The sequence below is a fragment of the Archocentrus centrarchus genome, chromosome 13 (genome assembly GCF_007364275.1).
Source record: "Archocentrus centrarchus isolate MPI-CPG fArcCen1 chromosome 13, fArcCen1, whole genome shotgun sequence".
In the NCBI taxonomy this organism is placed as follows: Eukaryota; Metazoa; Chordata; class Actinopteri; order Cichliformes; family Cichlidae; genus Archocentrus; species Archocentrus centrarchus.
Genome location: NC_044358.1, coordinates 21271847 through 21342681, shown reverse-complemented (window position 1 = coordinate 21342681; position 70835 = coordinate 21271847). Strand labels below are relative to the sequence as shown.

The 70835-nt window shown below is 39.1% G+C and overlaps 1 protein-coding gene across 3 annotated transcripts; it reads right to left on the bottom strand.

Moving 5' to 3' along the window:
* Positions 1–11261: 11261 nt before the first annotated feature.
* On the bottom strand, positions 11262–57869 carry LOC115791186 (CD166 antigen homolog). Of its 3 annotated transcripts, none has more exons than XM_030745316.1 (16): positions 57608–57869; positions 26610–26716; positions 26180–26396; positions 26017–26081; positions 25495–25582; positions 25078–25251; positions 22328–22452; positions 22056–22188; positions 21623–21735; positions 21407–21533; positions 20534–20655; positions 16195–16327; positions 15468–15497; positions 14904–15015; positions 13093–13224; positions 11262–12982 (listed from the first exon to the last, which is right to left on the bottom strand). In XM_030745316.1, exons 1-15 carry the CDS (start codon positions 57666–57668, stop codon positions 13122–13124), a joined length of 1710 nt encoding a protein of 569 aa, XP_030601176.1. In that variant the 5' UTR covers positions 57669–57869; the 3' UTR covers positions 11262–12982; positions 13093–13121. The 3 variants fall into 3 exon arrangements, with proteins under 3 accessions (XP_030601176.1, XP_030601175.1, XP_030601177.1); XM_030745315.1 differs by having other exon boundaries at positions 15468–15502; positions 16197–16327; XM_030745317.1 differs by lacking the exon at positions 15468–15497.
* Between the last annotated feature and the right edge of the window lie 12966 nt (positions 57870–70835).

Here is a 70835-nt window from a genome sequence, read left to right as displayed (position 1 = left end):
TGATGATTTCAAAATTTCTTTAATATTTTCTAAAACTTCATATTTAGGACAGTGTGATGATACAAGGTTAAAATTGTTTAGTAAAACATGCACTATAAAAGTTCTTGTGAGTTTGCTAAAATTTTATAAAATGGGAAACTATAGGTAGAATTTTTAAAAATTCCTGAGTTCTTATTATTATTTTGCATATTTGTCACACTTATTCAGCTTATTGAATACATTTTAATATTAGACAAAGATAACCTGAGTCAATACAAAATCCAATTTTTAAATTAATTAAATTAAAAAAATATTACAAATGAAAAGGATCCAGTTCTCCACTAAAATCACATTCATCCAGCTGAGCTTTACACAACTTTTTTCCCCTGGTTGTCCACTCTCCACCAACAGCAGCTCTATCTCCATCCAGTGGAGCACACAGTTTGAGAAACGCTATGCTTGACAGCGTTCCACTCTCTCTATTTGCTCCCACTATAGTTTCACAACAAATGGTGAAACTGAATATTGGTTTTCACTACATTACTGTGGCCAAACAAATTCGCTATAGCGATATTAATGCAATAATAACAATGTTATTAATACTGTGCTTTACTTTACCATATGATTATTCTCAAAATAGGGGATGGCGAGAGAGTCTATAACTAGGTAACTATACTAAGGCATACAAAAATAAAAATTACATGATTATGTACAATACTGTCATATATAATTTCATTTTAAAAAATCAGTTCTTTTAGTAACACTCCTGATGGAAAATATATATAACCTCATTTTCACATTTCTTTAAATGCATCCCTGGAAAAGAGTCCTGATTTCATGGTCGGGGTTGTACTGAGGTAAATATTAGGAAAATTAATTCAGTAAGGACTCACAACCTGGGAAATGTTATGTAACCTCCTCAGTTTCCAGACAAAACAAAACATGAAGAATTTGATTGTGTATTACATGGTAAAAAAAGTAAGTGCACCCTCGTTCAGGACATATTAATAATGATCTGGCCTTTAGTAAGTTTAAAATGAGGTAAATGCATCTTCAGATGAACAGAAAGAAATGTCATATTCTACTGTGTCATTATTTATTTGCACTTGATTGCTTGATCATCAAGCAAGTGTGAGCACCTCTGTAAAAGCAGAATTTTGCCAGTTTGCTGGTCTGGAGCATTTAGGTGTGTGTTAACACAATGCCATGGAGGAAAGACATCAGAGAAGGAGGAGCGATCGATCTCAGAAAAGCAATTGTTGCAGCCCATCAATCTGGGAAAGGTTATATGGCCATTTCCAAACAATTTGAAGTCCATCATTCTACAGTGAGAAAAATTATTCACAAGTGGAAAACATTCAAGGCAGCTGCAAATCTTCCCGGGAGTGGACATCCCAGCGAATTCACTCCAAGGTCAGACTGTGCAATACTCAGAGAAACTGCCAAAAACCCAAGAGCTACATCTCAAACTGTACAGGCCTCGGTTAGCATGTTAAATGTTAAAGCTTGTGACAGTACAAGAGAAAGCCTCTCTAAAAAAGCATGGTAGTACTGCTTCAGTCTGCAAAGTTACATTTGAATGAACCACAAGTCTTCTGAAACAACGTCCTTTGGGCTGACAGTTTTGGTGTTGTCTGTTTGATCATAATACACGGTGCCATGTTTACCAAACACACCATATCAGCACAAACACCTCATACCAACTGTTAGCACGGTGGTGGAGGGGTGATGATTTGGGCTCATTTTGTAGCCAGAGGACCTGGGCACCTTGGAGTCATTGAGTTGACCATGAAGTCCTCTGTATACCAAATTATAATAGAGTCAAATATGAGGTCATCTGTCTGTCAGCTAAAGCTTGGCTGAAACTGGGTCATACAACAGGACAATGATCCCAAGCACCACAGCAAATCTATAACAGAATGGCTGAAAAAGAAAAGAATCAAGGTTCTGCAATGGTCCAGTCAAAGTCAGGGCCTTAAGAGATCTGTGCATAAATGAATGCCTACAAACCTCAATGAACTGAAGCAACACTATAACGAAGAGTGGGACAAAATCCCTCCACAACGATGTGAGAGTCTGATAAAGTCATGCAGAAAGACTTTTTCCACACAGAACTGCATTTTTGCTTCATTTTTGATAAGTAAATAATGACATGGTGTAATATGTCATGTTTTGTAGTTCAGCTGAGGTTGTATTTCCCTAATTTTAAGACCTGCTAACGATCAGACGATTTTTTATGCTCTGATACGTAAAACCTTAGAACTAATGGAGGGTGTTCTTTCTTTTTTTTTTTTTCTTTTTTTTACCAGACTGTAATTCTGTTCCTATTTTGTTACTTACCACTGTTGTATAGTTTTAATCTGAAGCATTTTTTCTTTAGTCAAACATGTACCTGGCCTGGTAGAATATTAAGCCGCATCAACTGAAACTTGTTCTGTAGCAAAGTAAACTTTGGATTGTGTATTTTAGAAGGAATTCAAAAGAAAGAGCATTCAAAAAGTTTGTGTTGAACATTTAAATATAGACATATAAGTCAGTCAGGTGTTGAGCAGGTAACACCTGCAGGGCTTGTCTGAAAAGTTTAGAGTCAGAAATTTCTAACCTAGAGAAACAAGTTGAGCCAGGAAAGCCCATGCTGGTGTGTTCTGTGGTCTGGAGTTTATTCCTTAGCAGTGATTATACTATCATGAAATAAATGCTTTATGATAACAGAATGATAAGCATACAGTACAATGATCATTTTAATTAAGATTAAGTGAGTTTGAATATGAAAGAAGTATTGACTAAAGATATCTTAACGGCAAAATGTGGACAAAATCTTTCTTATGTGACCTTAGCTATCACAGTGGAACTTCTAGTTCCCATTTTCACGTCACATATTTGCATAGACTGTGTAGTGGAATGTTATAATTACACACTGTAAGTGCAAACAATGTCTTTATCTAACTGTGACATTTTTCACTGTTCCCACAGTTTTGTTTTTTTTTGCCTGTGAATCCCTTTGAACCTCTACATGTGTTATTGGGCTATGCAAATACATTTAATCAAATTCATTTAAATGAGTTTATACTACAGTAGTTTTAAAGTTTACTTAGTTTTCGGTATGATTTTTTTTTTTTTTACTTAACTTTGCACTTGAACACTTCTGAAATGACGAGCACAAAGACTCATGTATAACCCGCTGTTGTGGAAGTTCAGCCTTAAATCCATTGTTTTGTTTTGTTGTGATCATTATTTCAGTTGTGTGGTGTTTAGACTTTGATTCTCGTGTGTGTGTAACATGGTTTCTAGTGTCAGTGTCTCCAAAAACAGCAAAAGGCCACCATGACTGAGACTCCTGCAGTGATAATGGCTCCTGGTAAGTGTTCTTAAGTACTGCACATTCAAAATAAACACAGTTAATATAATTCACTCTTGTTAAGTTGATGTTATTACACTTTTCTGAGGCAAGGAGTTTACATAATTTTATAATGAAGCCCACATATCTAATTTTATATTGCATGTTTAACTAGCATCTAGAATACTCAACATTTCGCTTGCTTGTTTGTTGGTGTTCTGGTCAAACACATGCAGAAGCAATGGCTTTTGTTTCAAAAAGTGTCCCCACAACAATATTTGTCTTGAGAGATGGGCTGCACGCAGCAGTGGATTTTACTTTAAGAGGTTGTTTAAACAAAGGGGAATAAGGCAGAAATAAAATTCAAGCACCGATGTTAATGTTATTGTTAAAGAGCAGGACTTCATGAGCATAAGGTTTAATATGATGTAGGCTCACCCTTTGCAGCTACAACTGTTTCAGCTCTTCTGGGTAGGCTTTGCACAAGGTTTAGGAGCATTTATGGGAATTTCTAACCATTCTTCCAGAAGCACATTTGTGAGGTCAGATACTGATGTTGGATGAGAAGGCCTGGCTCACAGTCTTCACTCTAATTTTTCCCAAAGATGTTCTACCAGGTTGAGGTCAGGATTCTGTGCAGGCCAGTCAAGTTCTTCCACACCAAACTCACTCATCCATGTCTTTATGGACCTGCTTTGTGTGCTGGTGTGCAGTCATGTTAGGAACAGGAAGGGGACATCCCCAAAGTGTTCCCACAAAGTTGAGAGAATGAAATTGCCCAAAATGTCTTGGTGTGCTGAAGCATTAAGAGTTCCTTTTTTTTTTTTTTTAACTTGGCCTACCACTTCATAGCTGAGTACCTGTCATTGCCAATTGCTTCCAGTTTGTTATAATACCACTGACACTTGACTGTGGAATACTTTCTAGCAAGGAAATTTCATGACTGGACTTGTTGTGCAAGTAGCATTTTATCACGGTATCACTGAGCTCCTAAGACCCCATTCTTTCACAAATGTTTGTAGACACAGTCTGCATGCCTAGGTGCTTGGTTTTATACACCCATGGCCATGAAAGTGATTGGAACACCTGAATTCAATGATTTGAGTGAGAGAGTGAATACTTTTGGCAGTATAGATAAGATAAGATAAGATAGTGTTTATTTGTCACATGCACAGTTATACACAGTACAATGCACAGTGAAATGTATTTTGTACCTGCAACCATATATACACACACATATAAATAGGAAGAATAAAAATAAAAAAAAGTAATTCACACTATACACTATACTCTATATACTATACACTATACACACTTTTATAAATTATAATATTTACATTGTGCAATAATGGTCCAGTTAGGGCTCAGAGTTGAGCAGACGGATGGCTTGTGGGTAAAAACTCTTCTTCAACCTTTCAGTCTTAGTCCTCAGGCAGCGGTAACGCCGGCCTGATGGGAGCAGGGAGAAGAGAGAGTGTCCGGGGTGGCTGGGCTGTTTTAGGATCTTCATGGCCCTCAGCCTGCACTGCTTGGTGTAAATGTCCTGCAGGTTGGGGAGGGTGGTTCTGATGGTCCGTTCAGCTGAACGAACCACCCTTTTTAGGGCCATGAAGTCCTGCTTGGTGCAGTTTCCCATCCAGGTGGTGATGCTCCCACGCATGATGCTCTCGATGGTGCAGGTGTAAAAGTTCCTGAGCACCTTGAGTGGGAGCTTGAAGTCTCTCAGCTGCCTGAGGAGGTAGAGACGCTGTCTGGCCTTCTTCACAGTGATGTTTATGTGATGAGTCCAGGACAGGTCCTGTGAGATGGTCACTCCCAGGTATTTGAAGGTGTCCACTCTTTCCACCTCAGCACCACTGATGACAAGTGGATGGTAGTCCCTCTGCTGCTTCCTGCTGAAGTCCACGATCAGTTCCTTTGTTTTGCTGACGTTGAGCAGGAGGTGGTTCTCCTGGCACCAGTTCTCCAGGCGGGAGACCTCTCTCCTGTAGGCTGTCTCCTCATTGTGAGAGATTAGTCCCACAACAGCAGTGTCGTCAGCAAACTTGATGATGACGTTGGACTCTGACGTGGCCTCGCAGTCATGGGTGTACAGTGAGTACAGCAGAGGGCTGAGCACACAGCCTTGGGGGGATCCAGTGTTGAGGGTGAGGGAGGATGAGGTGAGGTGACCCACTCGTACCACCTGTGGTCTGCTGGTCAGGAAGCTGTGAACCCACCTGCACAGGGATGGGCCCAGGCCCAGGTCCAGCAGCTTAGAGACCAGCCTGGAGGGAACTATGGTGTTGAATGCTGAGCTGTAATCTACAAACAGCACTCTCACATAGTTCCCCTTACCAGTGTCTATGTGTGAAAGGGTCTTGTGGAGGAGGAAGGATATGGCGTCATCTGTGGATCTGTCTGTCCGGTATGCAAACTGTAGTGGGTCGAGGGTGGTGGGCAGTGAGGAGGTAGTATAGTGTATACATTCTGTGAAACCAGGACCAATTTGTACTGAAGAGGTGCTGTAAATGGTCCCAGCAGCCTAGGGCTTCTGTCTGCCATTAATATTGAAAAAAACCATTTGGGTCCATCATTAAGTGGTGCACGGCTGCCATTTTATTACTGATAACATATCCAATGCTGATAATTAATCATGACCATTTATGCCATCTGGGAGGCTGCATATGGGACTGTTCACTACAGAAGACTGTTCACTAATGGACAGCGTGAGTCTTTGTGAATCCTTCCGGACTGTCTTCATGCTTTAAACAAGTTAATGCAGTGGTAAATCTGTGAAACAGAACAAGCCATTTTTAATCCACCCACTTATGTGGGACCTCCCAAAATTTTGTGGAAATAAACTAAAAATCTGATTCAGGGACAACCAGATAGATGGAGTAAAATACATGAGAGAGTTTTGCAACATTCAAGCCTGCTGGACATAAGCATGTGTTAGCCCCACAGAAATCACTGCATTTAAGCTTTAATTTCTATAGTAATTGTAAAACGCTTTGATAAATGTAACCCCATAATCATCATCATTTACTGGCTTATAGATAACCTATAGATACAGGTTATCTATAACCTTATAGATAACCTGATTTTACACTCGTGGTTTCCTTGGATGCACCATGATGCTGCACCAAGATCGATACAGTAGCTTGATAGCCTCTAACAGCTATAAGCAATTTAGATGAATAATGTGAGCATTGTTTCACACATATATTCTTTGTTGCTATTTGGGCAAGAGTGCACTTTGGAACGGTTGCCTATCAGAGACACTACAGAACACCAGAGAGAAAGTCTGAGGTTTGAGTCCCATCAGTAGGATTGCAAAACAAAGTAGTTTTTATATGTTTAACTGAGAAAACGATGTGCTTTGTTAGTTGATGTAAAAATCTATGCCTGAATAGTTACAAACATTTCTGTAGAACATATCTTGGAGATTGAGGTTCAAAATTTACCTGCACTACAAATATAAGTTTCAACACAGCTTTTCCTGGCATTTTCCTCTCTTTGTTTTTATTAACCCCTCCTATATGATTCTGTTTTTTGATTTTTTTTTTCTTGTAATTTTTCTCTTATTTGTGATTAGTTCTGCCTTCTTTTCCCCAGTACTGTGAGATCAAAGGAAAAGTTTGAATTTTTTTTTCTCTACATACAAGCATCTCACCAGCTCTATGTAAACATACCGTGAGTTCATTAGATTATTTGAGTTTCAGTATTTATTTGAAAATTGACAGTTAAAAAAAATAGAGAGATATTGCTCCACTGGATTGAGATCTGGTGACTGTGGAGGTCATTTGAGTACATTGAACTCATTGTGAGAAACCAGTTTGAAATGATCTGAGCTTTGTGACATGGCACATTATCCTGCTGAAAGCAGCCATCAGAAGATGGGTACACTGTGGTTGTAAAGGGGTGGACATGGTCAGCAACAATACTCAGGTAGGCTGTGGTGTTTAAACAACGCTCAGTTGGTACTAAGGGGTCCAAAGTGTGCCAATAAAATATCTTCCACACCATTAAGCCACCACCAGCAACCTGAACCATTGATAGAAGGCACAATGGATCCATGCTTTCATGTTGTTTATGCCAAATTCTTACCTGCCCTCTGAATGTCACAATAGAAACCAAGACTTGTTTGTCCAATCTTCTACTGTCCAGTTTTGGTGAGCCTACACTAATTGTAGCCTTGGTTTCCTGTTCTTAGCTGACAGGAGTGACACCCGATGTGGTCTTCTGCTGCTGTAGCTTGTCTGCTTCAAGATTTGATATGGTGTGTGTGCATAGATGCATACCTTGGTTATCTGAGTTACAGTTGCCTTCCTATCAGCTCCAAGCAGTCTGGTCATTCTCCTCTGACCTCTGACATCAACAATGCATTTTTACCCAGACCACTGCCGCTGACTGGACCATCCTCTGTAAAACCTTGAGATGGTTGTCTGGGAAAATCCCAGTAGATCAGCAGTTTCTGAAATACTCAGAGCAGCCTGCCTGGCACCATCAACCATGTGACATGCACCATGTGATGCACCACTGTGCATCTGTAGGTTATAAAGTGCAGAATATCTCTGAGTGACTGCTATAAGAGGCCAGTTGACCATAAACATTCAGCTGCACTCACAAACCTCAGTGAGCACAGAGACACCAATAAGAATAAAACCAAAGATTTTTTTCCCAAGATTCATGGCTGGCCACAGTCGAATCAAAGCTTATGTTCAAACACCACAGATAAAAAACAAACAAACAACCAAAAAAAAAAAAACAATATAGAAAATAATTTCCCATGTTTCTAACCTTTTGTACCTGCCATTCATGGGCATGGGATTTAGAAAACAGAGATTAAACTGCTTAATTTTAAGTGAGGAGAAAGGGTTTCATCAATAAAGTGGACAGGTAACATTTAGAGGGCATAACAAATGATGTGAAGTAAACCAGCTGAAGGTCTTAGTTAAAAACTGTTGCAGCTTTGCATTTCAATTTTTGCTAATGATTTTGTGATTTTATTATGTGTATTTGAAACCAGCAGTTGCCCCAGATCACTCACGAAAACTGGTAGACAGCTAGTTACAACAACTTGGAGGCCAGCAAGTTTTCATTTAAGCACTCATTCATATATTCCTCAGCAAAATTGAATTAAGACTTTTTTTATTTTTATTTTTGGGAGCCACTTTTTTGAATTTGAAAAGCAGAAGAAAGTGGACTTGAGGGTGTCTTGTACAATTTCCACATTTTTAAAAAAAGGCTGAATAAAGTTAATTCAAAACATCATATGTATCATATGTGTGTATCTTACATGTTGTACTTTTAGTGGACTTGCGATTAGTCTCAGAAAAATAAAATAAAAAACAAAACAGAAGCTAAATTTTCTTTCATTTGATCCCAACATCACCGACTGCAGTATATTCTTTGGCCACAGGATGGCAGCAGACGCTAATTTTGGTCGTTATGTTGCCTGCATTTCTTAGAGGAAAGTTAAGCTGGAGCAGAAGCCGGTGTAGGGACATGACTAATCATGTGATTTCTGTTTCAGGCTTAAGGTCAGGGGAATGAACCTGTGAATGACACTAATTAATAAATGTGTCTTAGAGTGTATGAAAAATCACATTTATCATTTCAGTAAACGTTCTTCAGTTAGTAACATATTAGAGGTGGCTTTGTCTGCATGGCTGGGGTCCTCGCAGGCTTTCGTGGCTCACTCAGATCCATTCCCTTCTGTTTACCTGTGCTCAACATACAACTTAAAACAAAGGCACAATGTTGAAACCCACACAGGCATCCGTACAGTCACAACACAAAACATATTCAAATCTTATGCTAACCGAACCCAGAGTTATATTTATAAATATATAGCTTTGTTAACCTAAACGGTTATTATTAGGGCATTTCAGTTCAGTTCATTGATTTGGTAAGTGATTTGAAATGCTACTAGGCTGTATCTTGTCATGTTTCGGATTCTGAGAAGTCATTTCCTGTTTTATTTTGTAATCATTGTTCTTTGTGTATTATGCCCCATTTTGATCATTCTAACTTGTGTTGCATTAGTCAAACCCAGTGTGTGTATGCTGAATATCTGCAGTTGCTCACCTCGTAGTTGCCAGATTGTCTTGTTCAGTCAGCTCTTCCTGGCATTTTCTAATATTCGTTGTGTTTAAATGTTGTGTATGACCTTTTGGGCTATTTTGCAGTTTGGTTTTTTTTTTGTGCTTTTTCTACTCTTGCTGACTGATCACACGTGTATGACCTCTGCCTGCCCGGCTTACAGATTTGGATCTTTGTGTGTCCTCCCCCTATGGAACTGTGGCACATCTGGTTGTGCAATTTACTCCATAACTCCTGTTTCGTACGCTGTTTATAAATTGTGCATGTGAAGTCTAGACTGGAGGTACACGCAAGGAGCTTTTAAATGCAGTGAAGCAAAAAGTGCAATATTCCACTTTGACATGCAAGAAAAATGTACCTCAAAATTGAATAGTGACTAACGGTAATGCCCTCTTGGTTTATTATATTTTTGTGTGCATCTCAGCCTAAACTGTCAGACTTTTTAAAATTCTTATACAAAAAAGGGTAATCTAAAACAATCTGGGCCTTTTTGAAAAGGCCTCTTGGATACCAAAACTTGATAAAATGTAGCAGATAGACATACGCACACCTGGTAAATCACACTTCAATCAAATTATCACTTTTCACTAGTAGCACAGAATGTCAAACAAAGGTGAAGTTTATAAATCAGTTTCCACATCTCTGGGACTCTGCAGATTTGAGACATTATCTACAAATGGAGATGACTTGGAAGAATAGTGAACTTTCCTAGAAGTGGTTATCTTTCTGAGTTTCGCTGAAGAGCGTGGGGATGGCAGGAATTCACAGAAGATCAGAGGAACTGGAGGCCTTTCTCACCTCAGTAAAGGTCAATGCTCTATTGTCTGAATCAACGCAAAAGTCACCGTGAACCCAGAGGAAGATGGTTTGTCTGAATTTTACCAAAACACATCTTAATACCAACCTAAAATCTTTCAGAATGCTTAAGTGACTGGAAGGCTGGGGATCATTATGGCTTAAAAACTAAACAGAGCACACAATAAAAAGATCATTATACCTTCAGTCATGCATGGATGTAGTAGAGTAATGCTGTGGGACAGCTTTGCTGCTTCTAGGTCGCAGCTGCTGCCATAATTGAGAGACACAATTCTGTTCTCTGACAGAGAATCCTGAAGGAGAACATCAGGTCATCATTCTGAGCTGGAGCTCAGGTTCAGGTGCATTATGCAGCAAGACAGTGATCCCTAAGATCTGACACAGTTTAGTAAGAGATCCACAAACAAACATTAAAAAAATAAATAAATTAGGACAGAAGTGGAATACCTTTTTCATGCCTCTGTATCTCTTCATCCATCCTGACATAACACCTACTCCAAAATGTCAGAGTCAGTTTCTGCAGGGAGACTGAAACCTGATATAGCAGATTAAAATATGCTGCAGTAATAAAGTCTTTGTAGTTCCTGCCCTTGGCAAAATCCCAGATGTGTTTTGGATCCAACCCAAAATTCTGAAAAGTTCTGTGGCCAAATATTTAAACTTTTTTGAATAATTCATGGCAACGATAAATGTTGACCTCTTCTCAAAAGATACACGAACAGACTGAATATATTTGTAATAGTTCCTAGCACTAATAATAACAACAGCTTTTATAATTTTGTACATCTGATGCAGGCGTATTCCTGAAATTTCAAGACTGATTCTCATAAACAGTTTTCTGTATATTTTCCAGACTACTGACAGATTTGCAGTTATTACACAGCCAGTAACTGTGTGCCTTCGTCCCCTCGGTGTTTCCTGCATATGTATGCGAGTGAAATGAAAAAGAAAGACCTGAACCGTGTTGATTTTTATTTCAAAAGATGATCAGATGGAAAAACGAGAAAATTATAACAACATAATTAACATTGAGTGGACATACTGGTTCCAAATGTACACTTTATTTTAAACAAAAGTACAAAAACAAACGTCAGATATTTACAATACTTGCATGGCAATGTTCACTTTCTTTGGTCATTCTTCCAATTGGATGGTTTTACACAAGGTAGGCAACAAACAGCAGCTTGGGGGGGGTCTGAGATTATCACATGCTGAATATATTATTCAACCAGACACAGAGCAAACTACTGATGACTCAGAACTTAATTACGTTTTTGTAAAGTCTGCAAGCAATTTATCAATGGTTTAAATCCAAGATATGAGTTATGTGACCATTATTGAATGTGCCTACCAGGATATTTAGTCTTGTACAATATAAATAGCAAAAAGGAAAAGTAAAATCACATACTTCACAACTACATCCTGGCCTTGATACTTTTTCAATTTCATTAAATGCTCTTGAGGGACCAAAACTGTGACATGTACAGCTGCAGGTATTTCATCGTATTCTACACAAACTCGACATGAAACATGAACCGTAGTGCACATCACAAACTTAAGCTGTTACAGGTAGATTTTTAAAAGAAGGCAAACATATCATAAAGGCTACTTTAAGACAAACATCCTGCTCACTGGGTGTCCTTGATTACAGAATTATGCCACAGCTATATAATGAACAATCATACCTCAACACTGATGGGAGCACAAACTGATAACGGACTTACGGCCTTGACAGATAAACTAAAAATATCCTTTTCCCTCACTGCTATTTTCTTAGAGAGAAGCATGAAAGTAAACAATGGCTTCTGATGCAAAAACTATGCGTGCAGCCAAACTACAGTCAATAAAAGAAGATTTAAACCGTGCTATACATTCTCCCAATAATCTACCTGCTTGTGTTGTTAGGTGGTTACGCTGACTGTGAAGAATGTCAGAAAAAGACAAAGGCAAAATTAACAGAGTTTCTGTCATTTTCTCCCCTGGTTACACACAATGCAATAATAAAAAAATAATAATGATAGAAAAAAAAAAAACATTGTGAAACATCATCTCCTTGCTGAAATGCAACATCTAAAACTAATGCTAATACCCTTAGCCCTTTCAGGAATTTCTCAATTTCTCAGCTTTTTTTTTTTTTTTTTTTTTTTTTTTTTTACACCAGAATGAACAAATCGAAATAATGACACTAATCAACATTTATGACCCCGATATTGAAGGCAGAGGTTGTTCGACTGTGATGGTGTGAAACTTAAAAAAACAAACAAACAAACAAGCACCCCTCCCCCCTTCAAAAAAAAAACAAACAAACAAAAAAACAATGGTATTAATGTCCCTTGGTCCCTGCTATGTCCCGAGGGCCGAAAGAGTCGAACACAGACTAATGCGGGCCTACACATCCTTACATCAAAGGCAACTGGTCTAGTAGTGATTTTGCATTTTTTTCAGCTTTCCAATTTCCATTCTAACAAACATGAATCCTAATAGTAGACAAGTTTACACAAGTATCAGTAGTGCAGACAGGTTATGTATATCACATACAGTATCCATTCTTTTTTTTTTCTTTCTTCCTTTTTTTTAGGAATGGGAGTGAGGAGTGAGGGGTCGATGGGCTCGGGGAGATGTTTGGATATGCTTTTTTAGTAAAATTCTCCCTGAAACCAAATCCAAACGGTCTTCATCCCAGTGTACTCCCCCCCCCCCCCCACACACACACACACACAAAAACAGAGGTGAAGAGAAATGTGCAAAAGTTCCATGTTCTCACTGGAAGGAAAAGATTAAAACGGGGTTATTTTTAATATTTGTTTTTTTTTTATAAAAGAGAATCACCTCATCAATCTTTATATCTGCATGGTGGAAATGTTTTGCTCTACCTTTCACATCAAGAACAGTTGCTGTTTCTTTACACCTCAGCTTTTTGGCTGTTCTCCTCCACCTTCTCCTCCAGCTTTTTCTCCTCCTCAGAAGACCCGCACTCCTTCTCACCAGTCTTCCAGCTTCCTTGCCTGTTTAGATTCAAATATGGTTCACAGTAAAGCAGTGCTTGCATGATGGTATGATGGCGTGATGCTTACACGTGTGCAGAATAATGTATATGAATGGCTGAGTTTTGACTGGTACTGTATTATAAGCTGTCCATTTGGACTTCATGGAAGCTATTCAACTACAGCTCCTGTGTACTTACACTACTAACTTTGTGTGGTCACAATCAATCAAGAGCAAAGTTCCCTAATTTGGCAAATGGAAGACTGATTAACAAGCAAGCAAAGTGGAGCACTGCCCAAGTACCCAAGACTCTAATTGTCCTTAAAAGCCCCCAAATTAACTGCAATGATTTTTTTTCATTAATTTTAGCATGTATTCTAATTTGTTAATTCATTTGGAGGAACTGCCGAATGTGAGATCAGAAGAGCAATACAAGGTTAGCTTAGCATGAATACTGATTCTGGCTGTGTCCAAATGTTTGCCTAACAGCATGTCTAACCCACACTGGCATCCACAATAGGGACAAAGCCACTGAGTCATATTTCTTAATCTTTTATTCAGGTGTTCTCCGTCCCACAGGTGTATAAAATCAAGCTTCTAGGTGTCTGTGAACGGGTTATTCTAAAGAGCTCACAGAATTCCAGTTTGAACTTAATTTGAAAATTAAAAGCTAAAGAGCAAAAATAATAATCTCTGCTTTTACTGTGAGGTTTGCGAGCAGTGACTTTTTGCAGGTTTGCTATCAACACGGGTTCCCTGGACACCAGGCACAGATACCAGGCGGTCAGTGCAAGTGGCCCAAATATAGTCTGCCTTGTAAGCCCTTGTGAAACTGTATTTCCACATTAGACAGTTTTGAGTCTTAATGTTAAGTCCAAGTTTATATTTACTGCACAGCTTTGAGCATGATAATATTTTTCTTGTAACTCTCAGTAACTGATAATTGGAATATTTACCCAAATGTCAAACTATTGCATAAATTGTACTTTTATTGCAAAATCGCATCACATGTACATTAATAAATTACTTCTGATATTTGCTGAAAATCGAGTTTTCCACTGGGGTTTTCCTGCACAACTATCTCTAAGTTTACAGAGAAAGAGAATAAGAGAAAATATCCAATGAGTGGCAGTTCTCTGGGTGAAAACGGCTTGTTGATGCCGGAGGTCAGAGGATAATAGCCAGACTGCTTTGAGTTTATAGGAAGGCAACGCTAACTGAAATAACCACTGGACCTGTGTGACGCTATCAAGTGAATATGGACCAAAATCTCTGAGGAATGTTTCCATCAATCTATGCTACAAAGAATTAAGCAACTCTAAAAGTAAAAGGACATCCAGTGCTAGCAAGGTGTACCTAAGAAACTGACTGATAAGTGTATGTCACACAAAGCTTTTTCACGTTGTGTGCTTAATTGCTTTCTGCTACATGAACACTCCACATACCTGTACTTTTCAGTAAGAATAAAATGAATCTAAATAAAAACAGTCAGAATGGAAATAGAAAAGGAGCTTTTAGCAACAGCCAAATACACAGACACTGTGTATTTAATGAGGCGGCCCACGTGGATCTAAAGTTGGTCTAAATGGGACTAAATGTGAGAAAGCATTTGACAGATGACGCTCCTGTTAACACTGGGCTGCTGGTGAACTTTACAAATATTATTATGCAACAATACTTGTTTAAATGCATTTCTTACTTGGATTTCTTTGTGTAAACCCAGTATGCCAGCCCTATAACCACTGTGGCGATGAGGAGACCCACTATAACACCAACCACCAATCTGGTTTGGTCACCGTCTTCTGACTGGTCTGTAAGAAAGATAAAACAAAAATATAAGAGACATGAGAGACATATTTTTGTATGCAGCTCCGGCCTGGATAGAAAAAAAAAAAAACTATTATGTGCACTAAATGCATTGATGAATGGACACATCCGCACTGTGCATGATTATGACTCATTGATTTGAATGTTAATGGCAGCAATCCCCTGTTTAATTTTGTCAGTGGGACTATGAACAATGTTGACATCTTGTCAGGATGCTGGTAGCTTCATTCCTCTTATTCCTTCATAACTGTATTTATTTTAAAGAAGCGCACTGTCTAAACATTGGGTTTTTTCCTGCTTTACAGTCCAAGGTGTTGCTAAAGATAAATATTTGATAAAGAGCCTTCTTTTGGTGAGCAACATTCGATTCCCCCATAGTCTTTTGTCAACCCACTTTCTATTGTTTCTTACAAGCAAGAAGACCGCTCCAACTTACCTTGTTTATCCATTCTCACCTCCTCAATTACTGAAATCAGATATGAAATAACATTAACGTCCAACCAAAAAGGAAAGAAAAAAAAAACAAAACAAAAACAAGCGTGACGTCCAGAAATATTACTACTCTACATCTACTCTACATTGCATGCAAATAGTTCCAAGAGGAAACAGATTAAATCCAGCATCCCAACACACACCCACTGAGCGAGGGCGGAAGGAAAAAGACCCAATGTGAAATGCCATCCCAAACACACAGGAATGAATACTCAAGGGAGAACAAATATACAACAAATATAAACACACTTGGACACTTTCAGACAAGAGTGTGGACTAAGTGCTAAGCGCATGCATTAATTACACTTTGACAGTGATTTTTTGTGTCTACTGGATTCATCCTGTATTTAACAATATTTTTTCTACTTTCTCATCTGGGGTCTAAATGTCCAAAATAATTGATTTAACAACTCTCAAATGGTGTGCAATGCCATAACTCTACACACACACACACAAATCCTAAATCAGGTGGATTTACCCTGGTGTACATACCTGCTACAATATTGTCGTATTGTCAAAGCATGTAAACGTTATGTCAAGTTAACATGCAGATGGAAGAAGTTAGATAAGACGGCAGGAAAACAGTTAAAAGGCAGATTACTGAGTAAGAATTCAGGAAAAAGACGAAGCCGGGGAAGGTAAAAAGGACCAAATCATGACTTTGTACTTACAAGACGACACATTTATAGCTCTGGAATCATTGCCAAACTCATTGGTCACTGTACAAGAGACAGTTAGATTTGCAGAGGGCACAACTTTGATCTTGTGTGTTATCTTTCCATTGATGAAAGGACTTTCATCAAGCTGAATAACGAGACAGAGAGAGAGAAGAAACAAATGTTAATATTTACACATTTCAGCCGGATGATTTGAAGATTTTCACCATGAGGGGGCGATGTTGGACCAATAAGTGAGTCAGCTCTTCCATGACAAAGAAACAACGTGTATGCCTTTGGGTATAGACTCCAGAGTCTCAGAGGAAAACCCCAGACACAAAGACAAACTGCCAACACCCTTTTCATATCCTCTACATATACAAGAGGACGTAGCATTTTTGTAAATACCTATAACGTAGCTTGTATTCAAGTCTTCACAGTTTTCCAAATAGGATGTATTAATTGGGGGAAAATTAGAAAATTGTTTAAATGTGTTGTCTTCAAAATACATTTTTCTTGACTGAAAGAGTTCTGCGTTTTTTGTTTTTTTTTCGGAGTCAATTAATGATTACAGGTTCAGGTTTTTAAGGTTACTCTCGTGCTTAGACAATGACTGAAAGGGCTGAAAAGAACTGCAACCATCCTGCGCACACCCCCGGGTTTATATGTAATTCATACCGCTTCACTGAGTGACTCTGCTATCAGTGTGCACACAGGTAGACTATGGAAACAAAGGGGAAAAAAGAAGTTCCATTTAAAAAACAGACAATTTTTGTTCTTGTGACAGTTTGGTGGAAAATACTGTGTTTGAGCCTCGGGGAAAATGAAGAAATGTACTCTTTCGAAACACTGACCACAACCGCCTGAACCAGATAAGTTCACAAGTGTGACAGCTGGGGAAAATACTAACAGTGCAAAACTGCCATGCACATAACAGGGAGTATTCACTCACTGTGCAGCAAAAAGGGAGAGGGGCAAACAAAAAGCGAAGCAAGAGCTATCTCTGGACAAAGACAATAGTAGGAGGCTTAAACACACAGCCTCTGTTTAGCCACACCTTCACATTTCTGCTGATGGTATTCAGAGGTTTGCTGTAAGAAAAATGGCACTATGTTTTAAACCCATACAACTCTATATGTGATTTTATTTAAAATTAATTTCACCTGCTACAAGCCATGTATAATATCTGTTGGCTACTGTGTAGACAACATTCAAATGCTCTGATCTAAAGATGCAAATGAAATTTTTACTGCAGGACAAACCTGTTGCCATCTTACATAGGAGGACCAATGTGAGGATGAATTTCTATGACAACCAGTATTGATTCACCAACAAAGGAGTAATGCTTTCAAGGGAAAATGGGACAGAAACACTCAAAGTGCTCTGAATGATTTTATATAGCTCAAAAACCTTATCGCAGTCTCAAGAGTATCACAGGGTGGAGGAGGGCAGGGTGTGGAGGTCATTTGTTAAAGCCAATACCCATCTTGTTATTTTAACAAATAAATTGTTATGCCAAACTGTGAATGAAAACAAGTGCGTTAACAAGCACATAAGGGGGGAACTGTTTCTTCCTAAGCTGCCACTGAGAAATCGCCTGTCATGACCGGACGGGTTGCAACTACCCCGGATGACAGTGTGATAAATTCTGTTGTCCTGTGACTGAAATTAGACATCAACTACAGCAGTCTGACATACAGGTACAAGTTTTGCGATTGCTTATTAAAATAAAGAGCAATGCCAGCTTCACTGCCTGTTGGTGTCAACAAGTATAAGAATGCAGATTTCAGCAATAAAATTATAATCACGAGATAAATGAAGCAATATTTAAGCTTCTATTTTTTGGGGAATAGCCCATCCATGTATTTAAATTCACTAATTATCTTACTTAATTAGCTTACTTATGGCAGCTTTATTATTTATGGTGGAGTGCGTTATGCATAGACTGGATTCAGACTGCCTTTCTACAGAACATGGAAAATGATTCACAGGAAATGATGCTGCTTTACTGCTGCCAAATAACTCAAAACAAATTACAGTAAAAAAGCAACTGTTAATAACAGTTAACAGCTGTTCAAAGACTGCTGTGATATTAAATGGCACAATAATCAAAAGCACTGGCATCAAGGGGGTGCTGATACACTGTAAACCCAGATTTTGATTCCACTTAAAAATATTGAGTTCATATTACTTAAAATTTCCTAGAATGTGAACATTACTTGTTAATGCTGAGTAGACTGTACTTTTTGATGGTCTATCTTATTGTAATCATGTGTTTGAGTTCAAACAACTTAATATCATCAAGTTTTGCACCTGCTAAAAATCTAGTTTAAACACAGAGGCCTAATGCGCAGCTGCATGGTGGCACAATGGTTAGCAGTGCTACCTCACAGGTAGAATACCATCTAGAAGGTCTGGGTTCAATTCCGGCTTGGCCCAGGCTTCTCGCTGTTTGGAATAGTTGACATTTGGTGTTTTTGTTCACAACGCTCTCTCGTATAGTTTTTTTTATTGTTCCATGGACAAATGTTATTTGTAAATGTTAATGTACCAGCATTCAGCAGGGCTGAGTTTTATTATGTTTATTTATCAAATTTAAACAGACACAGTTCAACACTGTAAAAAATATTCATGTTACTTGGCAGCATGGTGGCGTGTTGGTTAGCACTGCGGCCTCACGGCTAAAATAGCTTTCTGATAGTCTGGGTTCAATTCCACCTTAGCCTGGGACTCTTGCTGTGTGAAGTTTGTGTGTTTGTATGGGTTTCCTCCCACAATCTCAAGATGTGCAGTTACTGGGGTTAGCTTAATTGGTCTCTTTAAATTGCCCACAGGTGTGAATGGTTGTCTGTGTCAGCCCTGCAACAGGCTGGTGACCTGTACGGGGTGTGCTCTGCATCTTACTGCCTTGGCAGCTGGGATGGGCTCCCACCCCCACACAAACATGAAAAGGATAGGGGAATTGATTGATCAAAAGACATTTTATTTTTTCATGAACTATAAAAGATAAGTTTGGTCAATTAGAACATGCAATTTAGTTCAATTGGAAATGGAGTAGTGCTTACTTAACAAGCTGAGTTAAATGAACTGTTTCATTACTTAAAAAGGCAACGAGTTACCTTGGTTTTTTTAAGTAGATTCAACTTATCCGGGTTTACAGTGTAGAAGCCGCAGGATGAATTCTGAATTGTACATGGCTATACTCAGATTGCTCAGATTCAGCGAAACGCTGCAAAACTGATCAGACAGCTCTTCACAGAGCAAATGAATAATGACCCAAAGCAAAATGCAAAAGCAACCCAGGAGTTTCTCAAGACAAAGAACTGAGATATTCTCCAATGACCGAGTCAGTCAACTGATCTAAGCTCAATAGAGCACGCTTTTCAGCTACTAAAGACAAAACTGGAGGCAGAAGGACTCACAAACTAGCAGAGCATCTCAAGGGAGGAAACAGCATTTGCTGATGTCATGGGTTGTAGATTTCAGAGAGTCATTGGCTGCAAAGGATTTTTATCCAAGTATTAAAAACAATCCTTATATTTAAAATTATGGTAGTTTGTCCAATTACTTTTGATTCTCTGAAAATGCATGACTATGTATAAAAATAGTTGTAATTCCTAACCAGTTAATGAAATACTTTTGAGAAACCCCTTGAATTAAAACTGAAAGTTGGTGCATCAATCGCACCTTGGTTGTCTGAGTTAAAATCCACTGTGGTGGTTTACAGAGGCCAAATTGTGGACCTAACAGTAGCCCCCAACTTCCAGGGAAACTGACTTGTAGCCAAGCAAAATATCTGGTTTTCTACCAAAAAAGAAGCCCTGCATTTGCAATGTGCTGACAGCAGCTATACTCACACTGTGTAAAAATGAACACATCTCCCTCATGACCCTGGTGTAGATTTCATAAACAAGCTTACCTTCAGTACCAGTAGATACATTGATATTTTGCATTCACCATTTGTAAATGATTCGTTTATGTATCGATCTAGAAGAGCCTGCTTTAAACTGTGTTGGCATTTTCACAGAATCTTGTGAAGCCTCTAAGATGCCTGTCATCGCCAACCATAAAGCAACCTTTACCATAGCAAAACTAATAACTGACTGTACTGATCTTGAACAACATTTGTAACTATAGAAATAATGTATGTTTCTTTCACGGTCTCCTACAGTCTGACAGAGGTTTTTTCTGCGAGTTTTTTTCGTGCCAGCACAGGAGGAGTGAACACATAAAATGAATCTTGTATGTGTTGTTAGATAAAATTAATGGATATGACCTTCAGAACAATTATCCGAGGATAAATTTCCTGTAATTCTGATAAAGCGTAAACCTCCAAGTGTGTGCGAATACGTACCAAAGTGCCATTAATGCTCCAGGAAACAGCTGGCTTTGGGGAACCTTCAGCCTCACAAATCAAGACTTTATGCTGGCCGTCCTTACTGCGATCTTTGGACAGTTGCTTGATAACCGGAGCACCTGTAAGGGAACAGAAATCTTCAGCTACCTTTGAATTAACAAATGATTTACAGAAGCAAGGAAAATCAGCAAGCCAGTCAAAAGGAAAATAATCCTACCAATTAGCATGCTCTGTCTTATTATTTTAATTTTTTTGTAATTTACACAGAAAATAAAGTATTAAAAAAAAAAAAAGATGTGGCTCTGAGTAATCATTTCCCAGGTTTAAAAAGCTGAACTAAAATATGGTCATTTTCATTTTTTGTAAAACCTTTATTCCTTATAATGAGAAAAAAAATACAGAGTGGGTGATAATAGAGGAACTGAGTGATAGAGAGTCAAAAGTTGTGTCATATATTCACGTATCCGGATCATATCCAGTTCTAATATAACGTCCATGGACAATAGTGATATATGTCTTAATGCAACAAATGACGATGATGTGTCTTTTTTCAGCTGAGATATGACCAAGAATATGCATTTAATGGAGTTTCACATTTTATCAGACTGGTAGTTTTGCTGTAATATTGTTACAAACTAACAGAAACATAAAAAGATACCAAAACACAGTACCCCGTTCTGTTTCCCCCCTCCAGGGGCGGGGCAATTACTGTGCAAGCTTTAAGCTGCTATTTTTAACCTCTGGACAAAGTCTGGCTATTTCCATCCATTTTAAAGCTCAGCAAACTGCCTGCTGGCTGCATAACTTCATATGTGACTCAGAGTAATACAAATCTTCTCATCCCACAGTGGTTCTTCTTTAAACCCTTACCTTCAACAGTAAGATCAAAAGAAGCTTTCCGGCTGATGACTCCAATTGTCACGCTGCATTCATAGTGACCAGAGTCCGAGTAAGCGAGCTTGGCAAACTCTGGCTTTTTGTTCAGTTTAACATTATTCTGAAATAAATCAAGAGAATATCAGCACTGTCAATGACAACCACAAACCTGAATGATTGGAGCTTTGTTATATAAAAGATTGCTTCTACCTTTGTCCAGAAGACCTTTGCTTCTTCGGAAGAATCAATCTGGAGACTCAGATTCAAGGCCTCACCAGCACGCTTGACAATATTCCCAGAGGGGCTTAAATTGATGTCTAGGTCTGAAAAGAGGAGAGGATGGCGAAAAGATGGTTCAGAGGCCTGTTAAGGGTCAAAACATTTCTGTTGTTAACCATATAACACTGCAGTTGGCTCACAGCCCTGCAGATGCAGCTTATTAGAGGCAATGCAGTTGACACAACAATTTCTCCACAAATCACAAGAAGACAGTCTGGCAAAGAGAGATATTAGGACTTTTCTCTGGAAAAGTTTTTTGCTCTTGTAGCAAATAAGACTGCGGGAAGAAATGGAAATTGTTCTGACGATGAAGGTCTGTTGGGTAAAGCTGTAGTAATTTCTACTCATAAAGAAATGATCTTACAGTTGACTGTGATGTTCTTGATTGCTTCCATTGAGGGGTTATCAATTAGAGAGCACTTGTATTGGCCGGTGGTGTCACGTGAGACATTTGTGATGGTGTAGGTATCCGTGTTTTCCGCTTTCACTAACTCCCCCTGGAAAAAAGACAAACAGTCAAAACAGCACCATTTCATTTATGTTGCTGAGGATAAAAGAGCGAATAAATACATTTTAGATGAAGTAAGCAGGGGTTAGAATGAACTGAAGGGAATTTCAAAGCGTTTAATGAGATACCTTAAGGTGAAAGTTAAAGCTGGTAGGAGCTGGGTTACCATCTGCCACACACTTCAAAGTCAAGTTGTCTCCCTCTACAAGCCGGTTCTGAGCATTGACCTGAAGGACGATGTTCTCCGTGGAGTCTGTGCAGAAAATAGGAGAGAGAAAATCAGAGGGGCGGAGGTGGAGGGTGTAACAAGTGGAGCGTGCTCCCCAACCAGCTGAATGCAATGGGAGTGCACTCATCGACTGTGTCAGCACGCTACAGAGAGCTCTAACTTTGTGCCTCGGTATTGGTTATGACCAACTTCAAAATGCAGCAGAGGAGGTGGTTGAATTGCAGTCATAATTTGAGGCACTCAACCAAACAATCCTTTCAAAGCTCAGTGTTTCTGCTCCATCTAAGGCAAAGTCTTTCAAGAATTTCTTGAAAGAAAGTGTTCCAGCACTGATAAGTTCTACTTTGGGCCGTGTTGAGCAGGAAACTTCAATATTTAATGCTGCACTCGGTATAAATCTCAGAATCCGCACCTCATTTTTCAACTTGCACCATCAAAAGGTGTCGTTACCCCTGTCTGCCTTGACTGGAAGTGAAAGAATTATAGAAAAAAAATGCTAATGTAGTCTCAAAAAAACACAGAGATAGAATAGAATAGAATAGAACTTTATTGTCATTATACATACAATGAAATTAATCATTATACAACAAGTTATATAACGACATTCCATCACAATATAACGAAATGGGTATTTCGTTATATTGTCTGAATACAGTTGTAAAATGTCTCTTGGTCTTCTTATGGATCAGGAGCCGCTGCTGCGTTACATGCGTGATCTTGCAGAAGCTTGACTTCTATTAAACAGCGAGACTTCTACTCCCTTTCACTCCATTTTGAAATTCTTGTCGTGCCACGTAAAATGAGCTGTTTTCTCACCAAAAAGCAAAATTTCATCAACAGCAAAATTTCATCAACAGAAACATACCCACTTTAATTATTGAAGCCAAGAAATGAAAACACCACCACTATTTCATTTGTGTCAATACTTTAAAAAAAATGTGAATAAAACATGTTTGTAATTCTCATTGGGGAGGAAACACAGACATCAGTGAGAAGAATCTCGAACACATCAACCCGATATAAAACAGACGTCCTGAGGGTGGGGGAAAAAAAAGTCCTGTTGGACCAATTTATATATTTTCAACATATTGGACACATTCATACAATACTTTCTCTCTTCAATATTGCACCAATGCAGTGAAATACACTACTGTGCAAAAGTCTTGAGTCACCTCTTATTCCTTTGTATTCTGCAAGAAAAATGGGAAATGTGTGCAGTGATTTATTTAAACAGTTGCAACCCTACATGTAAATGCAGTATGGAAGGCAAAAACAAAGTTTGCACAGCTCTAATGAGCTTGAAGGTCAGCATTTTGTATGACCACCTCTATTCTTCAACACAGCCTGAACTCTTTTTGCCAAGTTTTCCTGTAATTTCCTTAAGTAGTCTTCAGGAATAGTTCTCCAGGCTTCTTGAAGGACACTGAAAGCTCTTCTTCTTCGGATGATGGCTGCCTTTTGTTCTGTTCTCTGTCAATATAATCCCACACTGCTTCAATAATATTGAGGTCCAGCCTCTGGGGAGTTCAGTCCATGACTGACAGTGTTCCATTGTGTGTTTTTCTATCCAGGTATGCTTTTACTGCATTGGCAGTGTGTTCTCATGCTGAAAAATGAAGTTGTTGCCAATGTGACACTTTCCAGATGATATTGCATGGTGGATCAAAACCTGACTGTACTTTTCTGCATTCATGATTCCATCAATTTTGAAAAAATTCAAATTTGGATTAATCACTCCGTAAGACCTGCTGCCACTGATTTTCAGTCCAGTTCTTGTATAATTTGGCATACTCAGCCTTTTCTCTCTGTTTCCTTTCCTTAATAATGTCTTCTTGATAGCTGCTCTTCCACTGAGACCACTTCTGATGAGGTTTCAGGCGATGGATCAACTAAAGGACCAGATGCATCGCTAAGGTCTCAGATTTCTTAAATTAATAACGTTCAGATACTGTGAATCTGTTTTAGATTTTTTTTTAGGCCTGTCTCTTCTGGTGTGTGCCACTTCCTCAAAAAGGGCACACAACATGTGATATGCCAAGTTTTTTAGCTAACAGCTCTTTTTGGAATTACCTTGATGATGCAAAAATACTCTTTTATGTCTGTCCAACTGTGTTATCTTGTGCATAGTACTGCAGATATTCCAACTGCTTTTTTACTGTTGACCTGTCTAGTCACAGAGACAGCGAGCAATTAAATCTCACCCACAGTGGAGGGGAAGATTTTCATGACTCTCCACTTACTTTGCATAGAGTGAAGGTCACTCTTATAAGTTAAGTGAAAGCATTTTGACCATATGCAGCTTGTGTTATAGTGTAGTGTGGATAATTCACAGCGTTATGAGCAATATTATTATGTTGTGCCTTGCAGCTTGCTAAGACATACAATATCTTTGAGAGAGTTAACTAATACTCTGACATAGCAAAGTTGAATAGTTTTAGGCTGCTAGTTTCTGGCTTTAGTAGAATATTGTGGGTGTTGTTTTCATGAAGCATGAAGCTATTGTGATACAAGAAGAAACTTCCTTCAGGGTTGTAAGTTAACACAGAGCGTTCAGTGATTTCATGATGATCATCTTGCACGTTAACCCTTTCTTTCAATTCATAGATAAAAAAATGAAAGGTGGTAGAAAAAGTGTGCTCAATGACTCACAGGTGATAGTGAAGGTCACAGAAGAGGACACCAGCTCTTGACCTTCAGAGTGCTGAGATCTGCAGGTGAACCTGGCGTCCGTGTCTTCCTTCTTTGCAGAATACTCCAGTGTGGAGGTAGTGGTCGAGAGGCCAGTAACAGAGTCTACCAGAACAGAGGCTTGGATGGAAATCCCTAGACGCAAAACAAACAAGCACTGTCTGAAAACTCTAACAAGGAAAAAAAATATGCAATGACCAAAACACTGCACACACGCGCTGTCAGCGAGTGCAGCACAATTCATCACAGCAGAATAATTTACAGCAACTGTCCCTGTCAGAGAGAGAATAAAAACATCTGTGTATGTAATATTTATAAATGTCAATTCTTTTTACTTTTTAGAATTCAAAAACAACAAAAGGGATGGTGAATGCTCACCTTTCCCATCAGCCACCAGAGGTGTATTGTTCTTGAACCATGTGATGTTTGCAGGTGGGTTGGCATCTTTTGCAACACATTTTCCAAGCTATGAAGCAAAAAAACATAAAACATGATAGAAAAAATAGGCAAAAAAAGCAAACAAAGCAGACAGAATATTCATTAAAAAAATCAGCACTACATCACTCTTTAACTGGCCAAACATATGGGTGAATTTGATTTTTCTTTTTTTAAATGCCACTCTGGTATTTGAGGACTAAACAGTTTTCTATGCAACAGACCATGAAATGCCTAAAGCATTTATAAAGCCCCTCAAATCCTTTGGGTCTTTTAATTGTAGTACCAGAGAGATTTTTGCCCTTTACTAATTCATGAGAATCACTTCAAAGAAGTCATTACTACAGTAACAAGCACGGTCTCTGTTAGGCCTCAAGATACGTTAGCTCAAGTAAGGGATTTCCCTTCATGATTCATTGCTTAATATAATGCAAGCATTAAAATGTTTATCATTAAAAACTCCACCTTGGTAAGTCTTCCAATTGCTAGCTCCTCTGCTTTTTCAGAAATCTCCAGGCCTACCGGCGACTCTGTGGTTAAAAAACAGAAGTGGAAGTAAGGCTAGGTGTTGCTTCTGTCAGTCGTAGCACTTATACCAGGGCATTTTTAAAAGTTAATTCAGACTCACTGTGAATTAGGACATTAACTGGATATTCCAACACATCTCCAAGAGCCACCACCATGCAAGTGAAAGTGTGCTGGTCAGAGAGCTTGGCAGCAGAAAGCAGCAGGTTGAAGTTTTCGTCCATTCTCACACGGTCCTTGTATTCATCAGTGGGGATGATTGAGACATTCTGGTTTTTCTGTTTGGTCAGCAGGTTTCCTGGAACTCCCTCCCCTTTGTCCTGGAGAGCAGAGCATGCTTGTTATGTGTCTATCACATATGGCAGTGGCTTCGTGTTCAAATAAAAGCATGCAATGTTCGTGCAGTGTCATATGGAGGGACAGATGCATGGTCTAATGCACTCAGACTGGGTGTGGCTTGACTTCAGACACTGTAAGTGGGCGTCAGACCTGCTTAAGCATTTTGAGAACAATTGAACTCCACTGTGACTTACATATTTCCATTTAGTGATAGTGATGTCTTCTGCATTTGTGGCTCCAATGTTGCACGGGATCTTGATCGTTTCCCCATACAGGCCGATCACGGTCTCCAAAGAGGTGACTGTGAAAGAGAAAATCCAAAGGTACATTTTCAATTGCTTTCTAAGAATGGCTAATCTGGTCAGCTGCAACACAGCATGAATTATTAGGACAGAAAATTGAAATCCATTATTATTCTGAATGCTATACAGTGCCTCCTGTCTGCATGAATTTTACTGACATTCATCAATATCACTTAGAGCGCGCCTAAACACAAAAGGACAGCAGCTTCTATAGAATTCTGCTAATTTTTCAGCTCTCTTGGGGGAAAAAAAACCCAAAACAAAACAAAAAAGCAACCTTTCCTGCCCTAAATCTCATTCAAAACATTGCCATGGAGACAAAATGTTCAAGAGGGGGATGGGGGGAGGGTGCCAGCCGAAGTGTCTCAATGGGCTGCGATGAGGGGTTAGAGCCAAAGGGCTGCAGGGAAGAAGAGGCTGCCATGGCCCGACTGAAAATGAGGTGTTGCTCAGTTTTTCTGGCATTCAAATTTACATTTCAGACCGCTCGGAGTTCAGGCTGAGGTAAACGCACAAGTGGATGAGTGGAGGGATAAATCTGACAGCTAAAATCCAAAACAGCTCAAGAGCAGTTCAGTAACGTGTATGAGAAGAAAGCAGTGACCAGTCAGTTTCCATCTGCTGAAACAGGGACAAGTAATGTTTGTGTATTTTTTTTTTACAAGGAAAGTGCAAAACAATGAAGATCCTCCAATATTCTGCGTGCATTCAACCCTGAAATTGTCTGATTGTATTCGCGCACAAAAAACAGCTGCACACTAAAATGCCATTTCTGCACTGAAAAAAGTTATACTCTCACTTTCCCCCTGAACACATCACTTTTAAAGGTTTCCTCAGTGTGGTGCAGAGATGCACTGATGACTCATTTGAATCCTGTTTAAATGAAGGTAAATACTTTTCCATTGTTTCCCATTGTCTCTGTTAAAACAAAGAAACAACTGGGACCCTGAATGCATGTTTGCACAGTCGGCAATTTCAGAGGTGCACAAAAATCTGCCTGTTTTCTTTTGCACACAGTAAACCCACTGTCGTTAAGTGTCACTTTCCCATCAGGACTATTAAACGAGTTCATAAAATAGTTATGTACATGTGTGATGTAACAAAAACAAACAAACAATAAAATCAAACAGTTTGCCTCAAGTCAACAAAGTCTGCTGCTTTCGCCATCCTCCTGACACTAAGCTGAACAAGTTCGTGCTCCGACACCTGTCACTCATCGTTATGAGCTGTCAACTAAAAAGAAACAGCACCGAGCCCGACGATGAACCCTGTAAAGCCTGTTTCTGAAGTCACTACTGGAAGAGAAGATGACAAACACACAAACAACTTAATAATAAGACTTTAAACAAGGCATGTCTGCCTCATAGCTCTCATGCTTTTCTTAAGCTGTTTTCTGCCATTTCTCTCAGCCATACGAGAAAGTTTTACCTTAAAATAAGTTTCGTCTTTTTATTTAAAAAAAGTATAAAACAAAAGACAATTTTTTGGCCAACATTGAGATTAAAATAAAGAAAATGTTGTTTCATAATTATTGTTGAAAGCCAAAAGCCAAAATGCTGATTTGATTTGATTGTACAGCCCTAGTTTCTTGCCTTGTATCTAGTATCAGTTATAGCCTATAAGCTTTTCAGTATGAGCTTGCAGGAGGGCAAGTCCTCTGATTGCAAAAAGAAGTGTGGTTGTATAGAAGTCAATGGGAAAAAAGCTCTTGGCTCCCTTAAACTATGACCTTTAAATTGCTTTTTTGACATTTCGCCTTCCCCTCCAATTAAGAGCGTTAAGCAAAATCTCAAAAAAGTAACTTAAAGGGCCAAATTGTATGTTATTTTTGACATCAATTCGCGGACCGGAAGTGGGCGGGGCCGGAAGCGGCCCGCGGGCCGCAAGTTTGGACACCCCTGCTCTAAGCTGTGGCTATGTCCATCTTTTATATACAGTCTGTCAGTTCACTTTAAAATGCTACTTGAATATTTGAGAAATACACTTCATAGAGAAGCACAACACACTGCTGCACAACCCATTATTTCCTGCAGTGTATGCTATGCATCAAGCAAAGCACTTGCGTGTATAAATAGCGTGTTGTAATTATTTACTGACCACTCAAATCACTCTGGACTACAAATCATCTTTTAGGTATACATTCATACAGCACTTTAATCTAGACACTTAAAGCACTTTATCTGCCTCATCACCAATTAACAATTAACTAACATGCATGTTTTTGGACTGTGAGAGAAAACCAACTAAGGTACAGGGAGAACATGCAAACTTTACACAGAAAGATCCCAGCTGCTATTTGAATCTGGAACCTTTTACCGTGCTCCTATGACGCACATTTGCATGACCAACAGAAACGCAGAATGCTAGGAAGCAGGCACATTTAGTACACATAAAGGCTGTGAAAGGGTGCAATGCAGAGCAGTCAGTGCAACACAAATTTTGAGCCATCCGTTCAACCCAGCAGTCAGCTCAGCACATATTGCTTTCTATGTTAAAGAGTCATAGCCTACTTTTTTGGAGCGCGTTAGGCCACATAAAACAATTGCTACCACTCACATGGGTCAAAGTCTGGCCAAATCATTTCCCCTTTTAAGCATCCATGCTAAGCTGAGCTAACTTTGGCTATAGCTATTTAGGTGTTATTAAAAGTCACTGTGACCTTCTCAATAGGTTCAACTAGGAGTAATACTGAAAATAATTACCTATTTTTAACAGCCACACAGACAGACTGAACTTTCTGAAGGTGCCCCTGTTCACTATGACATCTGTATAAAACGAACCAAAGCGATGGATGGAAACATCAGAAATTACCAATGCAGAGACAGGAAACAAGATATAGACAGAACAAAAAGGCTCTAAAAAAGTGTTAAAGTCTTTCTGTAGTGGTGGCTATAATCAGTGCTTACAGCTGCATGAAGCAGAAACAGTTTGTGCGAGCATCAAAGCAGAGTAACCCACCCAGTAAAGTAAAAAAAAAAAAAAGAAAATCTGAGAACACATAGCACTACCACAGCACTTCACCCACATAGATACAATCCTTGCATTTAAATAAGCCTCGGCGACATTTAATAGTGACAGCATGGGACAAAACAAACCTCACCGCATTTCAGCTGCTGACAGCTTTACCAGGAATTCTTCACCAAACACAGGGATAAGCACCGTCACTTGTCAACTAAAGTACAAGTATTTCCTGGACTGATTCCTCTCATTTCCTATAATTTATTCAAGTAAAATCTGTTAAAAGCTTTTCGGAATTAAGTCATTCAATGATCAGTCTTAACAAATTACTATGTTTGGAGAAAATGTTGCCTACTTCAGGTATTCATGTATTCATGAAATGTATTTATTTTTTAAAGCAGTGGATCAACTGCACTGTAATACAAGTGGAACACTGCTTTACTGCACACCTCAACTAAGAATAAATGCACCTACTGGGTAGTTTTCTGGACTGTAAATTTCTGCCTGCATTTTACAGAGTCTTGCTCACATTCAGTGTTTTGGCAATTGGACATACATGAGTGTGAGCCACCTGAAATAATGCAGATTGCTGGTTGCAAACCCGGCATGCTGATGTAGCCATCCTACACTTGGTTGTTTTTAAAGTAAATGAAACGTGCAGGTTTCTGATTCAGGCAGAAACGATTGCCCACGCTGTGTGGCAAAAAGGAAAATGGAGAGATTGTGAATATATTAAGAGGAAACCATTAATGAGCTCTGTTCAAGGGACACATTTTGCATGTGTCATATTTGATGACATCCCGCTAGATTACATTTTAGCATTTAGGGTGCCAAAAATAGTCTGTCAGTATCTTTATTGTGTGCTACACCTGGGCACGTTGATGCCAGAATACTCTAATGGCTGAGGACAAATCCAAATGTTTTTCAAAATCAAGCTGGCAACCAAGTCGACATATGCTGTGTCTTAGTAATAAGACACAAACTACTCAGGAGACAATACAGAGGTACACTGCAAGCACAGCAATGTTGCAAAGGTTATCATATGCTCTGTATAATAAACTCCTTGCATTTCAAATTCAAATAGACATTTTGAATATTCAAATAAAGCTGCCTTCAGCGTCTCTGAGAACTTTAAAAGAGTCCTGCATTAAGGGAAAAGGTATTATCTGTGCAGATTACACTGTCACACAATGAGAACTAATCGCACATGTTGAGTTACAGAAGACAAAGCTCCTGCTGCTTGCTTAGATAAGGTAATCCTTCTCAACAAAAGTAGGTGAACTGAGCGACTTCTCGTTGACAAATACACACAAGTTTACACAATGCATACCGATCATCACCTTGTAATCAGTGTCTTGATGAAGAGGCAATAGACGGTGAGGGCAGTTAACATTCAACACTTCCTTACTCTTTCACTCTGCTGGTGTATTTCTAAAAACATACATAATGGTACTTCTATAAACAGCACAGTGTGAAGTACTTCAGTCACCGTTTGCTTTTGTGGAGTCAGACTTTCTTCTAATTGTTTTTTTTTCCTTCTAATTTTTTAAGTGATCTTTTGCATTAACTTGCGGTTTCTGAGGCTGGTAACTCTGATGATACTTTCAAAGTTCTTGAAATTTTTCAGATTGCCTGACCTTCATTTCTTAAAGTAATAAAGGACTGTTGTTTTTCTTTACTTAGGTGAGTAGTTCTTGCCATAATATGGATTAGAACATTACTCAAATAGAGCTATTCACTGTATACCAACTCAACCTCTTCACAACACAACTGATGGTCTTAAACACATTAAGAGGGCACACCTGTTAACTGAAAGCCATTCCAGGTGACTACCTCATAAAGCTGACTGAGAAAATGCCAAGCTGTGCAAAGCTGTCATCTAAGCAAGAGGTGAAAACATATTCTGGTTTGTTTAACCCTTTTTTGTTTACTAAATAATTCCATATGTATTTCTTCATGGTTTGGATGACTTTAGTGTTAATCTATAATGCAGATACTTTTTAAATAACGAAAAATCACTGAATTAGAAGGTGTGTCCAAACCTTTGACTGGTAGTTCTTGCTGTGTTGAAGAATATGGATGGTCATACCAAATATTGATTTTCAAGTTGGTTAGAATTGTACAAACTCTGCTTTTGCCTTATATACTGCATTTCCATTTATATTTTCACATATTTCAATAAACTGCTGTACCTATTTCAAATTTTCTTTGCAAAATATAGTAATGAAGATTTTAAGGAATATAGATTTTTACACAGTTTGGCTGGAGACTGTAATGCCTAAAACATCAAATAAGAAAATACTTCATGACATGTGCTTCATGGGATGCACATGAACCAATGCACTAGTTCTTGATTAGCAAAAAACAATTCACAGAAATAGAGTATTATCTAGATGATGGATAACAGAAATAAACAAACACTAATTTGGGATTTGGGTGGGATAGTGCTGAGTAAAAAGTATTTTGGTACTCCAAACAAATGTCATTTCCTGCATCATGCTAATAAAAAGTAAGTTTTTAAGGCTGCTTAAAAAAGGTTTCAGTATCTCTGGGATTTCAAACTAAAACTATCGGGTAAAGTAAGACAACATTCGAGTGCACTTCATTCAGTGGTTTCAACGAATACATTACAGACTTTTATAGTTTTCTGAACCCCAAAAAACTGGGTTTGCTAGGCTGAATTTGAATTTGACTATACTTCTTTAAAAGCACAGTTCTTACACTGGACATGAAAAATTAGCTAGTACTCTGGCAATGGTAAATCAAGTAATAGACAGGCGAGTGACAGAGACAGGAGGCAGCACCACAGGAGATACTTTTATGTTCCTGATTAAGGCGCCTCTGTTCCCGAGAAGAGACAGGTGACGACAGCTCAGATATAAACTCACCAGGGAAATCAGCAACCTCTCCGCATTAGTCTCTGTATCCCTGTTTTGCTACCTTACGCCCTCCCGTGTGTGTGTGTGTGTGTGTTGGTGGGTGTATGTGTGTCTTTCAGCAGCAACATCCAAAAGAAAATCGAGGCCCAAACTTATTAAGTGCTGAAAATGAGGATTGTGCACTGAATGGAGATCCCATGGCGCATGTCCACAAAGACTTGATGGCAAATAGCCTTGCTTCAGAGGCGGTTCAGTGTGAAGGGGCAGACAGAACCACTTCAACTGGATCAATAATACTCGAGAAAAGGCTAGATTCTTATAGTGAACGCCGTTTGCCTAAGGAGCAAGAAATCAAAGAAAACCTAACCTTCCATGACATTCTGTCTCTCGTCCTTGTCTTTTCTTTAATAATTTAACAAGTGCTGAATTTTGATTAGCCATATTAAGAACCTCAAATGAGAGAGATCACTGGTTTAATAAGCTCAAACTCTCATTACTCGCTGTCTTGAAAAATTGCAGCTCCGCTTCTGTCAAAGAGAAAGGTGTGAGAAGGACCACTGAGGTCCCCAAAGCATCCTTGTAGATATTTGGTAATAAATGAGCTTCGCAGGCTGTTATTTTGCCAACTATTTCACTCAGTATACACGCTCAGCTTGTATGTCACTGACTATGACAAGCACGTGACCATATTTAAATTCTGCTACAGTATCAGTTCACGCTGAGGAAGCGTTCCAGACCAGCTAGCTGTTGAGAGATTTAAAAAAAAAAAAAAATACACAGCCACATCCTCACTATCTCTGTCTCTCTTGAGGGAAGGGGTGTAATCATGTCACTGATGGATAACTGACAGCACAGCTTGCACAACATCCCTCTCGCACGGTTCCACTCTTTGTTGCAGGCTGAACCACCATTCCAAACGTCAGCAATGCGTGCTCTATAATTTAGCGTTTTCGTTTTTTTTTTTTTTTTCCTTTGCTGTAATTGCCTGTCACTATTTTTATAGCTTAAAACTGAAAGCATCAGCTTGTATTTACTTTTCTTTCTTTCTTTTTTTTTAATAACCACACTGCCGTGAGCCTGCTGGCAACAAATACTCACGTCCAAGGCTCTAGCCCCTTTTAGACACACATTTGCATCTGATGTGTCATATAGTAAAATGCAAATTTTCCTGTAAGAGTCGTAGTGGCATGTAAATATTAGTCAGACATACTGTAGTAACACTTTGAGCATTGGCAGACGTGTTTAATTGACTTAGTTTCTGATTTGCCACGAAGTTAAGGCATTCTCAGTGATTCATTTTTGCTTTTTCTTGAACAGAAGAGAGATTTCAACCAGAGCCTGCATGTGAGGAGCAGGGGCAGCTGCTGCTACATGCACACAAACACAAATGTGCAGTGAGCTTGAATTTCCCGAAAATGTCTGCTTTACAGGATTAATGTGGTAAAATGTAACCGTCGCCCATACCTTACGTATATACACTGCTCAAAAAAAAAAAAAAAAAAATAAGGGATCACTTTTTAATCAGAGTATAGCACCAAGTCCATTAAACTTCTGGGATATTGATCTGGTCAGTTAAGTAGAAGAGGGGGCTGTTAATCAGTTTAAAGCTGCTTTGGTGTTAATGAAATTAAAAACAGGTGTGCCAGAGGAGCAACAATGAGACAACACCTAAAACATGAATGCTTTTACAGATGGAGGCCACTGATATTTTTTTTATTAGTTTTGCATTTGGCTAGGGTCAGTGTCACTACAGGTAGATATGGGGTACTACCTGGACCCTATAGAGGTTGCACAGATAGTCCACATCTTCCAGGCACATTAATGTGTGCCAGTTGGCACAAGGTTTGCTGTGTCTCCCAGCAGAGTCTCAAGAGCATGGAGGAGATTCGAGGAGACAGGCAGTTACTCTAGGAGCCCATCAGCAGGACTGGTATCTGCTCCTTTGTGCAAAAAGAAACAAGACGAGCACTGCCAGAGCTCTACAAAATGATGTCCAGCAGGCCACTGGCGTGAATGTCTCTAACTAAACAAATAGAAACAGACTTCATGAGGGTGGCCTGAGGGCCCGATCTCCTCTAGTGGGCCCTGTGCTCACTGCCCGGCACTGTGGAGTTCAATTGGCATTTGCCATAGTATACCAAAATTGGCTGAACCACATCTGCTGCATTGTGCTTTTTACAGATGAGAGCAGGTTCACCCTGAGCACGTGACAGATGTGAAAGGGTCTGGAGAAGGCACGGAGAATGTAATGCTGCCTGCAACATCGTTCAGCATGACCGGTTTGGTGGCCAGTGATGTTCTGGGAAGGTATATCCAGGGAGTGACGTATAGACCTCTACAGGCTTGGCAACGGCACCCTGACTAACATTAGGTATTGGGATGAAATCCTTGGACCCGTTGTCATACCCCACACTGGTGCAGTGGGTTGTGGGTTCCTCCTGGTTCACGACAATGCCCGGCCTCATGTGGCAAGAGTATGCAGGCAGTTCTTGGAAGATGAAGGAATTTATACCACTGACTGGCCCCTACTCTCACCTGACCTAATGGAACAAAGGGTTGTACGATACTGACAAAAAATGCTATCTCAATATTTTCTGTAATTTTGTCAATAACGATAATACGTGCCATTTTGCATTATTTAAAAATGTGTTCATAAAAGAAGTGCAAGCTAGTAAAATATAAGACTTAAATCAGCATTTTTGAAACATTTTTGGCGAGTTTTTCAAAAGCTCAATTTGGAAGACTTGACAGAATGAAAAAAAATTAAAGAACTTTTCATATTCCTCATACTCTGTGCGGTGGCTTGTTCGGAGATGATGGAACAGGTTAGTTGTCGAGCTATCTTTAACGGCAACCACTTTCTTACAAAGTCCGCAAACTGCCGTCTTTTGAGCAATGTCAACCTTTTCAAATCCAAACCACCTCCATGCGATTGAAGATGATCCTTGCCTAGGAATTAAATCTAAGACAGTAGACTTCGAGGCTGGCGATGTCTGAATTTCTTCCCCTGGCGCAGTGTGTTCACTCATTTCCAGCTTTAGGTGTGTTGTTTAGGCAGCTATGCTAGCACACACTCTCGATGCGCACACAGCAGCCTATACTAAAGCATGAAGTAGTGAACATGTTGAGTCAAGGCATTTTGATTGTTGTGTTTTTTTCTCAGTCAGTGGCATACTCGATAACATCAGCTCGCACATTGTTAACACGGCAATTACGATATTATTGTAGACAATGTATATATCGCACACCCCTAATAGAACACCTCTGAGACATTATGTTTTGGTCCATCCAAGGCTGCCAGGTTACACCTCAGACTGTCCAGGAGCTCAGTGATGCCCTGGTCCAGATCTAAGAGGAGATCCCCCAGAACAACCTCCGCCATCTCATTAGGAACAGCATATTGTTGTCAGGCATGCATGCAAGCATGTGGGGGCCGTACAAACTACTGCGTACCATTTTGAGTTGCTGCCATGAAATTTTGGCAAACTAAACTAGCCTGTGGCATCACTTTTTCACTTTGATTTTCAGGGTGTCTTTGAATTCAGCACTCAGTAGGTTGGTAATTTTCATTTCTATCAAACAATGTATCTCTTTTCATTCCTAACATATTACCCATATCAGTATAAATATCCAGCATGTTTTTTTTCCCCCTATTGAGATCTGATGTGTCTTCAAAGTGTTCTATTCATTTTTTGACCAGTGTGTATCAAAATTTTAGCATCATTACTGTGAGCACATTAGCATGCTAATGTTAACAGTTAACAGTTCAAAGCAAATCTCTTTCTAAATATGACCAGACAAAGCCACTAGCATGGCTGTACATTGTAGACTTCCAGGTTTTGAATCCATTTGTGTGAATGGTCTGATATTCACATTCGGCCACAACTAGACTTGCCAGTGCTACACTTGGTGTTTAGTCAGCGGTTTGTATATTCATATATTTTTAAAAATATTTCTGTCTATGTAATGCCTAAAAATCATCCACAAACTGGCGTTAAAGTTCAGAGCTCAAGGTTATACTTCAGGCTCTTATTTTTGATAAAGTCAATACAAACCAGACGTGCAGTTTACAAGAAATAAGAAAACAGCAAATTATCACAATGGAGAAGCTTCCACCAGAGAACACTGGGGTATTTGTTTGATAAACGCCTGCAATTATTTATTGATTAGCAAAAATTGCTGTTTTCCACAAGTAAGCAGCAGGTACGATTTTGTAGAAGCTCTTTGGAGTTGACAAAAGCTGTAATATGAGAGATGAACATCACTGCATTTGAGAGGTGTGGATTTAGAGCCATTTTTCTCATTTATGAAGCACCATCTGTTTCAGGGCACAGAAAGCTACACCCTAAAGATATGGCCCTGTGTCTCTTTGACCTTCAACAGGGCATAAAGGCCTTTCAGAGAGAGCCAATCTGAAAAAAAAAAAGGTCCATTTGTGGACAGAAAGACTTGGGACAAAGGTTTCATTTTCTGGCAATGTTCCCCAAAGGCTCCGTCTGCAGTTCAGCTGAACTAGGCCAGCCTAGTCGCTTTTGTTTTTAATAAGTGATCCACTCTCTATGGATTCTTATCTACAAGTTCCATAAGAAACGTTGTCTAAAGTCTAACACATTTATTAGTTTTATGATGGAGAAGACTGCAATATTGTTTGATATTAATATAACACTGAATCGATGCATGGCCTTGCCTTGGAATGGGAAATTAGTCTCAAGAATAGCAGGCCAATTTATTTTTGCGCTTGCTAGGACATCTTTGTGCAACATGTAAAAAACACATTACAGACCTGTTTTAAAGAACGTCAGTTATCCACATCCAACATTAAGACAACTGCAAACCTGTTACATTTTGTACAATTATATTTTAAGATAACAACTAGTTAATTATTCAATTAAGCCACTTAAAATACTGGTTCCGGACTCTTTAAATGCGACTGCTTGTTCTTTTTCTTATCACGTGAATATAGTCGAATCTAATAAAAAGTCTGGATGACGTGTGCAAATTAACATGCTCACAGTTGACCATAAGAGGCTGTAAGAGGTACTTTTTAAATATTTTGCTCACTAATTGTGGAATGAAAGAATGAAATCAATAAAAAAAATCTTTGCATCACAAAGACTGTGGGCCATGCTGTTAGCCATGCTGTAGCAGTGAGTTGCAGATTTCTTAATGAATCCTTGAAAAATAGCAAAACCTGGCAGATCATCAGAAAAATAGATCACCAGAATCAAAAAGCTGCTCCTGCAGTACTCATGATGACAGTCCGAGTATGCTGGTTATTTGGTTGCTGGAAAGAGAATATTAAGCCAACAACTGGATATTCGTGACAGGATGAAAAGTTTCGGCGTGCATCCTGAAAACAACTTTTAGAAGTATCAGCAATAAACTTGCAAGGCAAGTTTATTTACTGCTCTGCCACCATACAGTCACCGCAATGCCCCTGTGAGTGTTAGTTGATGATCAGATGACTTTGCTTTGCCTGTGAATGTATCAGTGCTCTGATTGCCACAGAAACTTTAAATCAAAGCACAGAGATGGTATTGGACAGCATTTGTGTAGATTGTAGCATGCTTGTTATCACATCATCATTGGTTTTGCACGGAAGTAAGTGTTTGAGGTTCAGCTGCTGCGGTGTCTAGTAAATTATTGCCGATCGCTGCATTTTTATCATTGAAGTTTATGCTGTACATTTAGCTTTCCTTTTGAATTTCTCCACGGGTGTCTGGTTCATATTCTCTGTATCTTTTCTTAGATGACTGTGTTTTCAAAGACCAGCATTTTTTAGTATTAAGTATATGACTTCATGCTTTTTTTTTTGTTTCAACTGCTGGTTCAACCTTGCTTGCCGATACATTCCGATTTCTTCCTTTGTCCAAAATGCACCAATTCACTTTACAATAGCATGACGCAAAGAAGATGATTGGGGTAATTATTTCTTGAAGACAGCTTTCATGATTCCATCGGCGATGTGTCGCAGCCCTCATGTAATGTTACCAAATTTGTTAAAGTAGTCACACATTTTCTGTTGGCCATCTAATGATCTAATCAAGTGATTATTTGGCTGCACATCTGACTTTTTTTTTTTTAATTTCACAAACCAGACTAAAATAAAAATAGATAAAAACCCTCACATTTATCCACTGAGCAGAACCATGTTTGTCACTCGAGTGCAAAACAAGCCTGTGCTCTGCTAAGGAGGAGGATGGACAGCAAATGGAGAATTATGTAGAGTGTGCAACACACAGTATTATTAGTCTGAGTCTATTAAGCCTAATGGCTCCCCTCCTTCACCTCAGGAGCATTGAAAAAAGATTTTTTAGGCCACTGTGCTCCAAAACCAGCAAAAGCATTAATGCTTGGCAAACAAAACCCCCAACGGAAGAATTCATGATAATTCTGAAAAACTCTGTATGGGAGAGGTTTTTAAAATATAAGAATGCAAAGATCATAGGTTGACCTAAAAGGCTTCAAGGCTCTGGTTTTATTTTTATTGCTACTGTATTCACATTACTGAAAAAATCTCAAAAACACAAAGTTCTCCAACATTATTCATTTCGCACTAGCATGGGTAACTATTAGATAGATAAAACCTTAAATTAAGCCGTTCGAGAATGACATGCAGGTCTGACCTAAGTGAGTTTTGAAGCTGATTCCAGATTTTTCCCTGTTCTGTATTCAAAACTGGATTACTAAAAGTGTTCTTGTGAAAGTGAACTGCAAACCATATTTCTCAGTCTTTAAAGTCTTAAAAGGGTAAACAGCATGGAAGTTTAATGATAAAAGAAAGAGTGTTTTCCTTTTGTTAGTCTTGCTTTCTATAGAAACCTTCTAATGGTACCAGCACTGGGATAGTGGCACATGACCACATCGCAGGCTTAGAAGTTACAACTACACACAAGTTCTTGAAAGAGGAGACAGTCTTTGGTCTGTCGTCTGGAGTGCCAGACATAAATCTATTTTGAGTTTGGCAACTAACCTGAAAATTGTAAGAGCTCAGCCTTTATGAAGCCACAGCCTGCATGCCAACACAGCGTAACATCAGGTCACCAGCCTTGGCTAACCGTCAAGGCTTTGTTTTACAGGTGGAGCTTTCGTCTCTCAGCCTGACGTGCTAACCTGATTTACACTCCTCTCCTGCCAGATATACAATGCAGTTTCCACTGTGAAGAATGTTTATTTTCTACAAAGACATATAGTCAGCTCTCTCTCCCTCAAGCAAAGACAACAATGTTCAGCTGCTGCTTCATGTGTGGTCAACAGACACCCACAGAACACAGCAGGCGAGAACGGGGCTAATGCATTGCCTGCAGTCTCACCTGTCGAGTCCCCATTGTTCCCTTATGACTAAAAATGCTGGCTCCATTTTCTCTGGTTTCAAATTTGTCCCGAGGAGGCCCCGGTACCTGTGCAGGCCTGCTGCTGAGGGATCAGGTTGCTGCCTTTGCCTCTTATCAGGGATTGAAGCGAGAGAACAAAGGAAGAGACGAGGGCTCGAGAGGGAGGGAAAGATTTATTTTGTTTTCAGGTGTTTTAATCCACCTGTGTAATTAATGACTGACTCCCTAAAGAAACACCATGAAGAAAAAAAAAAACCTTTCATGTTATAGATATGTGATCTTTGAAAGCTGCTTAACAAGGTGAATGTAACCACCTTGAACTACTGTTTTACAGCTTTAAATTAGCATTTGGCCTTTTTTTGGAGCCATATTCAGATGAGAGATTTGAGTGCTATGTTGCCAGCCAGCACTACGCAGATGCCACGTAGTTAGTACAGACATACCGCTGATCACATAGGAAGCCATAATGATCCAATTCTGTGACTTCGATTAACCGAGATAACGGCTACAGTCACGTGTGGCATCCAACTATCAGCCAAAGCAGCTGTGCCTCTAATGATGCAAACTTTAACCCTAATTATAAAGGTTACCACCCCACTTTGCCCCACCATGTACAGCTATGAAGGGAACAATTTGTGAAATTAAAACTGATTTTTTTTGTACCATACTGTAAACAATTGTCCTATAAAGTTTTGGGCACTGACTCACTTTTAGAGTGAGCCTCCAGTGGCCATTTGAGGAACTGCAGTTGTGTTCTTTATTTGCAGATTTTACTTGTTTAGAGATTTGGCCGTTTTTTTTTTTTTGTTTTGTTTTGTTTTGTTTGCTCTTCCTATTGACTCCAGGTGGGTGGGTATCAGCTGGAGAAATATGATGGCAAATATTTACACACCCCGAACAGGTCTGAGCAAGCTTTACATTAAAATGTCAAACACGCAATAGCGTCAAACTACATCCACAATTTTAATGAGGCAGATTTGACTGTTAAAACTCCAATCAATCGGTCATGAAATGTTATATTACCAGCAGTAACTGAGTGGAAAGAAATTGCATTGTGAGAGTTAATTTAAGAGTGCCACCTTCTGGGTAAACACTATGAGTTATATCGTGTCTTGTTTGCTCATGCTTCCTACAATTCCCAGAATACCTGTTGATAATCCTCAGGGAACAGGTGCAAACACTCTGCACCAGCTGCGGGCTATTCGCTTATGTGGAACGAATAACAGCGTGAGCGCTGAAATAATTAGCCCAGAGGAAGACTTGAGTCCTCTTCTACAACTCAAAATACAGGATGTCTTGTGACTGCATTGCATTCTGGTCCATTAAGAACAATTGTTTTCACTCTGTTTAACTAATGAAGAGAGTGTGAGATTGTGAGGGACTGGGGGAAAAAAAAGCATATTTTCTGTGGATGTCTCAGACAACAAAGTTTTCCATAAAACCATTAAATTAAAGTGAGTGCAGTGGAAAAAGCTCAATGTGTTGTCACAGCCTGCGTTTGACCTGCAATCCAGGGTAATAAGAAAAACACAGTGCCAAGCAACAAAACAGACACAAGACAGCCAAAACCAAGTGCATGCTGTGAGTTCGGCACGATATAAGTACATATATTACAGTACAAATCAGACTTTTTGCATCATTATTAATGAACTATTAAGCTTTGAAGTTGGCTTATAAGAGACATAACAAAGATTTACACCATACATAAAAAAAAAAACTGCAGCACACTCAAGAAATTCTTGCATTTTTTTCCTTTGATTAGTGAGTGAGTTTAATATGAGGAGTTAAAAGAGAACCATTGTCATATATTTAAATTAAATATGGTCAAGTTACTCTAAATTGCTGTCTCACTCCAACAGCACTGACAGTACAATCAAAGCAGACGATTCAGCTTTGATTTAGCTTAAATTGCTCAGCTTCAGCAAAGACCTATAACAAAGCTAATATCTGGGCTACAAAAAAGAAAAAGTTTTTTTAGTACTGGAGTTGAAAGACGTATGAATGTTTGCAGAAGACTCAAAAACATTATGAAGGAAAACATATACACCTTTTAATTTAGAATATCTGTGACACATGACTCACATTATTGGCAGTGTCAGAGTCATTTTTCTCTGAGCGAGGCAGATAGGAAAGATAAAAGCACATTACAAGAGTGGTGATTATCGCTCTAAATGACTTGCCATAAGGTTCCCTAGAAATTGATCTTGTGGCATGATCGTTAGTCTTTTAAATGTCTCTACACACTCGACCACACGAGCGTCCGTAAAAACCTCTTAAAAAATGTCATAAATTGCGTCAGCAGACGAGCTGCATGGGTGCAGGGAGTGCTCTTAAGACTGCAGCCGGCTGGAGTGAACGGGTGGTAAGTGCACTCAGAAATCACATCCATTATGTTGTGAATTATGCATTTGAGGAGCACAGGTTGTGGGACCTGAGGGGAGAAGTGGTTGTGAGTTGCCTGTGGGCAGACTTGGGGCGTGTCAGAGGAGAGCTCACTGTCCTGACTCCAAACATCCACCATCAACTCCCATTAACGACGTACCATTAAAGGCAACATTAGGCCATTAACAAAGCAAAGCCCTACCGCTTACTACTTACCCATTAACCCTTCCTAATGCAACTTAGACCCCAACATTTTGGCAGTGACTTCATTCTTTCGTTTCCGGAAGAGCTTACATTAGCTCACCCAAGGGTCTGGGGTTGTGAATGAACAGACCGGATTTTCAAGTTGCCCATCAGCAGCAGACACTATCAGAAGCCCTAATGGATCGCCAAGTCCCGACCCTGTCACGATGACCGTGTTTCTCAGGCAAGAACGTTAAAAACCCCATCACCATGAGGATATTAAAGCCCTCTGCCTCTCTCCTCTGCTTTTAAAGTCATTTCCTAAAAATAGATGTGGCCTGCAAGCAAGTTTGCTGGACAAAAGGGATTATCAAATAATTTCTATCCATTAAAATGGAAAACTGGGCATTTCCAACCTGAATCTGTTTGCCACCCAGATAAAGCTTATTTTAATTAGGGTTGTGACATGTGGAAATGATCGCACAACACCTTGCAGCCATCTGAAGAGAGTGAAGCCTAAAACCTTTCAAAGAACTCACAGAAATGGTGAAATTATATAAAGGAAATGTATTTGTATGTATTTAAAAGTCCCCAAAATTAACTACTCTCTAAAAGTGAATTTCAGTATTCTGTCTTTTCATTTAAAAGCACCACATAAATGACTTCTGAGAAATGCGCTTATGAGTTTGTTTCAAATGTTGCTTTTTGTGTAGAGTACAGCAAGGCTGTATCCTGTTAACGCTCAATCCGGGCAGTTCAGACTTGTGATTAGAAACTAGTCATTCATTTTTAATTATTTCTGAGCCATTTAAATGTGATAACGTTCTCATGTGCCAAGGAGCCTTCAAACTTCATTAAACTGGAGGATCCTACAAGCGTTATTGAATTTGTCCTGCTCGCTCATGCCTAATGATGAGCTCGCATCCACACGCAACAACTCTGCTCCTAATCACACAGTCTTTGAATTTAAGTTGGTTAATCTTGCACTTGCTGAAACGCGCAAAAGAGTCGGGCCTTTTCTTTGGCCTAAAGTTGCGCTTCATCTTAAATCTAAAGATTTTTTTAATCTCTCATTGGTCCTTGCCATGATGAAACACATGGTAGTTTTACAAGTGAAACCCATGCATGACAAAGAATCCCACGTTTACACTGTGGGTGCGTAATAGAAACACACATGAGAGGCAACATATGTCCTGAAAACACCATCTGCAGCTCTCATTTGTGCTCCTACTTTATAATTTAGGTTTTCAGTAACTCCAAATAGACTCACAGCACTCTGGTTGCATGCATCTGAGTCTATCAAAGCTGTGATAACAGGTATCTGATCACATGGTTCATACGATTTCATGGTGTCTCTTTTGCATTTGAGATGAGGCCCAGATAAATGCACTGTTTCTCAGAAGGTAGAGTTTGCTTTTGGAAAACTCTATTTTTAGTCCATTTAATTAAAATTACAGACCTTTTTCCCTCTAGCGCTCACAGTATAATCAGCCCAATTAAGGCTTAAAAATGTAGTCACATGGATAATTAAATAAATGTTTACAGTCTAATAAAACAAATTTAAGGCTTAAAGGGGTGAAGTGATGAAGGCAGCAGTGAGTAGCTCTTCACATAAATGAGTATAGAGAGCTTTGAATTTACTGACACGTTTGAACTGATATCTGCAAATCTAAACACAAGAAATGAATCCTCAAATTCTTAAAATGTCCCCGATTTTTCACCTCTTTCCAGTGAGAGGTGTTAACAGGGAGCTTTAAAATATTCCCGACACATTCAAAACAACCTTCTTGACATCAAAGTGCTCGTCGTTTCACCAGGTCTCCTCAAGTGGTATCACATCAGACAGGAGGTATCAGGGTTTTGTGCGTACTGGCCATAAACCTGCCAGCCTTGCCTGAAGCAACTGAGCCAACTAGAGCAGGACTGGCTTGTAGGGTAAGTATCTGCCGTCTGGACTGGAGATAGAACATCATTTGTAATCAGTTTTATTAATAGCATAAAAGGGTCCTCTGGGGTAACACCATGCTGCAAAAAAATAAAAATAAAAGTGCTAACTGGTACTGGGACAGTTGGTCAATTGAGTGGATACCAGATGAACTAAAAGAAGTAAATTTGACAGTTTTGATAGGGAAGTCATTGTTTGTGTCATTTATCAAGTTAAAATCGGCTTCCAGCATGCAAAGGTTAAAGACTTGCTGCTTTTCTCCATTTTATATAAATGTTAATTGAATCTCTTTGGGCTGCTTGTCAGAGAAACAAGCAATCTAAAGATGTCACCCTGAGATCTGGAAATGGCACTTTTCAACGTTTTCTCCATTTTATTAATCAAAAAAAAAAAAAAGAAAGAAAAAGAAAAAAAATTCACAGAACATCATTCAGTAACATAAAATCTTCCTACAATCACTCATTGCAGTCCTGGCCATGACTTAAATTAGGGCTGCAACTAATGGTTTTTTTCATAATCAAATTATGCTTTTATTAGATTTGGTATAATCTAATAATGATGTTACAATTTGGTACAATCATTTCGCCTGAAAAAGAATACTGAAAATATCCAAAAATATATAAATTTTACTATAATATGAAAGAAAAAGGAACACCAAATTCTCAATTTACATGCAGATATCAGTTGATATTAAATGTAAATGATCAAAGTAGATTGATTTTAAATTTCAGTTCAGTCAGTTCACAACTTTTCTCTGTTTTATTTCACTGTAAACAAATATCTTTTTGGCTTTAGAGTGTTGGCTTAATTAACAAAAATAGTGCTTTGGGCTCTAGGAACATGTGATGTTCGTTTGCCCTTTTATTGCAGCACATATTAATAATGACATACTAAGATGCTCATATTCAGCAAATTACATATGCAAAGAGACAGAGCCCGACAGGAGGGTCAAGATGGAAACATTCCCGGAATCATCAGACTAAAAGCATCCTCCTTCTGGTAATTAATTCAGTGAATTATCTTTTTTAATTTTAATTTTGAATTATTACCCCAGCTGGCAGAAACAGATTCCACTATTTACACAACTGCAATCAGCTTTTGTTCAAGTACCCGCCTGCCTGCCTGCCTGTCCCACAAGTGCTCCCTCTCCTATAAAAAGCCGCCCCACCCAGTTCCAGCCCCCACGCCTCCCTGAGCAGGAAATCCTTTGAACATTTGTAGCCCATTGATCCTGCGGGACCAGTTGTGTTTACTATTATACCATCTGTATGACCATATTACAGTTTCAGGTGGTGCCCGAGGATACCAATCAAACCTGCTGCCACAGCACACCCCTCTTGAAGGATCCTGGCAACAAACCAAATGCAGCCTCTTATGGGAGCAGTGGAAAAAAAAAAGAGGGAGACAAATCAGGCCAGGAATCATACCTTTCCTACCTGGGTAAACAAGAATGCATCCACTTATCGATCCTAAAGTGCCTCATTAGATGCTGCATGAGGCATGGCCTAATATTTTCCCAACACAAAATGGATGATGAATGGAAATATGTGCAGTGGTTTTATTATTGTATAAATTTAATTCACACCACCTACTTTGCCATATCAATAATGCATGTCTTGTTACGCTGTAAACAACAGAAAATATTAACAGGTAGATATTTCCATTTGTTCGGCAGATGGCTTTTGTAGCTTTCATCTCTGGTAATTGCCGCTGTAAGGCTGATACTTTTATATTAGTTGGGCAAAGAGTCGTGTATGCTGTTGTGCACTCATAATGACAGAACTGACCTTCTAACCCTTCACTGTGAAACAGAGCAAGCAGTGTTCCCCATTCCAATGAGCCAAACAGCCTGGTTGGTATTAAGAGGGCATGACGGTTTCAAATTGTGTCCTGCTTCAGCTTTTGGCTCTAGGGGGGTCCTAAAGCCTCTGCTGGCTAAATAGAGCAGAGAGCAGTGGGAGGAATACATGGAATGCAGATAATACATACAAAGGATTATGTACCTGCTTGCACATCAATTCTGTGTGGTTTCACATTTAATACCTCTGGACCAACATCTGCTTTGATGGAGGACTGTGAAAGGCTGGAGATTAACATGCGCCGTTAGCCCGCCGAGTCTTCCTATGACTTCAGTACTTTCCGACTTACATGGCGGGATAACAGCTAACATAACATTTGGCTGGAAGGTTTTGTGAACCCCAGTGGAGCCAAGCAGGATATTGTGCATCCTATAAAAGGGAAGTAGTCTGCTTATGTGCAAGAAATTCACCCACATTCAAAATACAGTTTATCTTTTGTCAAAGCAAGGTCACCATTAGTGTTGCGCTTCTTTTTCCTAAAGACACACAACAGATAAAACTGTCACAACAAACCAGATCTTGTTCTTTTTTTTGTGCCTTTTGTTTCCCTGAGATGAGATAACCACTTTCAGTTTATATAATTCAGCGTATGTCACAGTCATCTTGGTTACAAAGGACCTTTAAGGCATAATAATTTCATTAGCGGTGGCTATTACATTTTCTTCTTCCATCATGACATGAGAAGAAGCTATACATCAAGCTAAGTGCTTTTAACCATCCACCCCATAGTTGCAGCCCCCCCCCCCCCCACTTCTTGTCCTGTGCAGTACATCCCAAACAAGAGCATAAAAAGCCCTGCAGATCTGTCAGATAGTGAGATGTACTGGCAGCAGTGAGACACCCCGCTTCACAAAAAAACCTGTCAATAAGCAGAAATGTGCCAACACTTCTTCTGCTACTGAAAGGTGTTCAAAATATGAGCAATGTGGCCTGAAGAGCTCATGAACAAAAGTCTCCATGGGTATGTTGTGCACAGACTATCTCCCTTCAAGCAAACTGAGTCAACATGCTGTTTGGAAAGTCCTCCAAAGCCATGCGCTACGTCTGCTGCACAGCCAGTCAAAGACAAGGTCTCAGGGGTGACGGCTTCTCTTGAAGTCCAAAAAATGATTAAAAAAAAGAACAGAAATACAGCTAATATACCAGGCTGGTCTGTAGGATGCTCTACCATTTAGTCCTGATATACAGGAAAGCCCGCTGACTTTGATAATATCACAAATGCACAGTGTGTTTGTGCACTTGTGGTACATGTCCTAACTAACCCTAGCCCAAACAATATAATGGTCAGCTGAGCCTACTGGCCAATATTGGCCTATCACATATCAGGGTATTGGTATCTGCTGTATAGTATGCACCAATCTAAAATATTGTTTGCAGAATATGATCCAGAAAAAGATGGCCAGCATAATTCAGAATAACTGTTTTGGGGTTTTTTTGTCCAGCACAGCAGCTCTATCTGAAATGTTTACAATACTGTCAGCAGCACGTAGCGGAGTAGCATGACAGCTAGTGCAGAGTGAACAGGTATCTTTACAAAGAGTTACTGTTTTATGAAATAAGTGCATTGTAAGAAAGATAGGGAACAGTGAGGCCATAATTTTCTCTCTTCAATACATAGTAATACCTGCTGCAATTATATATACTGTATTTCTAAAGAATATAGACTGAAATATCTATGTCAGAATTGTTTAGTCCCTAAAACCCACTGACACTGATCCCATGAACAAAGCATCAGTAAGGCTCTAGTCTTGCTATTAGGTGGCTTGAACTTTTGATGGTTCCAACCTCTCCAATGTACCACTATACAAATGTGCTGTCCGAAATCCAATATATCTGACTTCTGAACTGTTGGCTGAGCAAGAAATGGGAAATTACATATATCCACTATATGGACAAAAGTACTGGGCCACCTACACACTACACCTACAGGAGCTGCTCAGCCATGGAAACCCATGCCATGAAGCTCACAGTTTTTGTGCTGATGTTAATGCCAGAGGAGGTTTGGAACTCTGGAGTTACTAAGTCAGCAGAGTGTTGGCAACTTTTATATACCATGCACCTGGGCACTCAGCGACCCCACTCTGTAACTTTACGTGGTCTGCCACTTCGAGGCTGAGTTGCTATGGCTCTTAAATGCTTCCATTTTGCAGTAATACCACTTAAAGTTAATGGTGACATATCTAGGAGGGAAGTTGCCGATGGCAGCATCCTATTACAGTACCATGCTTGAATTCAGTAAGCTCTTCAGAATGACTCATTCTTTCACAAATGTTTATAAAGGCAGACTGCATGACCAGGTGCTTGATTTTATACACCTGTGGCAACAGGACTGAAAACGTGAACGAATTCAAAGATTAAAAGGTGTAGCCCAGTGCTTTTGTGCCTATACTTTATCTTTAGTGAACCCTTTCCTTTCTGTATAGCGCCATCAACATCAACAAAGTAAATGTTAGCATGTTAACATGCTAAGATGGTTAACCATGTATATAAAGAGTTATTATTTGTGCTGAACATCTGCTACTATTGTCACTGTGAGCATGTAAGTATGTTGATGTATTTGGGTCAAAGCACTGCTAAGCATTATAAAGACTCTGACAAAAAAAAAAATGCCTTTACTGTCTTCAGTTGGTAATATAAAGAACATGCATATTAGCCGATGTAATGACCTGAGATATGAAAATGCATTACACAAGAGACATTACAAAAGGAAATATAGCCATTCAAGCATGCTATCTACACAAATGCTGCCCCAAGGAGAAAGATAACAAAGTTGTCCAATTATTAGAAACCCACTGGGAAATATTGTAGTCTGAACCAATATGCCTGTAAAAACAAACTCTGGCTGTGACGTTGTCTTGGTTTGGAGTATCCATATTTGGTGGCTCTGTTTATAAACCAGCACGCTCTCGCAAGTCCTTCACAATAAGCCAAGAAATCCTGACATTACCTTAGAAAGGTGTAGAAAATCCATGCTGCATTAACCAAAATGTACCAAACATACATTCTTACCTTTCATTTTTAGCTCTCAACTTTTTTTTTTTCCTGTTGACCTTTAAATGTATAAATGAGATCACCATCATTATATGAGGAAATGATGTATTAATCTCTTCTGTATCTTCTACTTGTATTAGGGAGGACAGGAATGGTGGGATAATGGATTCTGGCATCTTCATTACTCAAAATTACACACTTCAAAGCTCATTTAACAACATCCTCATTCTATAGACTAGCCAGAAACTGTAGTAATGCAATTTTGATGTGACAAGGGCCAGCGTTAACAAGCTAATAGTGGGTTTACCATTACAAATTCCTGCTGTTTTCCATTGTGACCACTTTACAATAAAGCCACAATAAAATTCAAAGTGATACATGCAGAGAATTTTGCATTTAGAGGACAAGTCAAGTCAATTAGATGTATTTAAACTGCACCAGTGGGATATTTAATGCTTAGAAATTCTCCCCAGGAACACAAGGCTACTTGACCTCTTAAGTCGTCCCATTAGAAAATTAAGTACTGCATCCAATTACCAGACAAGCATCTCTTCACCTTCATCGTAAGGTCTGGCAGCAGAACAGCTGAATACTTAACAGCAAAGCAGAGCATTTTATCACTAAGCATCTAACACATCCACAAGTCACACATTAGCCAAAGCATCACTTGAGGGGTAGCTGCCACGCAAAAACCAACCACTTGTCTCCTCTGAATAAAAATTGAAGCTGAATGTGAGGAAACATTGCTGCAATTGCAGATGCATTAACAAGAAAACAGTTTTGAGTAACACACTGTAATCTGTTGTGAGGATTACAGTTCTTCTAACTTTTTCTGAGCTGCTGCACAGTAGGAAATTCATGCCCTGGGGTCAAAATACAAGTCTCAACTGGAACACAGACTAGAATGTAAGAAGGTCTCACTTTCTAAGGGAACTTATTACATAGCCTGATAGACTTATATTTTAAGGATTTTATTTTATTTTTTTAATTATTCAGTATTTAAGTTTAGATAACAGTTTGAAATCTTTGTCTTTTATGTCTAGCTAAATATTTCAATTTGTTTAATTTGTTTTTATGTGTTACAGCTGCCTCAAATTTCAGTTGGCTTATTGTAGTGGTAGCCTTTGGTCTCTGGGAAATAATTGTCTTTTTCTTTTAGTGACCTTGACTGAGTTAAAAACAAACATGAATATGTTCATTTTTAGTTCCTCAGAACAGCTGAATTACTCCTGGTTGGAAGTCACATCTATTTTGGGGATGTCAAGGTACCAGAAATGTAGTAGTCTTGTAGTAATATTTATTAAAATGTCATTTTAAATGACAGGTGTGTTGGTGACAGAGCTTTAACTTGAAATATTAACATTGTATTTTGTTGACAGGGCACAGACTGAAATGCTAGGATGGTTGCTGAATAGCCTACTATTATTACTATGAGGTACAACATTAGTTATATTATTTTTTAGCCTATGAAACATAGTTGACTTTATAATGGCTGTGCCAGCTGTCTCAGGATAATGTAAGAAGGATAATACTTTGGATCTTGCTGGATGTTAAAGAATTCACTCACTTTGAATTCTTTTAACAGATCTAAACTTGGGTCTTCGGGTGCTTTGCTGAATTGAAAATATTTCCTCAATAGATCTGAAAAAATATCTGTGCATCATTTGCATATTGCCTTTTGTGAATCAATTATCACCCAATCCTTTCTTATGGCATTGCTATAGCAATGCTGTACGCTCATGTTCTGTAGGGCGTGCAACTATGAGACAAGCCCAGGCATGTCTGAGTGTGAGAGCCACATTGAGGATTTAGGATGTAAAAAGGACAGTAAAAGCAAGCAGCGGATGGAAACTGATGCGTTTATACTTTGGAAAAGCGGGACTTTGAGCAGCTGGTTAAAAAGCCATAAAGATACAACATCCTAGATAGCTATTAATTGTTATTGCTGTAGCTCCTGACCAGTTACAAGGTTAAGTTAATTTAGTCATTGCTAAACTAATGTATTATGCAGTTATTTTATACTTTTATTGACATTTTCCAGGTAAAACACTACCTAGGCTCCTTTTGTGCTTATATTTGACTCATGAAGTGCCACTGGATTTAATGCTGTCACTACTACTGTACTATAATGTTGCTGCTGCTGGCACCTTGTTTCCGTAGCTTCACACTTTGAATTAGGTAGTGTGTTAACAATGTGAGTAGCTCATTTGAAAGGAAGGATGGAAAATCCCTTCATTTACTTATGCTTATAAATGCTGCTGCCTGCAACTATCAATAAAACATCTTCAACATTTTTTAAACATCGTCAGAAATTATTGCAAATTTTCTTGAAATATTGTGATATGTGGCTAAATGAGCCATGACTAATCCCTAATATATAGTGCACGATAAAATCTTCCAAAGGAGAGCCATACAGACATACGCACCTTGAAAACTTATCATTTAAAGAAGATGGCACTAATCTAAGAAGCATGTGGATATACATTGTTATAAAAGGTTTATTGGTGACTCAGAAAGATGTGCCAACCGTTTAATTTTTCTTGTTGTTTGATATTAAATACTGTCAGAATGACGGGCTTTTAATTCCAATCAGAGATATGCTGTTGCTGTCCCCTGTGAAAGGAAGTCGTCCCTGAATGGGAACTCCTGTCTCCCTGCAAGTTCAACCATACCAGCATGTAATCAAAGATAGCTTTAGGCACTGCAGATTGCTGCTGCAGTCTATGAAGGGAGGATGGTGGACATCAGCACAACACAAAGAAACAGCTTTTAAAATGACAAGAATGTGAATACTGAGGTCAAACGCAGACAAAACCTCCCTGTTGAGTCCCAAGGGCGGAACATAACCAGGAGCAGTGCAATGTTTCATGAATGAAAAACTGCTAAACAGCATCGGAATGAATAGAGTAACTTCTCAGTGTTGCAAAAGAGCTTTGGAGCCAACAGAGGGTGATTCAGAAATGAATGGGAAGACAAAAACTCCATGTCATTTTATTAGTGGCCCGAGGCTTGGAATGAATGTTTCACCTTTAGCACAAAAGCTGTGTCAACCTGCCTGACTCCCCTGATCCTCAGACAAAGAAAAAATATAGGTATGATATAACAGCAGCCTCATATGCCTCAAGTTTTTATGGGAGTACAGGAAAAAATATCAGAGGTCCACCACTGACTCTCTTTAAGGGCAGGAGGGAGACCCTGCTATTGGTAACCCCATGTGGTGAGACTTTGCTGTCAGTGGTTCTGCTGCTTTTGCTTTCTTTTACCTATAGGATAAATTTTAATGAGGGGAAAAAGTAGTCCATTAAATGTAATCTACAAAAAAACAAAGGCCACATAAGCAGCCACCATGTGGCTTCCCATATACATGTGCCCCTGGTCAGCTCATTAGCATCACAGTTAATGGGGGCAACTCAAAGATTTCATTAAAACAGAGCAATAACTCTAATGGAGGATTTGAACAAAGATCCAGGCCATGTTAAAGATGGGTGTGGTCACAGGCTTTTCATATGGAGGGGAGACGCTTCCCCCCAGTCAGGTTGCACATGTGAAGCACCAGGACCGACAGCAGCGACTCTGCGCCCTCTCTGAGGGGTGTGTGCTCTTCCATATTAATGACAAAGACAGCAGCGGGAGCAAGAAGTCGCTATCATACACTCATTTGTTTAAAAAGAGCCAGCCTCACAATACAGTCGGTGGGAGTCCACAGGAATCTAGTGAAAGCTGGGGGATGCGTCAATGACAAAAGACCGAAACAACCTCACTTTTTGTCCCTGAAACAAGGACTGACCAATCTTAGGGTGCCACTCTCCTTTCACCAAAACCAAGGACAGCTTCATGCAGCTGAGTGGGGGTATTCCTGCATAAAGAAGGAAGAAGAACTACTGCATAGCACAGTTATCTCCCTCTCATGTTGTTAAGTCTTTCTTTATAACTGAAACAATAGAACTCTGGTCCCTCTCCTCAGATAACAAATAAACCATTATTTAAATGGCAGAGTGACAGATGAGAAAAAGAGAAAACTGAGACGTTATTCTGTTTGGTAAAGTATCATAAAGATTTCTCTCACTTTATTTCACTCCGTATAAGCATATGAGTTGTAAAGCAGAATATATAAAAAGTCAATAAAGTGCTAAATTTAAACAATTTTCTCAACCTGAACAGCTAATTGAAACAAGAAATTGACAACTGAAAAGGCAATTTTGGCTGAGATTATAAAATGGAATATATCACACACTCTGGCTCTGAAAGTAGGGCAAGCCAATCACCAAAGTGTAATTAAGATTCACTTGCTGCTGTTTTACTGATAATCCCGTGTGTAAAACTGTCACAGGCGAACAAAAGACCTTTTTCCTCATTGAGTCATTGCCTGAGAGTGATTACTTCTGCCACCCAAGTCCTTTCATTTTCTCAAGGCAAAGCCACTCATACATCTCTCAGCTTGGTCAGTCCAGCAGAGAAGGAATTGCTCTCTCTGACATGTAGGAAGCTCAGCATGTTCATGTGCTAGCTCATATTTCTTAGCGCTGTCACACTGCATCTAATCTAAAGGTGAAGTTTGGCTTGGTGATGACATTTTGGAAGGAATCTAAAAATATTGCAAAAATGTTTAGAACTACAATCATTAAGCTTAGTGATGGGAACAAACTGTTCTCTCAGCAACTGTACACACAAACGGGAATCATAAAGAGACACCCCCCTCCCCCCACCCATCCCCAGCCCTTCACACTCCTCCACCTGTTCAGTGTCCTGCTGGGGGCCGAGAGAAACAAGAGTATGGATGGAGTGCATGTGTGTGTGGGTGTGGACTGCTGCAGCCCTCTGTGTGAGGGGGGCAGGCCAGACAAAGACCGAAAGAAATTAGTATTACGCTGTTTATATTGAACTGTGTTACATCAGAAATACAAATAACTGAGCTCTTACTTGCACCATCGAGCACTAAAGCGCTTGGTGTACTGCATGTGGGCAGGCCCAGTGCACCACACCATATGGTAAAGATGCACATTTGTCATAAGCGTCTTTTCTCTGGGGACGAGCTGATGCACCGGCCTGGTTTCTTAGAATCTTTAGCATCCAGTGCCTTTTTCTCGTCTCGCAGAAGTAAAGCAGGTTAATGATTGCCTTTTATGTGAGCTTTCCTAGTTTAAGATTTGCAATAAAACCTGCTCTTTGCTCTTTCGTGCTGCACCAAAGACTCTAACAGCTTTAATTTCATCATAACCTAAGGTTATTTTAAGTTTCACGCAAAACGTCCATCTTTATTTATTTATTTATTTATTTTTTATTTAAAACTAGATGCGAGTGGTTATTCCAGATTGATTCTCACATCCCTGCCATAAAGTCCTGCTGCCAGGGGCGCTGTTAGGAATTCTGCACCCCCCGATGGGAAGTGACACTGGGCTCTCCACCATAATGCTGCTCTAATTTACAGTATGACCTCGCCTGTCTAAACAGCCCTCTCTTGTTTGAGGAGTCCTTTTGTTCTGTTTTTTTCTTTCCATCAGCAGCAGCTCTGCCTGCTACTCACACTTCCACTTACTTTTTATTCTGATCAAGACCCGAGGAGCCCACGATGCACACAAACAAGCACACAAAACCCTAATTCTCTTGTGTGAACATCTGTCTCTTTCTTATATCTCACTTGCTTTGCGATTCTTGGGTGAGTAATGGCATCTGCTTCACTTTATACTCAATAAAACGGCCTTTTTCATCCAAAACACAAGTGCACTAAGTGTGTGATACCGGAAAAGATTCCACTTCACACTTTCGCTCCACACATACAACAGAGTCCTACACAGCCTTTGGAGAGACATTATGAGCCACCAAATATGGGTTAAGCATCCAGCAGGATAATAACTTGTATAGATATCACTTTCGGGACCATTTCAAGCATTCCTATTATAATAAGTGAGATATATTATGGATGAATAGAAGGTTTGTTCCCTTTATTGGTTTATGATGTTAGTCAGATGCTCATATTTTACAGACCAAATTAAGCATTTAAATTTAGCAGATTGTCTTCCTTTCTGCTGTGTCTCCCCTACTTTGCTTACAAAATGGGATTATGTTCTCTACATTTACAAAATGTAGCCATTTCCAGATTTTGATCAACAAATGGCTCAGCTACTTGAAGAGATTAGGCCTAAAAATTGACAGCAAGCGAAGTACAGATGCAGGATTTCTATTCAAAGCCATGATTCGGTTGAGTTGTCGTACTTCTCTTCAATGCATCTGAATTTTGCATGAAGGAATACAATACTTTCCAAGTCACAAAGAAATCTCTTTTCAAAGGAGAAACTACCACAAGCAGTCTTCAAACATCGAGAGGAAGCCGCCTATAAACAAGATGAGACGTGCACAAGCACCCAAATGAACAGTTGTACAAAATCTTACATGTAACTCAAACATGTAATTAAAGCTGTTTTCTTTTTTTCTTCTTCTTCTTTTTTTTTCTTGAGAATTAACATCAAAACATTCAGGAGACAAGTCCTGACAAAACCTAGTTACAGATGAAAGAAAGGAGAGTGGATCCATCTCCGGTGAAATTGGGTGACCCCCACAAGAGATTAGTCCATTAGCAAAAAAGGAGAGCCCCACTTGCCTGACAAGTAATACCAGCTGTGGCATGGAGGACTGTCTGTCTGTTCAGGAGGGGAGGTGAGGAGGGTGGTGGTGGTGGGGGAAGGGTGGAGACAAGGCGGTGAACAAAAAACAGATGCATCTTTCTGGAATATTTGTTCCGAGACTAATTCGGGACTCCTTTTTTTTCTGTTGTGTCTGGTTGCAGCCACGGCCTTCAGTGAAGCAAATATAATAAACACAGGCCTTTTTTTTTTTTTTTTTTTATTACAGGTATTGATGCAGTTTTTATTGCAAATCCAAAATTCAATAAACACCTTCAGGCAGATTCTGCCCACATTGAGCAAATTGCCAAGAGAAAGCTGACAAGGTTTGCTTCACCTTTTGCCCTCTTCGTTCTCCCCCCTAACTGTGGTCTAAACAAACACACATGTTTTGACCATCACTTAAGACCACGTGCAAATACACAGCAGTGCGGACAACCATAAAGTCAAACCTCATTACCAACTCAGAGCACTCCCCTCCAGTCTTGAGTGCATGGCACTGCAGCGGCACAGCCATGTAAAAACACTTTAAAAAGGCCATTCATTTCCTCTCAAACAAACCACCTGAGCTTGACTGATAGGTGCTGCATGGTGTTAATTTACAACAACAGGCGCCACTGTTGTGTGACGAGGTGAAGGGGAGCACAGTGATATCAGCCCCCCCCCCCCCCCCCCCCCCCCCCCCCCCCCCAACCCAAGGAAGCACTTGAAGCCTATGGATTTGCTTATGGCCTGGCTCAGTGACATGAACACTTGGTGCTCCTACCTGTTGGCTGACAGAGGAGACAATATGGAAATCTACAGAGAGGACTAGGCACCCTCTGCACACTAAATACCACGCCCAAAATTAAAAGCCTGTTTTCAAAACTCATCCTTTGTCACTGGTTCATTGTTTTCCAGAGGGAGGGAATAATCAAATTATGAAACCACAGATTAAAATCACCACTGGATGCAGGGTATCTGCATTCAAATCATACAGAAAGTTCCGAATTTCTTTGCTAAAACTTAATCACTTGTGCAAGCCATTACAACTGCCCACATCCCAGTGTAATTACTAGAAGGAGCCTGTCAGAAGTGTTTTCTTCCACCTAACAGACAGCCCATAATTAAAATAAATCATACAGGATGTGAGCCAGCATCATTCTGCTCAACAGCCCGTGTTAACAGGAAGAGAAAACACACAAAAAATTAGACATGGTCGTGGTTATGACATCATGGCTTGAGCACATGTGAACACTGGGTGAGGAGGACTACCTCACAATGAGGAGTTTATAAAGAAGTCACTTTAAAGATATGAGCAGGGCAGAGGTGCATATGAAGAGGAGTTTTATCTTGAGTTGAGGTGAGTTTTAGAAAACTACTTGGTAGATTTTTAAAAAGATTATATATTTAGTTGTTCATAATTTAACACAATGGAGAGAGGTGGTCGCTACATCATATGTAACTTATGAGAAGCCCTTCTAATTAATTTTTTATTTTTTTTTTACAGAAAGGGAACATTTTTAATTGCCTAGTGTATGACACGCAGCCACATAAAAGGAGCATTTGTGATTATAAACTGAGCAGAAACTTGTAACTACAAAGCACCCACATTCCTCTTCCAAATCTCCTTTGAAATGTGGTCGATAACGGCGGGCTGAAGTTTTGGAGGCACCTGCGTGTTGCAGGTACGGGACTTTCCCCTTCATACCTGCGGCTTCCACCGCCACAGCTGCCGGCTTAACGAGACAATAGCTTACCTTGGCAGAGGAGCGCGGCGAAGAGGAGGGCAGACGCGCAGCCGGCGGACAACAAGTGCATCCCTGCGAGTTTCAGAGATCCTCAGTGGGCTCTTCCAGAGGTTTGTTTTTAAAAAAAAAGATGTCGTTTTTTGTTTTTGTTTTTGTTTCTTGGAGGTGGGTTAAATTAAAGTGTCCTCGCGAACCTGGTGCTGCACAGATGCAATTTCAGTTCAGTTTTTGGCTCTTCTTCCAACGTGGCATGTGCTCGCCCACTCGCGCTCACATCAGTTCTGGTGGAACAGGTAATTGCGAGGGGCTCGCAGACGAGCGCGAGGGCGGGGGATACTGTCTGCAGCTCCGCCTCTGAGATACCCCCCCACTCCCACCTTCCCCTCCCAATCCAGCCACCACTACCACTTCCTCCCTTCCCTTCCAGCAACATCCTCCCTTCCCCTCCTCTTCCTCCTACACCTCCTTCACCTCCTCCCACACATAAGAGCACCCCACCCCAGCTCTTTCTTTAAGACCCCCCCCAACATCCTCTCATCTGAAACTCCTATTTCCCTCAAACCCTCCTACCCATTCTCTCTTTCCAGCACGTACCCTCAACCTCACCCTCACTGCGCGCGCACACCCACACACACATACACCCACACACACACACAAAAGGAAACCTTCAGTCAAGCAGCACCTCAGACTTTTTGAAAAAGTACACAAACACCCCACCTGCATCTTAAACTCTCCCAGCTTTCAACTTATGTATTATTTAGTAGTTTATTAGGAGTCAAATGTTTTCTCAGTGAATCAATCAACCGGCTGGTTTATTCAACAGGAAAAATGCCAAGGTGACATTTTCACTCATTCTAGTTTGGTCCCATCAACGATCCAAATCATTTTACAGTGAATCAAAAGCTTAATGGCTGAGAAGATGGGACCAGATAAAGCTGCCATTTATGCTTTTAAGCATCTGATCTGTAGCCTAATAGTTGCAGATTAGTTTTATTTTGATACTTTCCCATTTATTTTAGCTGTCAATTATCCAAAAAATCGATTTTAAGTTAGTGTTTAATGTATTTTCGTTGTTCTGGATCAACTGAGCTACTGCATTCCTCTTGTCAAAAACATAACCTGTCATCATTAGATATGCAATGCTGCCTTCTAGATTTTTATTTTTAATTGACAACAGTGACATTTGATGAGCTTATCACAGTGAGAAATCTCCCAGCTTAATTGTACAGCTATCATATTAGTGCCTTGAAGAAAGATATCCGTGCGAAATGCACTAAGAGTCGATGGCTCCAAAGATGGAAAGTGCCAGAATCTCAAAGTTGCACTTTAACAGAGTGCTTGAGTACTTGTTACTTTCTCCCTTTGCTGCATCCAACATGAACTTTCACACACTTAGAGATGCACACGCACACATGCTGAGGTATATTTTCAATCAGCCCCCGCCTTAGACTCGTTTCATGCAGAAAACACCACAGAGCTTCACGCAGCTTTGTGCCTCACAGGCAAAAAAACAAGCAGCCTATAGAATGTGCATCCAAGGTTAATCATAATGAGGATATTCCACATACATAATTAAGCCATAATTAATTATTCAGTCCTTTTGTCATCTCCAAAATTTTCAGCAATTTCATAGATCTCAATGAATAGCAACGCCACCGTGATGAATATTGATTTAATGGCTACATAACACTTAGAATTAATGGAAGAGCTTTAGAGCTCTTTTGCTTCCCTTTGCTGGCAGTCATTCCTGGCTCTGTGTCACGCCAGCAGCCGTCTATACTCACTTGCATACCATGTCGTGGTTTCCGTGTGATGACAAATAGGACGTGACTATAGATGAGGGTTGTTTTCAGTAAAATTACCATGCTCTGAAACTCGTGTAACAATGGTGGGTTCCAGCGAGTCCATTTCAGAAGCAGGTAAAAATAACATCAGAGCACGTGAAATGTCATTAAAACCACACTTGCTGCAAATAAAATGATTTACTGCTGTGCTGTAACTGCATGATCATGCTTGTCTGATCACAAAATGTGTGTGTCTGTGCGGGTGTGCCTGTGTGCCCAGTGTGTGTTGGGTTAGAGGGAATCTATTGGGGGTGAAGAAGTAAGTATTCCTCACCCTGGGTGCGAAATTCATGTAGGTCTGTGATGGCTTGTGCAAATGGAGTGAGGGCACAGGCTGTGAAAACCTAATGCAATTTGATTAGAAGTTAACCGCAAAGCAATATTTTTCCTGCCTCAGTGCGTCGTGAGAAGAAGAAGAAGAAGAAAAAAAAGAGAACTATTTGCTGTTTTTTTTTCTGTGTGACTGAAAGTGAATGAAACTGACTGATGACCAAGCCTGGAGCACTGTGTTCAATTACAAACAATAACATGTTGGTCATAATTAGGATTTCAGGTGAGGCTGCTTAAGGACTAAACAGTGAAAGAAAACTTGCTGTAATAAAACTTCATGTCATGCTTTTTCTTTTCAGCAGAATAAATGCAGCTGAAGCTCAGGTTGATTTTGTATTCACAGGAGAGCATTTTCAGTCAGTCCCCATGACTGGAGAAAGAGATTACACACAGAATAATGAATTACAATATATCATGTCATACTGGAGGAACTGTACCAGCTCCTGCTGTCTTTTATTTGATGAAAGAATGAGCGCTCCTATTTTGACATCTTGTGAGACATCTTGTGACACAGCTCCTGCTATGAGCATGGAAACAAACAACCTTGTGTTGCTATGGACTCAGGCAATGAAAGTACACATTTCTGACATTCAGGGATGCTGCAGACAGATAATCTTTTTTATTTATTTATTCACTTCCCGCACTTGCTCGTGTTGTAGATATACACTAATTATCATAGGCTTGTTTCAAGTATAAAAATAATTAACTTCAGCTTTGTCAGAACGGTGGCAACAGCAGTAACCAGAACTGGCGGCGCAGCTCGATTTGCAGACTGAACAGGATCCTGCTCATTTATGGCCCCGCGGTAGTCTGTTCTCTTTTACATTCCTTCATTTTCGCCCCCTTTAAGGAGTTAATATGGAGCAGGTTAATTTGGCTTCGCTCCAACTTTTGCTGAAAATCAAATTTCTCTTCTATCTCGTGGAGGTGTCGGCCCCTTTCAGAACCACTGGTGGGAGGCAGATGAATGATTAGTTTCCTACAGATTGGGCTTCAGTAAACTGTGTCAAGAAGCGAACACAGTGCCCCTGACATTTTCAGTATGGCCAAGGGAGGGGAAGATCCACTTAATGGCTAGTCCTGCGCCAGCCAACATCCCCACTTTGGATCAATAATTGCTTCATTAGTTAATCTGATTGAGTGTGTGAGCAGCCTGTAGTCGATGCAGAGTTACCTCTCTTTCTGTGAGGAGTCTGTGCTTTATTGATTTCATTGTTCTCTGTAGAGCCTAACTTTTCCCCCCAACTAATCCTCACATTTACACGAAGAAAAGGAGAATGGATCTCTTTGTTTGAGCTCCTCATGCCATTCATGCCTCACTCATATTAAATCCAATCAATAGAAACTTCTTCTTGACAGTGACTGTAAAACAAATGATGGAGGACAAATCACGTTTTATGCTACCATGTAGTTATTCTTCTTGTAGTTTTAGAGGGCAACAATTGCTAGCAACTGTATGTCTTAAGAAACATTTCTATTCAGTCTTTTTCATATGTCACTGCAAAGAGTTGTGCACAGTTTAATCTGGAGTGGCAGCTAATAAACCTTGTTGTGTGCATGTAACGATCCCAACCTGTGGGTACTATAAGCTAGAAGTAAAAATCATTTATTTATGCAATTTGGTGTATAAACCTGCACAACAAACTATGAAAACAACACCAGTAGATCAGCACCTATTAAGTTAATCTTGCACACCTGCTAGTAACCTGTTGCTTATTTATACAAGCAACAGTTAAGGGGCATTATTAGTGTTTAATTGGAGTCATATTTTGTCCACCAGCAAATTGAAATTCAGTGCTGGCAGGTCTTTCAACTCCAGCTGGGTATCCACCACCAACCTTCAGTCCAAAGCTCTGTGCCAGAAGACAAAATATGCTAAAACATTACGAGGAACTGCAGAATCATATCATACTTGTGAATGACTGGTAGCAACCCTTTACAAGTGTAGTCATTTCCATTATTACTAATGTAAATATGCAAAAATCATTTTCATATATGCTAAGAGTTTACAAGTATTGACTGTTTAAAGTCTGCCAACAGTCCTGACTGTTCCTTCAGTGCCTTTCACTTCTATATAAATGACTTTCCTTGTCTTTAATGGTTTGGCATGCAGGTTGAATCACTTTGTATTCTCAAATCTAAAAATAGCATTACAGCAATGGTCTGAAAAGGAGCAAAAGCAGCAAGTGGAGGATGGGTACTGTGCTACCAAGTGCATAAAAACATCATTATAATGAAAAACTAGTCCCTCTATGAATTACTCAAAAAGCATTTCTGAACACATTTAGAAGCTTAAATGTACCTTTAAAATACCCAAGTAGCTGGAATTGAAGCTTAAAATCACAGGAGAAAATGAATGATTTTGGCCACCTGTAGACAAAAAACATTACCGGAGACATTATTTGCTGCATAGCTACCTATAAACCTCACTCAGTTTTTATTACACTTTCTATAGTCTATATGAAGCTGTTTGTCTTGTCATCATGTGTGAGGTCTTTATGCTGCCTGTAGCTGGTTAATCCTATATTGTGGAACTGTCTTGGATGTCAGCGCAAATTCACCGAGACAAATTCCTCATGAAACCACTGTGCTTAGTGAAAGAATATGATCTCTAAATGCATGCAGACTGATGGAAAGATGCTACAGATTGAAAAAAAAACCATGCATTTTTAAAAAGTACAGAAGTGAGTTTCTTGGAGTACTGAATAAGCTCTGAAAAGTTCCTTCTGTCTGATATGACAATCACATAACAGGTCTTCTAAAAGGAAATTGCACACACTTTGCTATTTGCTTTATCCTGACATTTAGATGAAGACACACGCACTAATATTCATATCAAGATTTCAGAAGGCAAAGCCTTAATCAAGAAGGACAATTCCAGAAAAAAACCCCTCTAATTTCATGCAATTTTTTCGGGAGGCCAAAAAAAGTAAATGAAGCAGAATATTAACTGTTTCATATATAATAATATACTAATGACTAATCCATATATATATATATATATATATATATATATATATATATATATATATATATATATATATATATATATATATATATATATATATATATATGTATAGAGAGAGAGAGAGAGAGCTATAGATAGATAGATAGATAGATAGATAGATAGATAGATAGATAGATAGATAGATAGATAGATAGATAGATAGATAGATAGATAGATAGATAGATATAAATACATACACATACACACCGTTTCGAGAAAACGTGGCTAAAACATGTGAGGGAGAATCAATTACAGCAAGGGCTGAGAGAAACAATAGAGTTCAGATGTACTACAGGTAGAAATGTTCACATTTTGTGTCTGCTTGCTTTCTGTGGTGGATGCAGCTGCTGGTGTGTGATATATTTGACCCAGTCTGGCAGGTCTGACTGCTGTGTTGCGTCTGTTTCCCAAATTACCTGGCTGTGAATGCATAAATGTTATTCATTGGCAACATGAAAGGCAGAGAAATTATTCATGAAGATGTAGGCTGGTCTGCTACAACTCAGGCATCTGTCAGCTGTCAGTATTGTTTATTTCTCACCTGAGCCTGAAACTATTTGTTGGTTTGTCAGTTAATGGTGGCTCGTTGCCGGTGGAATCGGCGGTACTTAAATGCCGCCTGCTGCAGGCTGATGCTTTGAAAAACAACTCCGAATAAACACAATTGGCATACTCTTGTTATCCCTCTCTAATGTGGTGCTGAATATTTTGGGAATACATCTTCCGCCACTTCCTCGTAATGACATGCAACACCCAAATGTTCCATGAAATTAACTATTAAACAAAAGATAAGTAATGTTAAGGCAATTTTAAAACTTTTAATTCATTGCCATGCAGGGATTTCAAAGTTGTTTGAACAGTCTGTTGTGCACTATCATTTGCTGCTGACTTTTTACTGTTTTTTTTTAGCAGTACAGTGGTGAAAGCAGGTTGACATTCTGTTCAGCAGTTAATCTTTAAAGCACAAGGGGTAGATACCAGCTGAAGAAAGATACCATCTCTTGATATATTGGAGTGAAAAGGGCATGTCAAGAATATCAAACAGATGACAAAGTAATCAAATATAAAGGATGAACATTTTTTCTTCCTGCAACAACAGAATCAGCTGGTGCCATTTGTATGGTCTGAGAGGAAGGACTGCGGAGATTTCACAGAAATTTGTGCAATGTAGAAGAAAAACAAGAGCTCCTGCTTTTGGAGACTGAGGCCTGTGTGCTTTGTTTCTGAGCTTTACATACATTAAAATAATCCTGCTCCCATTCGGCTGTTTCAAAAAGTGTCACCACACGAGGTTTAGAGAGTTTGGGAAGTTTAATGTTCACTTGTGACAGAAATTGCTGTCTTTGCTGATTGCTGTCACTGTATATATTTGTTTGCAAGTTTATCTAACACACTTCTGGCAAATGCCACATTAGAACAGTATGTGCAGCCTAAGCAAGCTCCCCGTTGGTATTTCATTCAAATACAAACAACAAATAGAAGAACACTTATAAAGTGAAAGCCTGAGATAAAACTATGAAAACACTTGATCATCCAGCCTTAATGAATAGAGAAAAACATTTCACATAATGGCAACTTACATGTCCCCATAAATGTGACAGAAACCCTGAGAGGTTTACCCATCCTAGTGAGCGTCTGAGGAGCCTATTCACCTTTATAGGCTATAAAACTGGAATGATGACATGAAATCTCACTGAGTCCTTATTCAATTTTAATACACATTTAAAGCTCAAGAAGCTTTAAGCATAAACAGGTACAACATTCATGTGTGTAAACCATCTCTAGGGCTTACAGAGAATGGTCAGAAAAAGAGAAAATTTCCAGTGAGCGGCAGATCTCTGGGTGAAAATGCTATGCTGATGTCAGAGATCAGAGGACTGTTTAGAGACTGCTTTGAGGTGACAGGAATGCAACAGCTACTTAAATAATCACTCATTATAACCAAAGTATGCAGAAGAGCCTCTCCATCAAACCTTGAAGTCGATGGGAAGCAAAAGACCACAGTGAGTGCCACACTTGCCAACTAAGAACAGGAAACTACAATATGCACGGGCTCATCAGAATTGGACAGTAGAAGATTAGAAAATCGTTGCTTGGTCTCGATTTATGCTGACATTCGGATGATAGAGTCAGAATTTTGCATGAAAAACATGGAAGCATGGTTCCATTCTGCCTTGGATCAGCAGTTCAGTTCAGTTCAGTTCGGCAGTAGTGGAGGATATTTTCTTGGCGCACTTTGGGCTCCTCAGTACCAACTGAGCATTGTTTAAATGCCACAGTCTACCTGAGTATTGTCCCTTTATGACCACAGCATACCCATCTTCTCATAGCTGTTTCTAGCAGGATAGCGCACCATGTTACAAAACTCAAAAAATCTCAAACTGCTTTTTTTTTTTGAAAATGACAGGGAGTTCACTGTACTCAAATGACCTCCACAGTCACCAGATCTTAATCCAATAGCGCAGCTTTGGGGATGTGATGGAATGAGGGATTCACGTCGTTGGATGTGCAGCCAAGAAATCTGCAGTAACTGTGTGACGTGTTAACTGACTCGTGTTAATCTGCACCAAAATGTCTGAGGAGAGTTTCCAGCACCTTTTTGAATTTATTCCATGAAGAATTTAGGCAGCGCTGAAGGCAAAATAAACATTAATTCTACCTCTAATTTGCAATCCTTGTTACAATACATACAAAACAGACATTACAAATATCCATTAAAACCACAGAAAAACATTAAACAACCATTCTGTGGTCCTCTGTGTTTGTTTGTCAAATTTATGTCATAGGCTCTGGCCTATGAATGGATGGATGGATGGATATTCTCGCCAGCTAGGCAAATAACACTGAACTTCTCTGAGAAGTCAGAAAAACCAAAACTAATATTTCTGTTCAGTAATGCAAGAAAAGAATTGTAATTTGGCATCTTAATCAAAAAATAATAATTTGCTTTGCTATTTTTTCTGCTTTCTTGTAAATTTCCAATCCAAATGTAAATTTGAATAACAACATTTGCATAACAACAATAATTAGATTTTAGCATTAAAAATATTTTGATTAAAGAGCTTGTGAATACTGGTGGATTAACCATTACAGAAACAAATGGAAAAAAGTGAAAAAAAATATTAATACTGTTAATTCAGGGCAGCTGTGACATAAACCTTGCATTGGATGGTGTCCTAATAAATTTGTTAAGTACTGTATTTGAGAAAATATTTGAAAATAAATACTGAAATTACTAAAAACAAACAAAAAACATGAGTAATGAGAAGCTGGGTAAAGTGGTTTAAATTAGAATCAGCCAACTCTCACCTAAAACTGAATAATTATTCAGTATGAGGGTGACTATCTCTAAGTTCCCTGTTACCAATACCCCTTTTCAGGGGTATTGGTAACAGGGTTGCAAAAGCATAGTACACAATAACCAAAATATCTCATAAAAAGTGTACATCTGATGCCTGAGCTGTAAAAATTTAATTTTTGTATTATTTTTATTTCTTACACATATAACTATATATATATATATATATAAAATTTAAAATTAAAATTAAAAGGGTTAATTTTAAAAAAATAAAAAATAAGTTCTGGAATGACAACCTAATAAAGTGTGTGGTGAGTGTACCTTTTTTTTTCTTTTTAAGAAACACTTGTTTCTCCAAGCATCCAAAGGAGAATGGGCATTATTATTTGGAATCATTGCTTTTACTTTTCAGTTTCCTTTTAGCTCTATTTTTGTTCTCCACCATCTACTGTAAGCTATATCTGGATTTTTAGCATTAAACGCACCACTCTGCTAATTGGTAACAACTTCTATCTGCTGTTTGGGGCTGAGTAGGTACTTTTTAATAAAACAGCTGCCTGCTGAAAACAATTTTATGATATAGGCGAGCATGAACCAGAATGAGTTTTTGAGCTGAAAAGCACTGCAAAGCTGAGATGAACTGTAGTGATGGGAAATAAATTTCAGTGGGTTTTTCACAGCAAGACATTTTTCTCATTAGTCATTTAAGCCCATCTTAATGTGAAAATATTGATTACAGCCACTTTAACTCTAAAAGTAATAACACCACATAAAACTGTTGGTAGCCTAACACAGCAGGACGTCACTAATGACTGTGAATGTCTCTTGCTTTACTTTTTGAACCCCTGCCAATTCTGCACATTTATATGTGAATACAACCAGAACACCTAATAGATTAAAATGAAAAATAAGCACTGCTCTAGTCACATATATTACATGCATGAGCTGTAGCTATGGTCTAATGGATGGTTATTTTTAAATGGAGCAATCACAAACTTCTGTCTTCACACGTTTTCTTGTTAACAAGTTGTTAAATATCTACCTCAAATCGGAAAGTTGATGCTTTCATCTTCTCAAGACCTGTGGTGACAGATCCGCCTCTCAATTATTTTTCTTTTTGGCATGAAATAAATATAAATAAGCATCCAAAATAACATGCATTCATCTCCAGTGAAGCTAGTTTTCCAGTACAGGAAATAAACATCTGTAAGCTGTGAAACTTCTTTGAGTTTATGCCCATCTCTAACAGAGTAGGCCTTGTTTTTATTCTGAGGGGGTGTCATATTTCTGAATGCACTACTGCTCACAGACCTTGCTCTGGTCCCAATTGGTGACAGTCACTCACAAACACCAACACACAGCATGCATTGGCAGTCATCTTGCATTTATTTGCTGAATTTATCGATTGCCTCAAGTTGCTCAGTGGCAGAGCAGCAGTACCACGTGTTGTTTTTCTTCTTAAGTTGCGGTCATCACATTTTGAAAACATATCTGCTGTCAGATGCTGCTTGAGCTCTCTGTAGACTTTTATGATTGCTTGATGTTTGTTAGATGTTTTAATTAAATTCCTTGCAAAACAATTATAGATAGAATATCTTTCATATCTTGCAGTGATCAAATCAGTCAGTTCTAAACACTAGGGACAGAAACCATGCAACCAGGCTCGTTTTGCAGACAGAACTGAATTACAGATTTTCACATTACTTGAAAGAATTTAACAAGTGAAAGACCATGAGAGACTATGGGTGTATTGGGCTAAATTATTTCTAATTAAGGTGTAAACGGGGCCTAAAAGACTGTTTTGCTGTAACTGCTTTTTACCGGGATGACCTCTTACCATTGTTTGGTCAGAATTTTTCCACATTGTCTTTCCTGCTGTCCTGTGTCTCTGGAGAACAGTGCTGTCTTGAAAATAGCACCTAAAGTTTCTCTCACTAACTGACTTGGTAATACCTTGTTTGCGCAGTGTGAAGGAAGCACCTTACAGGTGTCACCTGACACCACTGCCATAAAGCTCCTCATTGTTAAAGCTAACAATGCAGATCAAGCCCTGCCCTCAACAGTCCAACACACAGATCTGATTAAGACTGTTTAAACACAGTTGGCTGCACTGGAGAAGAGGGACCACTAAAGATTCCTGACTCTGGAATGTGGATGGATTGGTGCATCTTTGCCCTCAAGGTTTAATACTAGTCTGGGACATGACCAGCCTTCCGTTTGTTGGCTCAAGTCGTGCTGACATTATCTCTTCAGCACCCTGGGGCTGCTCTGAATAACAAGCTGTAGAGTTTATGCTCACTGGTGGTGACCTACGAGAACCCAGTGCAATTAGCCACACCTACATTTACACCACATCTCCAAACAAGCAGGAGTTACCATAACAATGAGCTCTGTTTCTGACCAGTTCTGCTTTTACCTCATGCCGTGTGTGTGTGTGTGTGTGTGTGTGTGTGTGTGTGTGTGTGTGTGTGTGTGTGTGTGTGTGTGTGTGTGTGTGTGTGTGTGTGTGTGTGTGTGTGTGTGTGTGAGACAATACAGCTTCAGCTGCAGAGAGGCATAGCTGGGTGGTGCAGAGCTGGCTGCTGTTGCAGCCTGCAGTAGTGAGCAAGGCATGGTGTCTGCTTTTGTTTGGCTCCAGGACTATTTGAAAGAATGCAAATGACTCCGAAACCAGCCTGAGGCCATGTCACGGACGGCAGTCCCTACATACCTTCCCCTTGCTTGGTGTTTTTATCTTTTGCTCTCTTGTTCACTTTACATTTAAAAACTATGATGTGCCTTAGGTAGCACCAACCTAATTTGTTGTTGATTTGTGCTGGCTTTGGGGTGTGCTTTTATTGAAATGGTGCTTTTTTTAAAAAAAATTTTTTGTTATTGTCTGCAGACTTGTTTACTGGTATTTGATGGAAATATTACAATCAAATGATTCCCATGACTGCAGACTGTTTTTATGCCATTAAATAGTAAAGCATTTTATAGACTTTCCACAGCCTTTTGATTGACATATTCCAGTTTCTAGATTAACATTTGGCTACAACTCCTTAATCTTACCCTATTTTAAAAGTCAACACAGAATTAATTCTGCTGTGTGCAAACTGTAATTTTTTTTATTATTATTATTATCACTTTGGGCTAAAATAGCTTCCCTGTGTGAACTCATGGGACACTTACAGAGTACTTCATTATTAAAGCTGACATGTCCCTGCTCTGCTGCCTTCACTCTCTTGTGCTTAGTTTCCCTGTACTTTATTCTAAACAATTACTCTTTCCAGCTAATTTTCCCCTTTGTTGTGTGCATTTCATATGGAGATTAGCTAGCTGCTCCATTCAACCCAAACCTGCTCTGGTGAGAGTGCTCTGAATTTCATGACTTCTTTTTATGAAGGTGACTTGTACAAAAGCAACTGGCTGAAGAATCGGACAGTTTTAAAAACTGGCGGTGTTTATTAGGAATTCTCTAGAAGGCTGTGATACATACCTGTAATTTCTTGGCTTTGTAGCTAAACTTTCAAAATAAAAAATTTCTGTTTAGTGAACAACATTTGAGCAACCACAGAAATTTGCATTAGTACCATCAAATTAACATTTCAAAGTGAAAAATGTTCTGTCACCACCTGAAACTGACCTCTTAACCGCATCTTCATTTGAAATAGATGGTGTTCTCTATAAAAGGTTAGGCATCTGTCTTTCTTTCCTGTGAAGGATAAATCAAAAAGTACACTGCAAATTTTACAGTATTGTAAAGCTACGATGACAACCATGTTAGCAAGCTGCTGAATATTTTAAAAATCCAGCAGATACAGAGCAGAATCTGTCTTTATTTGGAGTAAGTTTTATGTCTGATTTATATAAATCAATGATTTATGTGACTCTTCAGCTGCTCCCAACCAGACCAGTCTCATGGCAAAAATATGAAGTAGTAACAAAATGTTATAAAGTAACTGAAAACTCATCTTAAGGGTAAAAATAAATGAATAAAATAAATAAATGAGTCAGTTATGTCACATCCTCCTGTCAGTTTTCTAAATAAACAGTTTATCGTCATTTTCACTGTAAATACCAAATCCTTATTTATCCTATATATATATATATATATATATATATATATATATATATATATATATATATATATATATATATATATATATATATTTTTTTTTTTTTTTTTTTTTTTTTTTCTAATTTCTATTTTGTATTTGTATTTATTATGTCGGCACCTGGAGGAATGCTCCAACAAAATTTCATTGTTTTGTGCAGTGACAATAAAGATATCTTATCTTATCTAAAGGGGCCTTTGTTGCTTCATCAAATTGAAAGCAGTACAGTTTGTGTCCATGAACACAAATGAATGAATGCAATGTCTCCATTATTTTACAAACAGATTATATAAAGTTTTTAAATTATGTTATAAACTGCCCACAGACTACTTGTTGTGCATGAAAAAAATTAATTAATAGATTATATTTCATTATTATCATATGAGAAGTCATAAAATTAGGTTGGTTGAACAGCTAGATGTTAACTTCACCTGGACAGATAGTGCACAGTTAAGTTTAGAGTTTTAACTAAAATCCACTTCCTGCCATGTGTGGAAATGTAGTTAATGCTACAGTCACACTAGGAAAAACAGTGGCTGAGACTGCGGCATGACCAAAATTATTGCAACTGTGTGCAATGAACTTGCAATCTCATTGCCTTTGAAATAGTTGCTTTGAAGAAGGGACCCAAGTGTGTGACCACTAGCAGTAGTTGCTATCT

What these genes read in the sequence shown, in the direction of transcription:
- LOC115791186 (XM_030745315.1), bottom strand. Translation starts at nt 57,668, where the DNA reads ATGCACTTGTTGTCCGCCGGCTGCGCGTCTGCCCTCCTCTTCGCCGCG. An exon ending in AGTTAATGTCCTAATTCACA is followed by an intron (nt 26,082 to 26,179) that starts GTGAGTCTGAAT and finishes TTTTAACCACAG; the next exon opens with AGTCGCCGGTAGGCCTGGAG. An exon ending in CAAAGGTCTTCTGGACAAAG is followed by an intron (nt 21,534 to 21,622) that starts GTAGAAGCAATC and finishes GATTTATTTCAG; the next exon opens with AATAATGTTAAACTGAACAA.